General features: G+C 53.0%; 1 protein-coding gene across 3 annotated transcripts; it reads right to left on the bottom strand.

Moving 5' to 3' along the window:
- Positions 1–351: 351 nt before the first annotated feature.
- Positions 352–28,244, bottom strand: LOC141074891 (sphingomyelin phosphodiesterase 5-like). 3 transcript variants are annotated; one of them, XM_073562199.1, is made up of 8 exons: positions 28,078–28,244; positions 22,865–23,725; positions 22,666–22,741; positions 9,459–9,599; positions 5,389–5,478; positions 4,880–4,943; positions 4,669–4,804; positions 352–2,570 (listed from the first exon to the last, which is right to left on the bottom strand). In XM_073562199.1, the coding sequence occupies exons 2-8, from the start codon at positions 23,699–23,701 to the stop codon at positions 2,466–2,468; spliced, it is 1,449 nt and encodes a 482-aa protein (XP_073418300.1). In that variant the 5' UTR covers positions 23,702–23,725; positions 28,078–28,244; the 3' UTR covers positions 352–2,465. The 3 variants fall into 3 exon arrangements, with proteins under 3 accessions (XP_073418300.1, XP_073418301.1, XP_073418299.1); XM_073562200.1 differs by lacking the exon at positions 28,078–28,244 and adding an exon at positions 27,939–28,063; XM_073562198.1 differs by lacking the exon at positions 28,078–28,244 and adding an exon at positions 27,857–28,038.
- Between the last annotated feature and the right edge of the window lie 32,704 nt (positions 28,245–60,948).

Genomic DNA, 60,948 nt, shown 5'->3' with positions numbered 1-60,948 from the left:
GGGTCATACTCCTGCGTCCACCGCATGACGTTCTCCGTAAGTAAACTGCCTGACAGCAGAGAGGTTTGGTCATTGTGAGGACTAGATGCAGATGTTGGAGAACATTACGAGGAGGTGAATCTTCATGTAGATCTTCAGGGTGTGGCACATGGAGGTAACAGCTGTACATGTGTCCTCGTGAAAACTGGGGGACACAAGCGGGTGCCCTGTAATGTCAGACATCACCTGATACGTGCCGAGGAGCTCATAATATAACAGCTCCGCTCAGAGGTGTCAGGTGCAGATATCTACAGGGGGGAAACCTGCCTCGCAGCTGCGGCCCCTGTGCAGGACAAGGACGATGATTACAGCTTCTCGTATCAAACATTTTATTCATACCACAATACAGAAGACATGAAACATTCACCATCAGTGAGGTGTCCGTGTGCGGAGGAGCCAATCCCAGGGTGCTGGAGGGAGGACAGGGCAGGAGACAAGTGCAGGGATATCAAGACGTGAGCCAAGTGCTACTAGGTGCTGATCGAGGACAATAGGTCCTGGGACACTGAACTGTGATAGTACAGATCTTGCTCACTCAAGGAAATCAGCGTCCAATGATTGACAGGCCGGCAATTGCAGGGACACTGGGATGTGATCAATGAAGGCAGCAGCCAATCACATGATGAGTGCAGAGACTTTGGGTTGTGATCCAAGAAGCTGATCAGTCAATTACAAGGTGTTGATCTCTGGTAGTGAGGAAGACAGGTGCATGAACACCGGGATGTGACCCAAGAGGCTGGCCTGTTAGCCAATCACAGGTGACCCGAGAGGCCGGCCTGTCAGCCAATCATATGTGATCTGAAAAGCAGGTCAGCCAATCACAATGTGCTGATCTCCTGAGGACAAGAGAAGAAGGGACACTGATGTGATAAGAGGCCAGCCAATCATAGGGCACCATTCTCTTGGAGCAAGAAGGTCAGGTGCAGGGACACTGTGATGTGATCTAAGAAGCCAATGAATCACAGGGCGCTGCTCTCCAGGAGCAAGGTCGACAGGTGAAGAAACTGGGATGTGATCCAAAAGGTCAATGAATCACAGGGCGCCGATCTCCGGAAGCGAGGTCAACAGGTGAAGAAACTGAGATGTGATCCAAAAGGTCAATGAATCACAGGGTGCTGCTCTCCGGAAGCGAGGTCAACAGGTGAAGAAACTGGGATGTGATCCAAAAGGTCAATGAATCACAGGGCGCTGATCTCCGGAAGCGAGGTGAACAGGAGAAGAAACTGGGATGTGATCCAAAAGGTTAATGAATCACAGGGCACTGATCTCCGGAAGCGAGGTCGACAGGTGAAGAAACTGGGATGTGATCCGAGAGGCCAATGAATCACAGGGCGCTGATCTCCGGGAGCGAGGTCAACAGGAGAAGAAACTGGGATGTGATCCAAAAGGTCAATGAATCACAGGGCGCTGATCTCCGGGAGCGAGGTCGACAGGTGCAGAGAAACTGGGATGTGATCCGAGAGGCCAATGAATCACAGGGCGCTGATCTCCGGGAGCGAGGTCAACAGGAGAAGAAACTGGGATGTCATCCAAAAGGTCAATGAATCACAGGGCGCTGATCTCCGGGAGCGAGGTCGACAGGTGCAGAGAAACTGGGATGTGATCCGAGAGGCCAATGAATCACAGGGCGCTGATCTCCGGGAGCGAGGTCGACAGGTGAAGAAACTGGGATGTGATCCGAGAGGCCAATGAATCACAGGGCGCTAATCTCCGGGAGCGAGGTTAACAGGTGAAGAAACTGGGATGTGATCCAGAAGGTCAATGAATCACGGGGCGCTGCTCTCCGGAAGCGAGGTCAACAGGTGAAGAAACTGGGATGTGATCCAAAAGGTCAATGAATCACAGGGCGCTGATCTCCGGGAGCGAGGTCAACAGGTGAAGAAACCGGGATGTGATCCGAGAGGCCAATGAATCACAGGGCGCTATTTCCGGGAGTGAGGTCGACAGGTGAAGAAACTGGGATGTGATCCAAAAGGTCAATGAATCACAGGGCGCTGATCTCCGGGAGCGAGGTCAACAGGAGAAGAAACTGGGATGTGATCCAAAAGGTCAATGAATCACAGGGTGCTGATCTCCGGGAGCGAGGTCGACAGGTGCAGAGAAACTGGGATGTGATCCGAGAGGCCAATGAATCACAGGGCACTGATCTCCGGGAGCGAGGTCAACAGGTGAAGAAACTGGGATGTGATCCAGAAGGTCAATGAATCACAGGGCGCTGATCTCCGGGAGCGAGGTCGACAGGTGCAGAGAAACTGGGATGTGATCCGAGAGGCCAATGAATCACAGGGCGCTGATCTCCGGGAGCGAGGTCAACAGGTGAAGAAACTGGGATGTGATCCGAGAGGCCAATGAATCACAGGGCGCTGATCTCCGGGAGTGAGGTCGACAGGTGAAGAAACTGGGATGTGATCCAGAAGGTCAATGAATCACGGGGCGCTGCTCTCCGGGAGCGAGGTCGACAGGTGCAGAGAAACTGGGATGTGATCCGAGAGGCCGGCCAACCGGGTGATGAATTGGAACTTGTCTACAACCTTCAACCAAAAAAGAAACAAAGTGAGAAACAGTGGAGAAATTAATTATCTGATACTCGGCTGATTTTGCAAGTTTTCCCCCACTACAAAGAATGGAGAGGTCTGTAATTGTTATCGGAGGTACACTTCACCTGTGAGAGCCAGAATCTAAAAACGAAAACCAGAAAAATCACATTGTATGATTTTTACATTATTCATTTGCATTTTATGGCATGAAATAAGTATTTGATACAATAGAAAAACAGAACTTAATATTTGGTCCAGAAACCTTTGTAATTACAGAGGTCAGACGTTTCCTGTAGTTCTTAACCAGGTTTGCTCACACTGCAGGGATTTTGGCCCACTCCTCCATACAGATCTTCTCCAGATCTTTCATCAGGTTTCGGGGCTGTTGCTAGGCAACATTGAGCTTCAGCTCCTCCAAAGATTTTCTATTGTGTTCAGGTCTGGAGACAGGCTAGGCCACTCCAGGACCATGAAATGCTTCTTACGGAGCCACTCCTTAGTTGCCCTGGCCGTGTGTTTCTGGTCATTGCATTCTGGAAGACTCAGACATGACCCATCGTCAATGCTCTTACTGAGAGAAGGAGGTTGTTGGACAAAATCTCACAATACACATATACACAACCCCATCCATTCTCCCTCCAATATGGTGCAGTCATCTGGTCCCGGCAGACGTTTGGTCTTGCAGAAAAGCAACCCCAAAATATGTTTCCCCCACCATGCTTCATGGTTGGGACTGTGTTCTTGGGGTTGTACTCACCCTTCTTCCTCCAAACACGGTGAGTGTAGTTGATACCAAAAAGTTCTATTTTGGTCTCAACTGATCACTTGACCTTCTCCCATGTCTCCTCTGGATCATTGGTGAACTTCAAACAGGCCTGGAAATGTGCTGGGGTGAGCAGGGGGATCTTGTGTGATCTGCAGGATTTTATTCCATGACAGCATAATGTGTTACTAATGGTAATGTTTGAGTCTGTGGTCCCAGCTCTCATTTCATTGACCAGGTCCTCCAGTGTAGTCCTGGACTGATTCCTGACCTTTCTCAGAATTATCCTTACCCCATGAGGCGAGACCCTGCATGGAGCCCCAGACCGAGGTAGATTGCCAGTCATCTTGTGTTTTTTCCATTTACTAATAATTGTTCCAATAGTTGTTGCCTTCTCGCCAAGCTGCTTGCCTGTTGTCCTGTAGCCCATCCCAGCCTTGTGCAGGTCAACAATTTTGTCCCCAGTGTCCTTAGACAGCTCTTTGGTCTTGGCCATGGTGGAGAGGTTGGAGTGTGATTGAGTGTGTAGACAGGTGTCTTTTATACAGGTAATGAGTGCAGAGTAGGGGGCTTCTTATAGAGAAACTAACAGGACTGTGAGAGCCTGAATTCCCGCTGGTTGGTCCGTGATCAAATTTTTTCATGCAATAAAATGCAAATTAATTATGTAACAATCCTACAATGGGATTCTCTGTTTTTTATTTTTAGATTCAGTCTCTCACAGGTGAAGTCACCTACAATAAAAATCACACACCTCTCCATTCTTTGTAGGAGGGAAAATTTACAAAATCGGCCGCGTATCAAATACTTATTTTCGGCACTGAAGAGCATGCTTATGAAATCGATGGCATTCTCCCGCCAGGTACCAGCGCTGCCCCTCAGTGTATGGGGTCAGTTCCCAGTCCAGCTGCAGGTCTCTATACATGGAGGGGTCCTACAGTTAGTCCTGTACAGAGAATACAGGGAATGGCTCCCTATCACTATGGTGGTCGCTCCCTGCACCCCTCCCGTCGCTCCCTACCACTATGGTGGTCGCTCCCTGCACCCCTCCTGTCGCTCCCTACCACTAGGGTGGTCGCTCCCTGCACCCCTCCCGTCGCTCCCTACCACTATGGTGGTCGCTCCCTGCACCCCTCCTGTCGCTCCTTACCACTATGGTGATCGCTCCCTGCACCCCTCCTGTCGCTCCCTACCACTATGGTGGTCGCTCCCTGCACCCCTCCCGTCTACGCCCTATATCCGGCAGTCCACAGAGGAGGCGTTCCCCGACTCTGGCCCCCGGGGCTGTAGAATACACAGCTGTGCTTGATGGGGAGAGCGGATACTCACCACTGGCAGCAGAGTGTCCGTCTCCCTGTACAGGATGTAGTCGATGCGTCGTCCAGTCCAGTGGTCCCCGCTGCCATCAACCTGAGGCAACGGAGATGCCACATACTGCCGCCGCTCACCGTGTGACTGGAGGGTGCTGCAAACAAAGAGCAATTATGAGGAGGGGATGATGGGAGTGGAGGACCAGCTCTCCATTCACCACACCACTCACCTCTTCAGCCGGGCCGGAGAGTTCACCGCTTCATGGTAGAGAAGCTCTTGTCTGAGGAGGGTCCCTGCGGAGACAGAAGCGGGTGATCACCGGTGGTGGCAGAGGAGTACGGCACTACGGGCAGGACGGGCACTGTTTTATAGGGAGGGCAGATTCTGTACTATGGGGGCGAGAGAGACCTACATTGAGAAAGGAGACGACCGGCAGTAGAGCTCTCGATCCTGGCTTTCCACACTCTTCGCGGAGGTGTGGCAGAGGGACAAGGTTTGTTGTTCCTTGTGTCTTCTTACATGCGATCACTCAATGAGCAGCTATCACAGATAGTCACTAGGCTCTGTGGCAAGATCACTGTGTGGGGTTTCTGCCCAAGGTCAGGGGTGAGGTCTCTGCCCAGCGTCACAGGTGGTGAGGGGTCTGTGGCTAGGGCAAAGGTCTCTGTCAAGGGTGAGGGGTCTCTGCAGGCAGGGTCAGGGGTAGGTAAGGGTCCCCTAGAGATGCTCTGAACTCACCCACAGATCCGGGCCGGTCTTGCCCCGCGCAGTCTCTACAGGGATCTTTGTACATAGAGAACAGCTTGTGCTTCTGCTCCAGGCAGTCATCTGAAGGAAGAAACAACGAAGAGCGTAAACCTGAGAGGTCCATAAAATACTGTGAAGGGTTAAAACTAAAATCAGAGCTGAAGTTTCATTTCTCCATTTTTGTTGCTGTAAGGTAATTTTTTGTAATTAGGATGAAACCAGACTGTTCCCATCAGGTGCAAGATAAGGGACCCGGGGGTGTATTACTCTGAAGAATATGCCATTATATTACTTTCTTTGCTGTTCGGATACAGACATATATGCAGTTTCCGGTTTTCTTGCAATATTATTGGCTTATAAAGTGAAATGATGCTATTGGTAGTTGAGAACTTTGCATAATTAAGCAAAAGATTATAAAAGAAGTGACTAAAATAAAGAGGACTAGTGATCTGTCTCGATCCTCCCGTACAGAGACCCCCGTCTCCGTGTGGTCATTCCCAGTTGCTAGCAACGCCCTATGAACTAATTTGGAAATCACTGGATCAACCGTGAAGGGTTAACTTAGCCCTCCCTCAACAGTACAATAACCACAGACAGTCACGGAGGTCGGGATCTCAGGATCCACTGATCGGTGGCGCTGGTGACCAGGGACTCCGGAGTTTACATAAACAAATGTATCAATACCAGTATGAACGGAGCTCAGAGGGGTCAACGCTGACACGATGGGTCTCCCGACACATGAATTATACAAGTAATGTCCCCGGAGCTCCCATCACCAAGAGCAGAAGATGGACGGCGTCACTATGCCCAGAAGATGGTCGCTGACATCAAGGTCGTCCAGGACAATACACTTTGGTCACCAAACCTTTCCCCTCACTGCAGTAGTAAGATCTCCATCCTCTAATATGGATCCTTACTGTCCTCTGCTGCAGAGGTTCTGGTCTCCTAATCTGCGAGCTGTGCCCATGAGAAAGCCAAAAGGTGAAACCATGTAGGCATTGTCTGAGATTTTGATATGTAATTGTTCTAGAACTGATCTCACTGCCGCACAGGAGAGCAAGGATCGACATTGTAGGATGCAGGTCTCACCAGGACGCCGAGAGGAAAGGTTTAATGACCGCAGCGTATTGTCCTGGACGATCTGGATGTGAGTGACGATCTCCTGGACATTGTGTCACACATCTGCTGTGATACCGCCACACACTTTACATAGCAGTTGGCCAAATGATTGGCCGCCAGCCATCTCCTCCAACTCTCCCATACACTGGAGCACTCAGTCGGTAGTGCACGCCTATCTGGGAGACATCTCTGGTTGAGGCTTCGCTCTTCGAGAATAAAAGCATCGGCAATGCGAAATCTAAAAAAAGTTGTGTGTCCGCCATTCACATTAGCTGCCAAAATCGTCGTCTGACCCCGCCATTAGTCTAATGTGTATAGGGTTAAAATGGTAGAAGTTCTGCAGACTGAACATGTATAAGAGGAACATGGAACGCGGAGTCATCAGTAAACCTCCACCGTGGCCGAGCAGTGACCAGAAGAGGACGACTGTGCTCAGCCTAGGAAGGCAGAGCTGGAGTGAGGCACCACACCGGCCAGAGGCAGAACTGGAGCGAGGTACCACACCGGCCTGAGGCAGAGAACTGGAGTGATGAACCACACCTGCCTGAGGCAGAGCTGGAGCGAGGAACCACACCGGCCTGAGGCAGAGCTGGAGCGAGGAACCACACCGGCCTGAGGCAGAGAGCTGGAGCGAGGAACCACACCGGCCTGAGGCAGAGAGCTGGAGCGAGGAACCACACCGGCCTGAGGCAGAGAGCTGGAGCGAGGAACCACACCGGCCAGAGGCAGAACTGGAGCGAGGTACCACACCGGCCAGAGGCAGAGAGCTGGAGCGAGGAACCACACCGGCCTGAGGCAGAGAGCTGGAGTGAGGCACCACACCGGCCAGAGGCAGAACTGGAGCGAGGTACCACACCGGCCTGAGGCAGAGAACTGGAGTGAGGAACCACACCTGCCTGAGGCAGAGAACTGGAGTGAGGAACCACACCTGCCTGAGGCAGAGCTGGAGCGAGGAACCACACCGGCCTGAGGCAGAGAGCTGGAGCGAGGAACCACACCGGCCTGAGGCAGAGAGCTGGAGCGAGGAACCACACCGGCCTGAGGCAGAGCTGGAGCGAGGTACCACACCGGCCTGAGGCAGAGAGCTGGAGCGAGGTACCACACCGGCACGTGGCAAAGGTAATAAAAACACATAAAAAAGCCACTTCCAATGCAAATCACTGTTACTAGCCCTGTGCTCAATATACAAAAATAATTGTTACAGAAAGGCTAATAAGGCACTGAATAATTTTTCAGTGTATTTTAGTGCTGAAAAAAAATATAAATAATCATCCACATATTTCTTATTTTCTCCCACAGGTATACCAGGATATTGAGAAAAAATAAAGTGAAAAGGACATAAAAATCAGGTCCCAAATATAATAGAAAAATACAAAAATTATGTCAATATCAGAAAGAAACTCATCAATCGGAATGTACGAAAAAACAAAAACGTGCCTGGTCAGGAGCCGAGGAGGACTCGTCTGGTTAGGAGCGGGGGTGGTTGTACGCGCCTAGTCGGAGGGGTGGACGAGACTAGCCACGAGCGAGCGGGGAAGGGTGGACGCGACTAGCCACGAGCGAGCGGGGAAGGGTGGACGCGACTAGCCACGAGCGAGCGGGGAAGGGTGGACGCGACTAGCCACGAGCGAGCGGGGAAGGGTGGACGCGACTAGCCACGAGCGAGCGGGGAAGGGTGGACGCGACTAGCCACGAGCGAGCGGGGGAGGGTGGACGCGACTAGCCACGAGCGAGCGGGGGAGGGTGGACGCGACTAGCCACGAGCGAGCGGGGGAGGGTGGACGCGACTAGCCACGAGCGAGCGGGGGAGGGTGGACGCGACTAGCCACGAGCGAGCGGGGGAGGGTGGACGCGACTAGCCACGAGCGAGCGGGGGAGGGTGGACGCGACTAGCCACGAGCGAGCGGGGGAGGGTGGACGCGACTAGCCACGAGCGAGCGGGGGAGGGTGGACGCGACTAGCCACGAGCGAGCGGGGGAGGGTGGACGCGACTAGCCACGAGCGAGCGGGGGAGGGTGGACGCGACTAGCCACGAGCGAGCGGGGGAGGGTGGACGCGACTAGCCACGAGCGAGCGGGGGAGGGTGGACGCGACTAGCCACGAGCGAGCGGGGGAGGGTGGACGAGCCTAGCCACGAGCGGGGGAAGGGTGGACGAGCCTAGCCACGAGCGGGGGAAGGGTGGACGAGCCTAGCCACGAGCGGGGGAAGGGTGGACGAGCCTAGCCACGAGCGGGGGAAGGGTGGACGAGCCTAGCCACGAGCGGGGGAAGGGTGGACGAGCCTAGCCACGAGCGGGGGAAGGGTGGACGAGCCTAGCCACGAGCGGGGGAAGGGTGGACGCAGCCTAGCCACGAGCGGGGGAAGGGTGGACGCAGCCTAGCCACGAGCGGGGGAAGGGTGGACGCAGCCTAGCCACGAGCGGGGGAAGGGTGGACGCAGCCTAGCCACGAGCGGGGGAAGGGTGGACGCAGCCTAGCCACGAGCGGGGGAAGGGTGGACGCAGCATAGTCACGAGCGGGGGAAGGGTGGACGCAGCATAGTCACGAGCGGGGGAAGGGTGGACGCAGCATAGTCACGAGCGGGGGAAGGGTGGACGCAGCATAGTCACGAGCGGGGGAAGGGTGGACGCAGCATAGTCACGAGCGGGGAGGGTGGACGCAGCCTAGCCACGAGCGGGGAGGGTGGACGCAGCCTAGTCTCGAGCGGGGAGGGTGGACGCAGCCTAGTCACGAGCGGGGAGGGTGGACGCAGCCTAGTCACGAGCGGGGAGGGTGGACGCAGCCTAGTCACGAGCGGGGAAGGTGGACTCAGCCTAGTCACAAGCGGTGGTGAACTGGTGAAAACATTTCTATAGACCGGACATTCCGTAAAAATCAGGTCAACACAACCAAATTATACGGCCGCTATAACCTTGGTGATCAGCACGGAGCTCAAGTCGTACCTGACGAGCAGTTGTCAAAGTTCAGATCTCCACAGAGAACATCGAAGGCGACAAGATCCCCTTCCTGCGAGTTCTCAGCCTGGAAGTCAGACACCCACTGAAGGAGCAGGGACATCTGGTCACAGCGTATGGCGGCATCGCCTGGACACACAGGAGAGAGACAACCATCAAAGGAGACGCTACAGTCATTACACACGTGACGTCACACATCATCCTCAACCAAAAGGAAACTCAGGCTGTGTGCACACGATGCAGATTTGCAGCGGATCCGCAGCGGATTTTACCGCGCAGAAACGTTGCATTTCTGCATTGTGATGTACAGTAGCCTTAAAATCAATGTAAACAAAAAAAAAAAAATGCTGTGCAGACGCTGCAGATTTTTCCGCGCAGTTTTCCCGCGGTACAAAATCCGCAGCATGTTACTTCTTTTGTGTGGTTTTCCATCTCCCCTGTCACCAAATCAGCAGGGGGAAAACCGCAATGGAAAACCACACAAAAACCGCAAGAAAAGCGCATGAAAAATGGAAGAAATCCGCAGGGCCAAAAAGTACGTCTGCACTCAGCCTCAGAGCTGCCCGCCAGCGACTGTAAGGCTGGACCCACCACAACGGGACCGCACGCCTCAAATCCATCACGCCGTACTAAGAGCCATGGCCTGTCCTCCAATGCATACCCGGACCACCACTACTTACCTATCACACCATATCCGACCATCATTAGTAATCCAACACATCTTATACGACAGTCACTAGTCATCTACCACACCATATCCCACCGTCACTAGTCATCCGTCACACCATATCCCACCGTCACTAGTCATCCGTCACACCATATCCCACCGTCACTAGTCATCCGTCACACCATCACTAGTCATCTACCACACCATATCCCACCGTCACTAGTCATCTATCACACCATATCCCACCGTCACTAGTCATCCGTCACACCATATCCCACCGTCACTAGTCATCTATCACACCATATCCCACCGTCACTAGTCATCCGTCACACCATATCCCACCGTCACTAGTCATCAGTCACACCATATCCCACCGTCACTAGTCATCCGTCACACCATCACTAGTCATCTACCACACCATATCCCACCGTCACTAGTCATCTATCACACCATATCCCACCGTCACTAGTCATCCGTCACACCATATCCCACCGTCACTAGTCATCTATCACACCATATCCCACCGTCACTAGTCATCCGTCACACCATATCCCACAGTCACTAGTCATCCGTCACACCATATCCCACCGTCACTAGTCATCCGTCACACCATATCCCACCGTCACTAGTCATCCGTCACACCATCACTAGTCATCTACCACACCATATCCCACCGTCACTAGTCATCTATCACACCATATCCCACCGTCACTAGTCATCTATCACACCATATCCCACCGTCACAAGTCATCCGTCACACCATATCCCACCGTCACAAGTCATCCGTCACACCATATCCCACAGTCACTAGTCATCTATCACACCATATCCCACCGTCACTAGTCATCTATCACACCATATCCCACCGTCACTAGTCATCCGTCACACCATATCCCACAGTCACTAGTCATCCGTCACACCATATCCCACCGTCACTAGTCATCCGTCACACCATATCCCACCGTCACTAGTCATCCGTCACACCATCACTAGTCATCTACCACACCATATCCCACCGTCACTAGTCATCTATCACACCATATCCCACCGTCACTAGTCATCTATCACACCATATCCCACCGTCACAAGTCATCCGTCACACCATATCCCACCGTCACAAGTCATCCGTCACACCATATCCCACAGTCACTAGTCATCCGTCACACCATATCCCACCGTCACAAGTCATCCGTCACACCATATCCCACTGTCACTAGTCATCTATCACACCATATCCCACCGTCACTAGTCATCCGTCACACCATATCCCACCGTCACTAGTTATCCGTCACACCATATCCCACCGTCACTAGTTATCCGTCACACCATATCCCACCGTCACAAGTCATCCGTCACACCATATCCCACTGTTACTAGTCATCTATCACACCATATCCCACCGTCACTAGTCATCTATCACACCATATCCCACCGTCACTAGTCATCCGTCACACCATATCCCACCGTCACTAGTCATCTATCACACCATATCCCACCGTCACTAGTCATCCATCACACCATATCCCACCGTCACTAGTTATCCGTCACACCATATCCCACCGTCACAAGTCATCCGTCACACCATATCCCACCATCACTAGTCATCTACCACACCATATCCCACCGTCACTAGTCATCTATCACACCATATCCCACCGTCACTAGTCATCCGTCACACCATATCCCACCGTCACTAGTTATCCGTCACACCATATCCCACCGTCACAAGTCATCCGTCACACCATATCCCACTGTTACTAGTCATCTATCACACCATATCCCACTGTTACTAGTCATCTATCACACCATATCCCACCGTCACTAGTCATCCGTCACACCATATCCCACCGTCACTAGTCATCCGTCACACCATCACTAGTCATCTACCACACCATATCCCACCGTCACTAGTCATCTATCACACCATATCCCACCGTCACTAGTCATCCGTCACACCATATCCCACCGTCACTAGTCATCTATCCACCAGGGGAAACCAGGGGAAGAGTCTTGAGGAGATCATTTGCATATTCCCAGTGCCTTCTGGGATAAGTGAAGAGTCTCCGCGAGCTCAACGATCACTGGGTTTTGGCCGTTGCAGCTGAAAAGAGGAAATCGGAAAACCAGGGGAAGAGTCTTGAGGAGATCATTTGCATATTCCCAGTGCCTTCTGGGATAAGTGAAGAGTCTCCGCGAGCTCAACGATCACTGGGTTTTGGCCGTTGCAGCTGAAAAGAGGAAATCGGAAATTTGGGCTCATCTTTCATCGTTTGTAAGAAATCTCAAGATGGAAGAAGCCAGGAGCCATTTGGTGAGCTGCATTTCTTGCTACATGTTCACAGACTTACCAGTGGAAAAGCCAAACTTCACATGCCACAAATGCAAGCTTGTGTCCCTGTTGGAGGAAAAGTTGCAAAATCTCGAAGAGAGGTTAGCTACGTTGAAGATCATTAAGGAAGGTGAAGAGTTCTTGGACAGAGCAGAATTATCTCTTCATGTTACAGAAAGAGAAGAAATTCGAAGTGCACCTGAAGAAACAGAGGAATGGAGACATGTGACCCAGAGAAGCAGGAGGATCAGGAGGCAGTCAGCACCTATACTGCTCAGAAACCAGTACCAGGCTCTCACGCAGGAAAACAATGAAGAAATGCATCAGGATAAGACTTTGCCAACAAGCAGCAACCTTGTACGCCTTCAGAGTCCTCCTGGATGGAGAAAGAAAAATGTTGTGAAGAAGAAACGGAGAGTGGTGGTCATGGGGGATTCCCTGCTGAGAGGAACAGAGGCCGCTATCTGCAGACCGGATATAACCTCAAGAGAAATGTGCTGTCTTCCAGGTGCAAAAATTAAAGATGTGTCTGACAGGATATCAGGACTCTTCAGACCTACAGATGACTACCCATTCCTGCTACTACATGTGGGGACAAATGACACTGCAAGAAACGACCTGGAAACCATCTGCAGAGACTTTGAAGACTTAGGCAAGAAAGTGAAAGAACTGGGAGCGCAGGTGGTCTTCTCTTCCATCCTCCCAGTGGATGGCCATGGAACAAGGAGGTGGAATAAGATTCTGCAGGTGAACAACTGGCTACGTCGATGGTGCCGTCAGCAACGATTTGGATTTCTGGATCACGGAGTGAACTACTTATACGATGGACTACTTGCTAGAGATGGGGTGCACCTTACGAAGACTGGTAAGCATGTATTTGGAAGTCGCCTTGCTACACTTGTAAGGAGAGCTTTAAACTAGAACAACATGGGAAGGGAAGCAAAAGACCAGAAAAAGCCATACACCTGACAAATGCTATTGAGAACTCTGCTATTAGAAGTGGAAAGGAAGAACAAAGACGAAAGAATCTAATTAATAAAAATATTGGAGAAAGAGAAACCAATCACAAACTAAAATGTTTCTATACTAATGCACAAAGCATGGGCAACAAACAAGGAGAATTGGAACTACTAACACAGGAAAAGAAATATGATGTCATTGGAATCACTGAAACTTGGTGGGACAATACACATGATTGGAATACAAGACTAGAAGGATACAACTTATTTGCAAGAAACAGACTTGATAAACGAGGAGGGGGTGTCGCATTGTATGTTAGAAACGCGTATATCTGCACAGAGATTGAAGCTTCAGAGACTGGGAGTTCTGTGGAAACTGTTTGGGTAAGAATACAAGGACAGAACAATGGAAAGGACACCATTGTAGGCATTTACTACAGGCCGCCTGTGCAAGCTGAAGATATGGATGAACTCTTTATGCATCAAATGGCCAATTTCTCCAAAAAATATGACATAGTTGTCATGGGAGATTTCAACTATCCAGACATTTGTTGGGAATCTCTCTCAGGCAAAACTAACAGGTCAAGGAAATTCTTATCCTCTCTTGCTGACAACTTTATCTTCCAAAAGGTAGGGGAGAAAACAAGGGGAACTGCTACCTTGGATCTAATCCTTATAAACAGGGAGGAAATGGTTGAGGAGGTAAAAGTGGCTGGAACCCTAGGAGGTAGCGACCATGCTATTTTAGAATTTTGGATAACTAGAGGCGGAAGACCTGTGAAGACTCAGACGTCAAGGTTAGATTTCAGAAAGGCAGATTTTAAGGGATTCAGAAAGATAATTGGAGGGATCCAATGGCTGGATATCCTTAAAGACAAAAATGTCCAGGAAGGATGGGAAATCTTGAAAAATGAAATTCTCAAAGCACAGTTGTTAACAATTCCGAAAAGAGGGAAGAATAGGAAGCATTTAAGGAAACCAGGATGGGTGAACACAGAACTTAAGCACATGCTAAAAAGGAAGAAAAAAATGTTTATAAAATGGAAAGAGGGAGGCATATCTAAAGAAGAATATAATGCTGTCTGCAGAATCTGCAGGGCACAAATCAGATTATCTAAAGCTGAAAATGAATTGAGGCTTGCAAGAGATGTCAAAAGCAATAATAAAGGATTTTGGGGATATGTCAAAAGTAAAAGAAAAGTCAAAGATGCTATAGGATTTTTACAGGATGAAAATGATGAAATGGTAAGACAGGATGTTGAGAAGGCTGAACTTTTAAATTCCTATTTTGCATCTGTTTTCTCTCAGAAAGGAAATGTAACACCAACTGTTATTCACTGTCCTATTAAGGGAATAGAAGAATCCAGGATATCTATAAACAGAAAGATAGTGAGGAAACACTTAGCTAACCTAAATGAATTCAAGTCTCCAGGTCCAGATGAATTACACCCCAGAGTACTGAAGGAGATAGCAGAAGAAATTTCTGAACCACTCTCCATAATCTTTGAAAATTCTTGGAGAACAGGAGAAGTGCCAGAAGACTGGAGAAGAGCAAATGTTGTTCCTATCTTCAAAAAGGGGAAGAAGGTGGACCCAGGCAACTATAGGCCGGTGAGTCTGACTTCTATACCAGGAAAGATCTTTGAACAAATTATTAAACAACATGTAAGTCAATACCTGGATAAGAATGAAGTGATCAAACAGAGTCAGCATGGGTTTGTAACTAATAAGTCATGTCAGACTAACTTAATTTCCTTCTATGACGGTATCACTGATTGGGTGGATCAAGGAAATGCTGTAGATATAGTATATCTTGACTTCAGCAAAGCATTTGACAAAGTCTCTCATACAATCCTTATTGAAAAAATGACTAAGTATGGAATGGACAAGGCAACTGTTAGGTGGATTCATAGCTGGCTTAGTGATCGGACCCAAAGAGTGGTCGTAAATGGCTGCACATCCAGTTGGAAGAATGTCTCAAGTGGGGTACCACAGGGCTCTGTCCTGGGCCCTGTATTGTTCAACATCTTTATCAACGATTTAGATGAAGGAATTGAGGGTAAACTGATTAAATTTGCTGATGACACAAAGCTAGGAGGGATAGCTAATACTAGAGAAGAGAGAGAGAGGATTCAAAAAGATTTAAATAAACTGGAGAAGTGGGCAGTAACTAACAGAATGGTTTTTAACAGGGAGAAATGCAAAGTACTACATCTGGGCAATAAAAATGAAAAAAGCATATATAGAATGGGAGGAATAGGGCTAAGTGACAGCACATGTGAAAAAGACTTGGGTATACTAATAGATCACAGACTGAATATGAGTCAACAGTGTGATGCAGCAGCAAAAAAGGCAAATGCAGTTCTAGGATGTATTAACAGAAGCATACAGTCTAGATCACGTGAAGTCATTATTTCCCTCTACTCCTCTTTGGTCAGACCTCATCTGGAATATTGTGTCCAGTTTTGGGCACCACATTTTAAAAAAGACATCAACAAACTGGAGCAAGTTCAGAAAAGAGCGACCAGAATGGTGACCGGTCTGCAAACCCTGTCTTATGAGGAAAGGTTGCAGGATTTGGGAATGTTTAGTTTGCAAAAGAGAAGACTGAGAGGAGACTTAATTGCTGTCTACAAATATCTAAAGGGCTGTCACATTGTAGAAGGATCAACTTTATTCTCATTTGCACAAGGAAAGACTAGAAGCAATGGGATGAAACTGAATGGGAGGAGACACAGATTAGATATTAGAAAAAACTTTTTGACAGTTAGAGTGATCAATGAGTGGAACAGGCTGCCACGAGAAGTGGTGAGTTCTCCTTCAATGGAAGTCTTCAAACAGAGGCTGGACAGACATCTGACTGGGATGATTTAGCGAATCCTGCTTTGAGCAGGGGGTTGGACCAGATGGCCCAGGAGGTCCCTTCCAACTCTACGATTCTATGATTCTATGATTCTATGATTCTATCACACCATATCCCACCGTCACTAGTCATCCGTCACACCATATCCCACCGTCACTAGTCATCAGTCACACCATATCCCACCGTCACTAGTCATCCGTCACACCATCACTAGTCATCTACCACACCATATCCCACCGTCACTAGTCATCTATCACACCATATCCCACCGTCACTAGTCATCCGTCACACCATATCCCACCGTCACTAGTCATCTATCACACCATATCCCACCGTCACTAGTCATCCGTCACACCATATCCCACCGTCACTAGTCATCTATCACACCATATCCCACCGTCACTAGTCATCCGTCACACCATATCCCACCGTCACAAGTCATCCGTCACACCATATCCCACTGTCACTAGTCATCTATCACACCATATCCCACCGTCACTAGTCATCCGTCACACCATATCCCACCGTCACTAGTTATCCGTCACACCATATCCCACCGTCACTAGTTATCCGTCACACCATATCCCACCTTCACTAGTTATCCGTCACACCATATCCCACCGTCACAAGTCATCCGTCACACCATATCCCACTGTTACTAGTCATCTATCACACCATATCCCACCGTCACTAGTCATCTATCACACCATATCCCACCGTCACTAGTCATCCGTCACACCATATCCCACCGTCACTAGTCATCTATCACACCATATCCCACCGTCACTAGTCATCCATCACACCATATCCCACCGTCACTAGTTATCCGTCACACCATATCCCACCGTCACAAGTCATCCGTCACACCATATCCCACCATCACTAGTCATCTACCACACCATATCCCACCGTCACTAGTCATCTATCACACCATATCCCACCGTCACTAGTCATCCGTCACACCATATCCCACCGTCACTAGTTATCCGTCACACCATATCCCACCGTCACAAGTCATCCGTCACACCATATCCCACTGTTACTAGTCATCTATCACACCATATCCCACTGTTACTAGTCATCTATCACACCATATCCCACCGTCACTAGTCATCCGTCACACCATATCCCACCGTCACTAGTCATCCGTCACACCATCACTAGTCATCTACCACACCATATCCCACCATATCCCACCGTCACTAGTCATCCGTCACACCATATCCCACCGTCACTAGTCATCTATCACACCATATCCCACCGTCACTAGTCATCCGTCACACCATATCCCACCGTCACTAGTCATCAGTCACACCATATCCCACCGTCACTAGTCATCCGTCACACCATCACTAGTCATCTACCACACCATATCCCACCGTCACTAGTCATCTATCACACCATATCCCACCGTCACTAGTCATCCGTCACACCATATCCCACCGTCACTAGTCATCTATCACACCATATCCCACCGTCACTAGTCATCCGTCACACCATATCCCACAGTCACTAGTCATCCGTCACACCATATCCCACCGTCACTAGTCATCCGTCACACCATATCCCACCGTCACTAGTCATCCGTCACACCATCACTAGTCATCTACCACACCATATCCCACCGTCACTAGTCATCTATCACACCATATCCCACCGTCACTAGTCATCTATCACACCATATCCCACCGTCACAAGTCATCCGTCACACCATATCCCACCGTCACAAGTCATCCGTCACACCATATCCCACAGTCACTAGTCATCCGTCACACCATATCCTCCCGTCACTAGTCATCTATCACACCATATCCCACCGTCACTAGTCATCCGTCACACCATATCCCACAGTCACTAGTCATCCGTCACACCATATCCCACCGTCACTAGTCATCCGTCACACCATATCCCACCGTCACTAGTCATCCGTCACACCATCACTAGTCATCTACCACACCATATCCCACCGTCACTAGTCATCTATCACACCATATCCCACCGTCACTAGTCATCTATCACACCATATCCCACCGTCACAAGTCATCCGTCACACCATATCCCACCGTCACAAGTCATCCGTCACACCATATCCCACCGTCACAAGTCATCCGTCACACCATATCCCACAGTCACTAGTCATCCGTCACACCATATCCCACCGTCACAAGTCATCCGTCACACCATATCCCACTGTCACTAGTCATCTATCACACCATATCCCACCGTCACTAGTCATCCGTCACACCATATCCCACCGTCACTAGTTATCCGTCACACCATATCCCACCGTCACTAGTTATCCGTCACACCATATCCCACCGTCACAAGTCATCCGTCACACCATATCCCACTGTTACTAGTCATCTATCACACCATATCCCACCGTCACTAGTCATCTATCACACCATATCCCACCGTCACTAGTCATCCGTCACACCATATCCCACCGTCACTAGTCATCTATCACACCATATCCCACCGTCACTAGTCATCCATCACACCATATCCCACCGTCACTAGTTATCCGTCACACCATATCCCACCGTCACAAGTCATCCGTCACACCATATCCCACCATCACTAGTCATCTACCACACCATATCCCGTCACTAGTCATCCGTCACACCATATCCCACCGTCACAAGTCATCCGTCACACCATATCCCACTGTCACTAGTCATCCGTCACACCATATCCCACTGTCACTAGTCATCTATCACACCATATCCCACCGTCACTAGTCATCCATCACACCATATCCCACCGTCACTAGTTATCCGTCACACCATATCCCGCCGTCACTAGTCATCCGTCACACCATATCACACCGTCACAAGTCATCTATCACACCATATCCCACCATCACTAGTCATCCGTCACACCACATCCCACCATCACTAGTTATCTATCACACCATCACTAGACATCCGTCACACCATATCCCACCGTCACTAGTCATCCGTCACACCATATCCCACCGTCACTAGTCATCCGTCACATCATATCCTACCGTCACTAGTCATCCGTCACACCATATCCCACCGTCACTAGTCATCCGTCACACCATATCCCACCGTCACAAGTCATCCGTCACACCATATCCCACCATCACCAGTCATCTGTCACACCATATTCCACCGTCACTAGTCATCCGTCACACCATATCCCACCGTCACTAGTCATCCGTCACACCATATCCCATCGTCACTAGTCATCTATCACACCATATCCCACCATCACTAGTTATCTATCACACCATCACTAGTCATCCGTCACACCATATCCCACCGTCGCTAGTCATCTATCACACTATATCCCACCGTCACTAGTCATCCATCACACCATATCCCACCGTCACTAGTCATCTATCGCACCGTCACTAGTCATCTATCACACCGTATTCCACCGTCACTAGTCATCCGTCACACCATATCCCACCGTCACTAGTCATCTATCACACCATATCCCACCGCCACTAGTCATCTATCACACCATATTCCACCATCACTAGTCATCCGTCACTCCATATCCCACCTTCACTAGTCATCCGTCACATCATATCCCACCGTCACTAGTCATCCGTCACATCATATCCCACCATATTCCACCGTCACTAGTCATCCGTCACACCATATCCCACCGTCACTAGTCATCCGTCACACCATATCCCACCATCACTAGTTATCTATCACACCATCACTAGACATCCGTCACACCATGTCCCACCGTCACTAGTCATCCGTCACACCATATCCCACCGTCACTAGTCATCCGTCACATCATATCCTACCGTCACTAGTCATCCGTCACACCATATCCCACCGTCACTAGTCATCCGTCACACCATATCCCACCGTCACCAGTCATCCGTCACACCATATCCCACCGTCACCAGTCATCTGTCACACCATATTCCACCGTCACTAGTCATCCGTCACACCATATCCCACCGTCACTAGTCATCCGTCACACCATATCCCACCGTCACTAGTCATCCGTCACACCATATCCCACCGTCACTAGTCATCCGTCACACCATATCCCACCGTCACCAGTCATCTGTCACACCATATTCCACCGTCACTAGTCATCCGTCACACCATATCCCACCGTCACTAGTCATCCGTCACACCATATCCCACCATCACTAGTTATCTATCACACCATCACTACTCATCCGTCACACCGTATTCCACCGTCACTAGTCATCTATCACACCATCACTAGTCATCCGTCACACCATATCCCACCGTCACTAGTCATCCATCACACCATATCCCACCGTCACTAGTCATCCGTCACATCATATCCCACCGTCTTTAGTCATCCATCACACCATGAGTCACTATTCATTTTTCACGCCATATAAACCATCACTAGTCATCTGTCACATTATATCTGATTATCACTCATCATCCATTGCTTCCCACCAAGTACAATTGTAGACCTCATTTCTTAGATCATCCACAGTAACTGCCCTCCTCCCATAATACAGTGGCCCCTCGTAACGTCACACACAGATTCATACCTTTAGATATATTACCCCAACAAAGAGAAAGAAACATGTGTGATCACAGGATATGGAAGGATATTCCATCACAGGGTGGCATCACCTACACACACAGAGATAGAGATGTCTGATCACAGTGGCCCATAGCATGGCCAGACGACACCCCTCCCCAACACGTCCAAAGTGAAGAGGACAACTCCCCCAGAAAACAGATTCACCAAAGAGTGGTCCAGAGTAAGGAGAACTCCAAAACTCCACCCCCCGAGGACAGGTCTAGAGTGAAGAGGACAACTCCTCCCGCGGACAGACCCAAAGCGGAGGCCACATGCCCCCCTCCACCCACGCGGAGGACATGTCCAGAGTGAAGACACCTTCCCCGACGACTAACCCAGAGTGAATCGGACACCCTGACCACAAACTAGTCCAGAGGGAAGAGAACACCTTCTACTCCCCTTACCCCCCTCCCCCCCCAAAGACGGGACCAGAGGGAATTGGACACCTCACCCCCCGACGACTCGCCCAGAGGGACGAGGACACCTCACGCCCCAGGACTCGCCCAGAGGGACGAGGACACCTCACGCCCCAGGACTCGCCCAGAGGGACGAGGACACCTCACGCCCCAGGACTCGCCCAGAGGGACGAGGACACCTCACGCCCCAGGACTCGCCCAGAGGGACGAGGACACCTCACGCCCCAGGACTCGCCCAGAGGGAAGAGGACACCTCACGCCCCAGGACTCGCCCAGAGGGAAGAGGACACCTCACGCCCCAGGACTCGCCCAGAGGGAAGAGGACACCTCACGCCCCAGGACTCGCCCAGAGGGAAGAGGACACCTCACGCCCCAGGACTCGCCCAGAGGGAAGAGGACACCTCACGCCCCAGGACTCGCCCAGAGGGAAGAGGACACCTCACGCCCCAGGACTCGCCCAGAGGGAAGAGGACACCTCACGCCCCAGGACTCGCCCAGAGGGAAGAGGACACCTCACGCCCCAGGACTCGCCCAGAGGGAAGAGGACACCTCACGCCCCAGGACTCGCCCAGAGGGAAGAGGACACCTCACGCCCCAGGACTCGCCCAGAGGGAAGAGGACACCTCACGCCCCAGGACTCGCCCAGAGGGAAGAGGACACCTCACGCCCCAGGACTCGCCCAGAGGGAAGAGGACACCTCACGCCCCAGGACTCGCCCAGAGGGAAGAGGACACCTCACGCCCCAGGACTCGCCCAGAGGGAAGAGGACACCTCACGCCCCAGGACTCGCCCAGAGGGAAGAGGACACCTCACGCCCGAGGACTCGCCCAGAGGGAAGAGGACACCTCACGCCCGAGGACTCGCCCAGAGGGAAGAGGACACCTCACGTCCGAGGACTCACCCAGAGGGAAGAGGACACCTCACGCCCGAGGACTCGCCCAGAGGGAAGAGGACACCTCACGCCCGAGGACTCGCCCAGAGGGAAGAGGACACCTCACGCCCGAGGACTCGCCCAGAGGGAAGAGGACACCTCACGCCCGAGGACTCATCCAGAGGGAAGAAGACACCTCACGCCCGAGGACTCATCCAGAGGGAAGGAGACACCTCACGCCTGAGGACTCATCCAGAGGAAAGAGGACACCTTCCCCAGATTACTTGTCCACAGTGAAGAGGACACCTTCTTCCAGAAAAGTACAAGGAGAGGAGGAAACCCCATAAACATGCACAAGGAGAGGACACCCAAAGACAATTACAGAAGTAGAATGGTACTGATTTAGAAGGCAGAGACTCCCGCACTGAAGCCACATCTCTCGGTGTCTTGTTTCTGATAACCACAAGACTCGAGCAGGTGGATCTTCCCAACATATTTATTACTACTATGTCTCCCTCTGCACTTACTCTCTGGAGCATGGAGGTGGGTACAGTTGATATATCCCACAATCCTTTGCTTCCGCTCTGTGGCTCCTAACTGAACCTGCAGACAAATCACATCACAATCTAAGAGACACAATGACCAATGAGCCCTGACTGCCACAGTGCCCGCACATGGTGGTACAGGTGTGACATCCGTGTGCCTGAATAACATGGATTGCTTTACCTTAACGCACAGGAGGCCCTTGGATGCCAAAGCATCCTCCCCACGTCCATTTGGGTAGATATAATACTTGGCATTAAGCAGCGGATGCCGGCTGGCTAGGAATAGTCCACTATTAAAGAACTTGAAACCACAACCATGTGGCCCTGAGGGGCCAACGTCATATAAGATGTAGGGAAAAGAGGAGCCGAGGCAGCGGCGCATCTTCTGAGACGCTCGGCCATCAAACACCTCCTGTAGACATATAAAGTCTGCATCCTGTGGGAACACAAGAGAAACCTCAAACAGGCCATCCTCTCCTCCACCTTGGACCTTATTGCCAGGTGTCTCAATCATGGGTAGGATGTCCTCAGCGCTGCAGACTGGTGCGGAGTCACCATCATCCTGCGACGTTTGAGGAGCACAGAGAAGCCGGGAAATGGCAGTGACACGACGTTGCGTGTGGCTCAGGTTACTGAAACGTGCCAAGCCATCCGGCAGAAGACATAGATTGGCACTGATGAAGACGAAAGAGCAGACACCGATGATTGTCCTGTCAAGAGCATTCGCGGTAACCACAGATCGCTGGTAACTGAATGGCCGGCGGACCTGATGGAGCGGAGCCCAGAGGAGAAGGCCGAGGACACACAGGGGCAAGGACACTACGAAGAGAAGTACGAACAGTGGCACTCCAAATACCAAGCACAGGATACGCAGCGCACAGGAGCGCTCCGCACTGGTGGAAACCGTGCAAGACAACAGCCGATCAATAAACCAGTAGGACGGAAACACCAGGATACAACTCAGGTGGAAGAGCACTTCCAGCAGGCGGCAGCTGAAGGGCGACTCGGGGAAAGGCATCGATGTGACCGGCACATTCACCGACTGAAACACAAGAGGAAAATCATCAGTAAGGGAAATAGAACTCTTGCCGAAGCCAAGCCCGTCACCTTCAGCTGCCCGAAGCCAAGCCCTTCACCCGACAGATTGGCCGAGCCCACTATCCCACCCAAGCCTGACAACCACACCTGTTCTCCTGAGCACGACCCCACCAGCTTCCCCGAGCAGTGTGCCAACCCCACCGCTTTCCAAAGCCAAGCCCGCCACCTCAATGCCCACTGAAGCCAAGCCCGCCACCTCACTGCATATCCGGTTCATCACTAGTCATCTATCACACCATATCTCACCGTCACTAGTCATCAGACACACCACATCTGATTATCACTCATCATCCATTGCTTCCCACCTCACCCCCAAGTTCAATTGCAAACCTCATTTCATCCATCCACAGAGTGACCGCCCGCCTCCCAGAATACAAGGGCCCCTCGTAACATCACACACATTCATACATTAAGTGACATTACCCCAACAAAGAGAAAGAAAGATGCGTGATCACAGGATATGGAAGGATATCCCATCACAGGGTGGCATCACCTACACACACAGAGATAGGGATGTCTGATCACAGTGGCCCATAGAGGCCCCGTCACACTAAGCGACTTTCCAGTGATCCCGACACCGATATCAAGGTGTCAGGATCGCTGGTAAGTCGCTATGTGATCGCTGGTGAGCTGTAAAAAATAGAATCAAAATAAAAAATATAGTTATTCTCACCTTCCGACGTCCCGTTCAGCAATCCTGCCTCTCTCCACGCTCTGCGAGACTTTGTTATCCCTCGAGACCGTGACATCTCGCGGTCAATCGTGCAAAGGATCACTGGGACCGGAGCGTGGAGAGAGGCAGGATGGCTGAACGCGACGTCGGAAGGTGAGAATAACTATATTTTTTATTTTGATTCTATTTTTTACACCTGATCGCTGGTCTTCAGCCTGTCACACACAGCGATGCGAGCTGGCCAGCGGGAGACCAGCGACCAAAGAAATGTCCGGAGGTTTCTTCCAGCGATCAGCGATACCGGCAGGGGGGCCGCTCGCTGATCGCTGTCACACACAGCGATCTCGCTGGTGAGATCACTGTTGTGTCACAAAAGTTGTGACTCAGCAGCGATCTCGCTACCGAGATCGCTTAGTGAGACAGGGCCATAAGACCCGTAGATGACACCCTTCCCCAACACGTAAAGAGTACACCCCCCTCCCCGAGGACAGGTCCAGAGAAAAGAAGTGAAGAGGACAACAGGTCCAGAGCGAGGAAGACACCACCCCCCGAGGACAGGTCCAGAGCGAGGAGGACACCACCCCCCGAGGACAGGTCCAGAGCGAGGACACCCACCCCAGAGGACAGGTCCAGAGCGAGGAGGGCACACCCCCCCCGAGGACAGGTCCAGAGCGAGGACACCCACCCCAGAGGACAGGTCCAGAGCGAGGAGGGCACACCCCCCCCGAGGACAGGTCCAGAGCGAGGAAGACACCACCCCCCGAGGACAGGTCCAGAGCGAGGAAGACACCACCCCCCGAGGACAGGTCCAGAGCGAGGAAGACACCACCCCCCGAGGACAGGTCCAGAGCGAGGAGGACACCACCCCCCGAGGACAGGTCCAGAGCGAGGAGGACGCCCCCCCCCCCCCCCCGAGGACAGGTCCAGAGCGAGGAGGACGCCCCCCCCCCCCCCGAGGACAGGTCCAGAGCGAGGAAGACACCACCCCCCGAGGACAGGTCCAGAGCGAGGAGGACGCCCCCCCCCCCCCCGAGGACAGGTCCAGAGCGAGGAGGACACCACCTCCCAAAGGACAAGTCCAGAGCGAGGAGGACACCACCTCCCAAAGGACAAGTCCAGAGCGAGGAGGACACCACCTCCCAAAGGACAAGTCCAGAGCGAGGAGGACACCACCTCCCAAAGGACAAGTCCAGAGCGAGGAGGACACCACCTCCCAAAGGACAAGTCCAGAGCGAGGAGGACACCACCTCCCAAAGGACAAGTCCAGAGCGAGGAGGACACCACCTCCCAAAGGACAAGTCCAGAGCGAGGAGGACACCACCTCCCAAAGGACAAGTCCAGAGCGAGGAGGACACCACCTCCCAAAGGACAAGTCCAGAGCGAGGAGGACACCACCTCCCAAAGGACAAGTCCAGAGCGAGGAGGACACCACCTCCCAAAGGACAAGTCCAGAGCAAGGAGAACACCACCTCCCAAAGGACAAGTCCAGAGCGAGGAGGACACCACCCCCCGAGGACAGGTCCAGAGCGAGGAGGACACCACCTCCCAAGGACAGGTCCAGAGCGAGGAGGACACCACCTCCCAAGGACAAGTCCAGAGCAAGGAGGACACCACCTCCCGAGGACAGGTCCAGAGCGAGGAGGACACCACCTCCCAAGGACATGTCCAGAGTGAAGAAGTGAAGAGGACACCTTCCTCAGAGCAATGAGAAAATAGAAACATCTTAGGAGCGCAGGAAAGAGACTCAGACAAGAGATGGGGTTAAACCACAACGCGTTTCGACGGAGGATCCGTCTTCATCAGGTGGAGGACAGGTCCAGCCTGGACGCCGCTCAGTGGCCGGAGAGCAGCCTGGACCCCGCTGAGTGGCCGGAGAGCAGCCTGGACCCCGCTGAACGGCCGGAGAGCAGCCTGGACCCCGCTGAACGGCCGGAGAGCAGCCTGGACCCCGCTGAACGGCCGGAGAGCAGCCTGGACCCAGCTGAGTGGCCGGAGAGCAGCCTGGACCCCGCTGAACGGCCGGAGAGCAGCCTGGACCCCGCTGAACGGCCGGAGAGCAGCCTAGACCCCGCTGAACGGCCGGAGAGCAGCCTGGACCCCGCTGAACGGCCGGAGAGCAGCCTGGACCCCGCTGAGTGGCCGGAGAGCAGCCTGGACCCCGCTGAACGGCCGGAGAGCAGCCTGGACCCCGCTGAACGGCCGGAGAGCAGCCTGGACCCCGCTGAACGGCCGGAGAACAGCCTGGACCCCGCTGAACGGCCGGAGAGCAGCCTGGACCCCGCTGAGCGGCCGGAGAGCAGCCTGGACCCCGCTGAACGGCCGGAGAGCAGCCTGGACCCCGCTGAGCGGCCGGAGAGCAGCCTGGACCCCGCTGAACGGCCGGAGAGCAGCCTGGACCCCGCTGAGCGGCCGGAGAGCAGCCTGGACCCCGCTGAGCGGCCGGAGAGCAGCCTGGACCCCGCTGAGTGGCCGGAGAGCAGCCTGGACCCCGCTGAACGGCCGGAGAGCAGCCTGGACCCCGCTGAGTGGCCGGAGAGCAGCCTGGACCCCGCTGAGTGGCCGGAGAGCAGCCTGGACCCCGCTGAGTGGCCGGAGAGCAGCCTGGACCCCGCTGAACGGCCGGAGAGCAGCCTGGACCCCGCTGAACGGCCGGAGAGCAGCCTGGACCCCGCTGAGTGGCCGGAGAGCAGCCTGGACCCTGCTGAGTGGCCGGAGAGCAGCCTGGACCCCGCTGAGTGGCCGGAGAGCAGCCTGGACCCCGCTGAACGGCCGGAGAGCAGCCTGGACCCCGCTGAACGGCCGGAGAGCAGCCTGGACCCCGCTGAACGGCCGGAGAGCAGCCTGGACCCCGCTGAGTGGCCGGAGAGCAGCCTGGACCCCGCTGAACGGCCGGAGAGCAGCCTGGACCCCGCTGAGTGGCCGGAGAGCAGCCTGGACCCCGCTGAGCGGCCGGAGAGCAGCCTGGACCCCGCTGAGTGGCCGGAGAGCAGCCTGGACCCCGCTGAACGGCCGGAGAGCAGCCTGGACCCCGCTGAGTGGCCGGAGAGCAGCCTGGACCCCGCTGAGTGGCCGGAGAGCAGCCTGGACCCTGCTGAGTGGCCGGAGAGCAGCCTGGACCCCGCTGAGTGGCCGGAGAGCAGCCTGGACCCCGCTGAGTGGCCGGAGAGCAGCCTGGACCCCGCTGAGTGGCCGGAGAGCAGCCTGGACCCCGCTGAACGGCCGGAGAGCAGCCTGGACCCCGCTGAACGGCCGGAGAGCAGCCTGGACCCCGCTGAGCGGCCGGAGAGCAGCCTGGACCCCGTCCCCCGTGGAGCGCCTGTGTGTGGGGGGGATGATGGTTGCGGCCCCCGCGGACCCCACTATCGCTGTCTTGCTCCTATTAGCGGTTTCCCCATCACTGACCCCGCACATCTGACCGTCGACCCCCAGCAATGCGAACTGGCTGCAGCGGTGATGTAACCGCCACAGCCCGGACAGGAGACACCTGGAGCTACGGAGGAAGAAGAAGGGACCGGTCAGCGGCACAGAGGGAAGAATCCGCCATCACCGAGCGCAGCCCCGAGCCCGCCCGCCGCTCCGTGCCCAGCCGCCAGGGGGTGCTAACCCGCCATCCCGCAACCTACCGCGCTCCCTGTCACCGACCGCGGCCACTGAGGGGGCGGAGCCGAGAGCTGCCAAGTGGCCGCACGTGACCAGAAGGCGTGGCTACAGCAGGCCGAAACACAGTCACGTGACTAAGAAAAGACGAAAAACTACAATCTGAACCGCCGAGGATTCTAGGTAATACACAAGTAGGCACGAAAGGCCGCAAGAGGGCGTGCGAGAACAGCATATATATATATATATACAGCCAGCAGAGGGCGCCCGAGACACGTCACACCGTATACATATATACAGCCAGCAGAGGGCGCCCGAGACACGTCACACCGTATACATATATACAGCCAGCAGAGGGCGCCCGAGACACGTCACACCGTATACATATATATATATATACAGCCAGCAGAGGGCGCCCGAGACACGTCACACCGTATACATATATACAGCCAGCAGAGAGCGCCCGAGACACATCACACCGTATACATATATACAGCCAGCAGAGGGCGCCCGAGACACGTCACACCGTATACATATATACAGCCAGCAGAGGGCGCCCGAGACACGTCACACCGTATACATATATACAGCCAGCAGAGGGCGCCCGAGACACGTCACACCGTATACATATATACAGCCAGCAGAGGGCGCCCGAGACACGTCACACCGTATACATATATACAGCCAGCAGAGGGCGCCCGAGACACGTCACACCGTATACATATATACAGCCAGCAGAGGGCGCCCGAGACACATCACACCGTATACATATATACAGCCAGCAGAGGGCGCCCGAGACACGTCACACCGTATACATATATACAGCCAGCAGAGGGCGCCCGAGACACATCACACCGTATACATATATACAGCCAGCAGAGGGCGCCCGAGACACGTCACACCGTATACATATATACAGCCAGCAGAGGGCGCCCGAGACACGTCACACCGTATACATATATACAGCCAGCAGAGGGCGCCCGAGACACGTCACACCGTATACATATATACAGCCAGCAGAGGGCGCCCGAGACACGTCACACCGTATACATATATACAGCCAGCAGAGGGCGCCCGAGACACGTCAAACCGTATACATATATACAGCCAGCAGAGGGCGCCCGAGACACGTCACACCGTATACATATATACAGCCAGCAGAGGGCGCCCGAGGCACGTCACACCGTATACATATATACAGCCAGCAGAGGGCGCCCGAGACACGTCACACCGTATACATATATACAGCCAGCAGAGGGCGCCCGAGGCACGTCACACCGTATACATATATACAGCCAGCAGAGGGCGCCCGAGACACGTCACACCGTATACATATATACAGCCAGCAGAGGGCGCCCGAGGCACGTCACACCGTATACATATATACAGCCAGCAGAGGGCGCCCGAGACACGTCACACCGTATACATATATACAGCCAGCAGAGGGCGCCCGAGGCACGTCACACCGTATACATATATACAGCCAGCAGAGGGCGCCCGAGACACGTCACACCGTATACATATATACAGCCAGCAGAGGGCGCCCGAGACACGTCACACCGTATACATATATACAGCCAGCAGAGGGCGCCCGAGACACGTCACACCGTATACATATATACAGCCAGCAGAGGGCGCCCGAGGCACGTCACACCGTATACATATATACAGCCAGCAGAGGGCGCCCGAGACACGTCACACCGTATACATATATACAGCCAGCAGAGGGCGCCCGAGACACGTCACACCGTATACATATATACAGCCAGCAGAGGGCGCCCGAGGCACGTCACACCGTATACATATATACAGCCAGCAGAGGGCGCCCGAGACACGTCACACCGTATACATATATACAGCCAGCAGAGGGCGCCCGAGACACGTCACATCGTATACATATATACAGCCAGCAGAGGGCGCCCGAGGCACGTCACACCGTATACATATATACAGCCAGCAGAGGGCGCCCGAGACACATCACACCATATACATATATACAGCCAGCAGAGGGCGCCCGAGACACGTCACATCGTATACATATATACAGCCAGCAGAGGGCGCCCGAGGCACGTCACACCGTATACATATATACAGCCAGCAGAGGGCGCCCGAGACACATCACACCATATACATATATACAGCCAGCAGAGGGCGCCCGAGACACGTCACATCGTATACATATATACAGCCAGCAGAGGGCGCCCGAGGCACGTCACACCGTATACATATATACAGCCAGCAGAGGGCGCCCGAGACACGTCACACCGTATACATATATACAGCCAGCAGAGGGCGCCCGAGACACGTCACACCGTATACATATATACAGCCAGCAGAGGGCGCCCGAGACACGTCACACCGTATACATATATACAGCCAGCAGAGGGCGCCCGAGACACGTCAAACCGTATACATATATACAGCCAGCAGAGGGCGCCCGAGACACGTCACACCGTATACATATATACAGCCAGCAGAGGGCGCCCGAGGCACGTCACACCGTATACATATATACAGCCAGCAGAGGGCGCCCGAGGCACGTCACACCGTATACATATATACAGCCAGCAGAGGGCGCCCGAGACACGTCACACCGTATACATATATACAGCCAGCAGAGGGCGCCCGAGACACGTCACACCGTATACATATATACAGCCAGCAGAGGGCGCCCGAGGCACGTCACACCGTATACATATATACAGCCAGCAGAGGGCGCCCGAGGCACGTCACACCGTATACATATATACAGCCAGCAGAGGGCGCCCGAGACACGTCACACCGTATACATATATACAGCCAGCAGAGGGCGCCCGAGACTCGTCACACCGTATACATATATACAGCCAGCAGAGGGCGCCCGAGACACGTCACACCGTATACATATATACAGCCAGCAGAGGGCGCCCGAGACACGTCACACCGTATACATACATACAGCCAGCAGAGGGCGCCCGAGACACGTCACACCGTATACATATATACAGCCAGCAGAGAGCGCCCGAGACACGTCACACCGTATACATATATACAGCCAGCAGAGGGCGCCCGAGACACGTCACACCGTATACATATATACAGCCAGCAGAGGGCGCCCGAGACACGTCACACCGTATACATATATACAGCCAGCAGAGGGCGCCCGAGACACGTCACACCGTATACATATATACAGCCAGCAGAGGGCGCCCGAGACACGTGACACCGTATACATATATACAGCCAGCAGAGGGCGCCCGAGGCACATCACACCGTATACATATATACAGCCAGCAGAGGGCGCCCGAGACACGTCACACCGTATACATACATACAGCCAGCAGAGGGCGCCCGAGACACGTCACACCGTATACATATATACAGCCAGCAGAGGGCGCCCGAGACACATCACACCGTATACATATATACAGCCAGCAGAGGGCGCCCGAGACACGTCACACCGTATACATATATACAGCCAGCAGAGGGCGCCCGAGACACGTCACACCGTGTACATATATACAGCCAGCAGAGAGCGCCCGAGACACGTCACACCGTATACATATATACAGCCAGCAGAGGGCGCCCGAGACACGTCACACCGTATACATATATACAGCCAGCAGAGGGCGCCCGAGACACGTCACACCGTATACATATATACAGCCAGCAGAGCGCGCCCGAGACACGTCACACCGTATACATATATACAGCCAGCAGAGGGCGCCCGAGACACGTCACACCGTATACATATATACAGCCAGCAGAGGGCGCCCGAGACACGTCACACCGTATACATATATACAGCCAGCAGAGGGCGCCCGAGGCACATCACACCGTATACATATATATATACAGCCAGCAGAGGGCGCCCGAGACACATCACACCGTATACATATATACAGCCAGCAGAGGGCGCCCGAGGAACGTCACACCGTATACATATATACAGCCAGCAGAGGGCGCCCGAGGCACATCACACCGTATACATATATACAGCCAGCAGAGGGCGCCCGAGGCACATCACACCTTATACATATATACAGCCAGCAGAGGGCGCCCGAGGCACGTCACACCGTATACATATATACAGCCAGCAGAGGGCGCCCGAGACACGTCACACCGTATACATATATACAGCCAGCAGAGAGCGCCCGAGACACGTCACACCGTATACATACATACAGCCAGCAGAGGGCGCCCGAGACACGTCACACCGTATACATATATACAGCCAGCAGAGGGCGCCCGAGGCACATCACACCGTATACATATATACAGCCAGCAGAGGGCGCCCGAGACACGTCACACCGTATACATATATACAGCCAGCAGAGGGCGCCCGAGACACGTCACACCGTATACATATATACAGCCAGCAGAGGGCGCCCGAGACACGTCACACCGTATACATATATATATACAGCCAGCAGAGGGCGCCCGAGACACGTCACACCGTATACATATATACAGCCAGCAGAGGGCGCCCGAGACACGTCACACCGTATACATATATACAGCCAGCAGAGGGCGCCCGAGGCACGTCACACCGTATACATATATACAGCCAGCAGAGGGCGCCCGAGACACGTCACACCGTATACATATATACAGCCAGCAGAGGGCGCCCGAGACACGTCACACCGTATACATATATACAGCCAGCAGAGGGCGCCCGAGACACGTCACACCGTATACATATATACAGCCAGCAGAGGGCGCCCGAGACACGTCACACCGTATACATATATACAGCCAGCAGAGGGCGCCCGAGACACGTCACACCGTATACATATATACAGCCAGCAGAGGGCGCCCGAGGCACGTCACACCGTATACATATATACAGCCAGCAGAGGGCGCCCGAGACACGTCACACCGTATACATATATACAGCCAGCAGAGGGCGCCCGAGACACGTCACACCGTATACATATATACAGCCAGCAGAGGGCGCCCGAGACACGTCACACCGTATACATATATACAGCCAGCAGAGGGCGCCCGAGACACGTCACACCGTATACATATATACAGCCAGCAGAGGGCGCCCGAGACACGTCACACCGTATACATATATACAGCCAGCAGAGGGCGCCCGAGACACGTCACACCGTATACATATATACAGCCAGCAGAGGGCGCCCGAGACACGTCACACCGTATACATATATACAGCCAGCAGAGGGCGCCCGAGACACGTCACACCGTATACATATATACAGCCAGCAGAGGGCGCCCGAGACACGTCACACCGTATACATATATACAGCCAGCAGAGGGCGCCCGAGACACGTCACACCGTATACATATATACAGCCAGCAGAGGGCGCCCGAGACACGTCACACCGTATACATATATACAGCCAGCAGAGGGCGCCCGAGACACGTCACACCGTATACATATATACAGCCAGCAGAGGGCGCCCGAGGCACATCACACCGTATACATATATACAGCCAGCAGAGGGCGCCTGAGGCACATCACACCGTATACATATATATATATACAGCCAGCAGAGGGTGCCCGAGACACGTCACACCGTATACATATATACGGCCAGCAGAGGGCGCCAGAGACACGTCACACCGTATACATATATACAGCCAGCAGAGGGCGCCCGAGACACGTCACACCGTATACATATATACAGCCAGCAGAGGGCGCCCGAGACACGTCACACCGTATACATATATACAGCCAGCAGAGGGCGCCCGAGACACGTCACACCGTATACATATATACAGCCAGCAGAGGGCGCCCGAGACACGTCACACCGTATACATATATACAGCCAGCAGAGGGCGCCCGAGACACGTCACACCGTATACATATATACAGCCAGCAGAGGGCGCCCGAGACACGTCACACCGTATACATATATACAGCCAGCAGAGGGCGCCCGAGACACGTCACACCGTATACATATATACAGCCAGCAGAGGGCGCCCGAGACACGTCACACCGTATATATATATACAGCCAGCAGAGGGCGCCCGAGACACGTCACACCGTATACATATATACAGCCAGCAGAGGGCGCCCGAGACACGTCACACCGTATACATATATATATATACAGCCAGCAGAGGGCGCCCGAGACACGTCACACCGTATACATATATACAGCCAGCAGAGGGCGCCCGAGGCACATCACACCGTATACATATATACAGCCAGCAGAGGGCGCCCGAGACACGTCACACCGTATACATATATACAGCCAGCAGAGAGCGCCCGAGGCACATCACACCGTATACATATATACAGCCAGCAGAGAGCGCCCGAGGCACATCACACCGTATACATATATACAGCCAGCAGAGGGCGCCCGAGACACGTCACACCGTATACATATATACAGCCAGCAGAGGGCGCCCGAGACACGTCACACCGTATACATATATACAGCCAGCAGAGGGCGCCCGAGACTCGTCACACCGTATACATATATACAGCCAGCAGAGGGCGCCCGAGACACGTCACACCGTATACATATATACAGCCAGCAGAGGGCGCTCGAGACTCGTCACACCGTATACATATATACAGCCAGCAGAGGGCGCCCGAGGCACGTCACACCGTATACATATATATATACAGCCAGCAGAGGGCGCCCGAGACACGTCACACCGTATACATATATACAGCCTGCAGAGGGCGTCCGAGACACGTCTCACCGTATACATATATACAGCCAGCAGAGGGCGCCCGAGACACGTCACACCGTATACATATATACAGCCAGAAGAGGGCGCCCGAAACACGTCACACTGTATACATATATACAGCCAGCAGAGGGCGCCCGAGACACGTCACACCGTATACATATATACAGCCAGCAGAGGGCGCCCGAGACACGTCACACCGTATACATATATACAGCCAGCAGAGGGCGCCCGAGACTCGTCACACTGTATACATATATACAGCCAGCAGAGGGCGCCCGAGACACGTCACACTGTATACATATATATATATATACAGCCAGCAGAGGGCGCCCGAGACACGTCACACCGTATACATATATACAGCCAGCAGAGGGCGCCCGAGACACGTCACACCGTATACATATATACAGCCAGCAGAGGGCGCCCGAGACACGTCACACCGTATACATATATACAGCCAGCAGAGGGCGCCCGAGACACATCACACCGTATACATATATATATATACAGCCAGCAGAGGGCGCCCGAGACACGTCACACCGTATACATATATACAGCCAGCAGAGGGCGCCCGAGACACGTCACCCCGTATACATATATACAGCCAGCAGAGGGCGCCCGAGACACGTCACACCGTATACATATATACAGCCAGCAGAGGGCGTCCGAGACACGTCACACCGTATACATATATACAGCCAGCAGAGAGCGCCCGAGACACGTCACACCGTATACATATATACAGCCAGCAGAGGGCGCCCGAGACACGTCACACCGTATACATACATACAGCCAGCAGAGGGCGCCCGAGACACGTCACACCGTATACATATATACAGCCAGCAGAGGGCGCCCGAGACACGTCACACCGTATACATATATACAGCCAGCAGAGGGCGCCCGAGACACGTCACACCGTATACATATATACAGCCAGCAGAGGGCGCCCGAGACACGTCACACCGTATACATATATACAGCCAGCAGAGGGCGCCCGAGACACATCACACCGTATACATATATACAGCCAGCAGAGGGCGCCCGAGACACGTCACACCGTATACATATATACAGCCAGCAGAGGGCGTCCGAGACACATCACACCGTATACATATATACAGCCAGCAGAGGGCGCCCGAGACACGTCACACCGTATACATATATACAGCCAGCAGAGGGCGCCCGAGACACGTCACACCGTATACATATATACAGCCAGCAGAGGGCGCCCGAGACACGTCACACCGTATACATATATACAGCCAGCAGAGGGCGCCCGAGACACGTCACACCGTATACATATATACAGCCAGCAGAGGGCGCCCGAGACACGTCACACCGTATACATATATACAGCCAGCAGAGGGCGCCTGAGACACGTCACACCGTATACATATATACAGCCAGCAGAGGGCGCCCGAGACACGTCACACCGTATACATATATACAGCCAGCAGAGGGCGCCCGAGGCACATCACACCGTATACATATATATATACAGCCAGCAGAGGGCGCCCGAGGCACATCACACCGTATACATATATACAGCCAGCAGAGAGAGCCCGAGACACGTCACACCGTATACATATATACAGCCAGCAGAGGGCGCCCGAGACACATCACACCGTATACATATATACAGCCAGCAGAGGGCGCCCGAGACACATCACACCGTATACATATATACAGCCAGCAGAGGTCGCCCGAGGCACATCACACCGTATACATATATATATACAGCCAGCAGAGGGCGCCCGAGGCACATCACACCGTATACATATATATATACAGCCAGCAGAGGGCGCCCGAGGCACATCACACCGTATACATATATACAGCCAGCAGAGGGCGCCCGAGACACGTCACACCGTATACATATATACAGCCAGCAGAGGGCGCCCGAGACACATCACACCGTATACATATATACAGCCAGCAGAGGGCGCCCGAGACACATCACACCGTATACATATATACAGCCAGCAGAGGGCGCACGAGACACGTCACACCGTATACATATATACAGCCAGCAGAGGGCGCCCGAGACACGTCACACCGTATACATATATACAGCCAGCAGAGGGCGCCCGAGACACATCACACCGTATACATATATACAGCCAGCAGAGGGCGCCTGAGACACATCACACCGTATACATATATACAGCCAGCAGAGGGCGCCCGAGACACGTCACACCGTATACATATATACAGCCAGCAGAGGGCGCCCGAGACACGTCACACCGTATACATATATACAGCCAGCAGAGGGCGCCCGAGACACGTCACACCGTATACATATATACAGCCAGCAGAGGGCGCCCGAGACACGTCACACCGTATACATATATACAGCCAGCAGAGAGCGCCCGAGACACGTCACACCGTATACATATATACAGCCAGCAGAGGGCGCCTGAGACACATCACACCGTATACATATATACAGCCAGCAGAGGGCGCCCGAGACACGTCACACCGTATACATATATACAGCCAGCAGAGGGCGCCCGAGACACGTCACACCGTATACATATATACAGCCAGCAGAGGGCGCCCGAGACACGTCACACCGTATACATATATACAGCCAGCAGAGGGCGCCCGAGACACGTCACACCGTATACATATATACAGCCAGCAGAGGGCGCCCGAGACTCGTCACACCCTATACATATATACAGCCAGCAGAGGGCGCCCGAGACACGTCACACCGTATACATATATACAGCCAGCAGAGGGCGCCCGAGACACGTCACACCGTATACATATATACAGCCAGCAGAGGGCGCCCGAGACACGTCACACCGTATACATATATACAGCCAGCAGAGAGCGCCCGAGGCACGTCACACCGTATACATATATACAGCCAGCAGAGAGCGCCCGAGACACGTCACACCGTATACATATATACAGCCAGCAGAGGGCGCCCGAGACACATCACACCGTATACATATATACAGCCAGCAGAGGGCGCCCGAGACACATCACACCGTATACATATATACAGCCAGCAGAGGGCGTCCGAGACACGTCACACCGTATACATATATATATACAGCCAGCAGAGGGCGCCTGAGGCACATCACACCGTATACATATATATATACAGCCAGCAGAGGGCGCCCGAGACACGTCACACCGTATACATATATACAGCCAGCAGAGGGCGCCCGAGGCACATCACACCTTATACATATATATATACAGCCAGCAGAGGGCGCCCGAGACACATCACACCGTATACATATATACAGCCAGCAGAGAGAGCCCGAGACACGTCACACCGTATACATATATACAGCCAGCAGAGGGCGCCCGAGACACGTCACACCGTATACATATATACAGCCAGCAGAGGGCGCCCGAGACACGTCACACCGTATACATATATACAGCCAGCAGAGGGCGCCCGAGACACGTCACACCGTATACATATATACAGCCAGCAGAGGGCGCCCGAGACACGTCACACCGTATACATATATACAGCCAGCAGAGGGCGCCCGAGACACATCACACCGTATACATATATACAGCCAGCAGAGGGCGCCCGAGACACATCACACCGTATACATATATACAGCCAGCAGAGGGCGCACGAGACACGTCACACTGTATACATATATACAGCCAGCAGAGGGCGCCCGAGACACGTCACACCGTATACATATATACAGCCAGCAGAGGGCGCCCGAGACACATCACACCGTATACATATATACAGCCAGCAGAGGGCGCCTGAGACACATCACACCGTATACATATATACAGCCAGCAGAGGGCGCCCGAGACACGTCACACCGTATACATATATACAGCCAGCAGAGGGCGCCCGAGACACGTCACACCGTATACATATATACAGCCAGCAGAGGGCGCCCGAGACACGTCACACCGTATACATATATACAGCCAGCAGAGGGCGCCCGAGACACATCACACCGTATACATATATACAGCCAGCAGAGGGCGCCCGAGACACGTCACACCGTATATATATATATACAGCCAGCAGAGGGAGCCCGAGACACGTCACACCGTATATATATATATATACAGCCAGCAGAGGGCGCCCGAGAAACGTCACACCGTATACATATATACAGCCAGCAGAGGGCGCCCGAGACACGTCACACCGTATACATATATACAGCCAGCAGAGAGCGCCCGAGACACGTCACACCGTATACATATATACAGCCAGCAGAGGGCGCCTGAGACACATCACACCGTATACATATATACAGCCAGCAGAGGGCGCCCGAGACACGTCACACCGTATACATATATACAGCCAGCAGAGGGCGCCCGAGACACGTCACACCGTATACATATATACAGCCAGCAGAGGGCGCCCGAGACACGTCACACCGTATACATATATACAGCCAGCAGAGGGCGCCCGAGACACGTCACACCGTATACATATATACAGCCAGCAGAGGGCGCCCGAGACTCGTCACACCCTATACATATATACAGCCAGCAGAGGGCGCCCGAGACACGTCACACCGTATACATATATACAGCCAGCAGAGGGCGCCCGAGACACGTCACACCGTATACATATATACAGCCAGCAGAGGGCGCCGGGACACGTCACACCGTATACATATATACAGCCAGCAGAGAGCGCCCGAGGCACGTCACACCGTATACATATATACAGCCAGCAGAGGGCGCCCGAGACACGTCACACCGTATACATATATACAGCCAGCAGAGGGCGCCCGAGGCACATCACACCGTATACATATATATATACAGCCAGCAGATGGCGCCCGAGACACGTCACACCGTATACATATATACAGCCAGCAGAGGGCGTCCGAGACACGTCACACCGTATACATATATACAGCCAGCAGAGGGCGCCCGAGACACATCACACCGTATACATATATACAGCCAGCAGAGGGCGCCCGAGACACATCACACCGTATACATATATACAGCCAGCAGAGAGCGCCCGAGGCACGTCACACCGTATACATATATACAGCCAGCAGAGGGCGCCCGAGACACGTCACACCGTATACATATATACAGCCAGCAGAGGGCGCCCGAGGCACATCACACCGTATACATATATATATACAGCCAGCAGATGGCGCCCGAGACACGTCACACCGTATACATATATACAGCCAGCAGAGGGCGTCCGAGACACGTCACACCGTATACATATATACAGCCAGCAGAGAGCGCCCGAGACACATCACACCGTATACATATATACAGCCAGCAGAGGGCGCCCGAGACACATCACACCGTATACATATATACAGCCAGCAGAGGGCGTCCGAGACACGTCACACCGTATACATATATATATACAGCCAGCAGAGGGCGCCTGAGGCACATCACACCGTATACATATATATATACAGCCAGCAGAGGGCGCCCGAGACACGTCACACCGTATACATATATACAGCCAGCAGAGGGCGTCCGAGACACGTCACACCATATACATATATATATACAGCCAGCAGAGGGCGCCCGAGACACGTCACACCGTATACATATATACAGCCAGCAGAGGGCGCCCGAGGCACATCACACCGTATACATATATACAGCCAGCAGAGGGCGCCCGAGACATGTCACACCGTATATATATATATACAGCCAGCAGAGGGAGCCCGAGACACGTCACACCGTATACATATATACAGCCAGCAGAGGGCGCCTGAGGCACATCACACCGTATACATATATACAGCCAGCAGAGGGCGCCCGAGACACGTCACACCGTATACATATATATATACAGCCAGCAGAGGGCGTCCGAGACTCGTCACACCGTATACATATATACAGCCAGCAGAGGGCGCCCAAGACACGTCACACCGTATATATATATATACAGCCAGCAGAGGGCGCCCGAGACACGTCACACCGTATATATATATATACAGCCAGCAGAGGGCGCCCGAGGCACATCACACCGTATATATATATACAGCCAGCAGAGGGCGCCAGAGACACGTCACACCGTATACATATATACAGCCAGCAGAGGGCGCCCGAGACACGTCACACCGTATACATATATACAGCCAGCAGAGGGCGCCCGAGACACGTCACACCGTATACATATATATATACAGCCAGCAGAGGGCGCCCGAGACTCGTCACACCGTATACATATATATATACAGCCAGCAGAGAGCGCCCGAGACACGTCACACTGTATACATATATACAGCCAGCAGAGGGCGCCCGAGACACGTCACACCGTATACATATATACAGCCAGCAGAGGGCGCCCGAGACTCGTCACACCGTATACATATATACAGCCAGCAGAGGGCGCCTGAGGCACATCACACCGTATACATATATACAGCCAGCAGAGGGCGCCCGAGACACGTCACACCGTATACATACATATATACAGCCAGCAGAGGGCGCCCGAGACACGTCACACTGTATACATATATACAGCCAGCAGAGGGCGCCCGAGACACGTCACACCGTATACATATATACAGCCAGCAGAGGGCGCCCGAGACTCGTCACACTGTATACATATATACAGCCAGCAGAGGGCGCCCGAGACACGTCACACTGTATACATATATACAGCCAGCAGAGGGCGCCCGAGACTCGTCACACCGTATACATATATACAGCCAGCAGAGGGCGCCCGAGACTCGTCACACTGTATACATATATACAGCCTGCAGAGGGCGCCCGAGACACGTCACACCGTATACATATATACAGCCTGCAGAGGGCGCCCGAGACACGTCACACCGTATACATATATACAGCCAGCAGAGAACGCCCGAGACACGTCACACCGTATACATATATATATACAGCCAGCAGAGAGAGCCCGAGACACGTCACACTGTATACATATATACAGCCAGCAGAGGGCGCCCGAGACACGTCACACCGTATACATATATACAGCCAGCAGAGGGCGCCCGAGACACGTCACACCGTATACATATATACAGCCAGCAGAGGGCGCCCGAGGCACATCACACCGTATACATATATATATACAGCCAGCAGAGGGCGCCCGAGACACTTCACACCGTATACATATATATATACAGCCAGCAGAGAGCGCCCGAGACACGTCACACCGTATACATATATACAGCCAGCAGAGGGCGCCCGAGACACATCACACCGTATACATATATATATACAGCCAGCAGAGAGCGCCCGAGACACGTCACACCGTATACATATATACAGCCAGCAGAGGGCGCCCGAGGCACATCACACCGTATACATATATATATACAGCCAGCAGAGGGCGCCCGAGACACGTCACACCGTATACATATATATATACAGCCAGCAGAGAGCGCCCGAGACACGTCACACCGTATACATATATACAGCCAGCAGAGGGCGCCCGAGACACGTCACACCGTATACATATATATATACAGCCAGCAGAGAGCGCCCGAGACACGTCACACCGTATACATATATACAGCCAGCAGAGGGCGCCCGAGACTCGTCACACTGTATACATATATACAGCCAGCAGAGGGCGCCCGAGACACGTCACACTGTATACATATATACAGCCAGCAGAGGGCGCCCGAGACTCGTCACACCGTATACATATATACAGCCAGCAGAGGGCGCCCGAGACTCGTCACACTGTATACATATATACAGCCAGCAGAGGGCGCCCGAGACACGTCACACTGTATACATATATACAGCCAGCAGAGGGCGCCCGAGACTCGTCACACTGTATACATATATACAGCCTGCAGAGGGCGCCCGAGACACGTCACACCGTATACATATATACAGCCTGCAGAGGGCGCCCGAGACACGTCACACCGTATACATATATACAGCCAGCAGAGAACGCCCGAGACACGTCACACCGTATACATATATATATACAGCCAGCAGAGAGAGCCCGAGACACGTCACACTGTATACATATATACAGCCAGCAGAGGGCGCCCGAGACACGTCACACCGTATACATATATACAGCCAGCAGAGGGCGCCCGAGACACGTCACACCGTATACATATATACAGCCAGCAGAGGGCGCCCGAGGCACATCACACCGTATACATATATATATACAGCCAGCAGAGGGCGCCCGAGACACTTCACACCGTATACATATATATATACAGCCAGCAGAGAGCGCCCGAGACACGTCACACCGTATACATATATACAGCCAGCAGAGGGCGCCCGAGACACATCACACCGTATACATATATATATACAGCCAGCAGAGAGCGCCCGAGACACGTCACACCGTATACATATATACAGCCAGCAGAGGGCGCCCGAGGCACATCACACCGTATACATATATATATACAGCCAGCAGAGGGCGCCCGAGACACGTCACACCGTATACATATATATATACAGCCAGCAGAGAGCGCCCGAGACACGTCACACCGTATACATATATACAGCCAGCAGAGGGCGCCCGAGACACGTCACACCGTATACATATATACAGCCAGCAGAGAGCGCCCGAGACACGTCACACCGTATACATATATACAGCCAGCAGAGAGCGCCCGAGGCACATCACACCGTATACATATATATATACAGCCAGCAGAGGGCGCCCGAGACACGTCACACCGTATACATATATATATACAGCCAGCAGAGAGAGCCCGAGACACGTCACACCGTATACATATATATATACAGCCAGCAGAGAGCGCCCGAGACACGTCACACCGTATACATATATACAGCCAGCAGAGGGCGCCCGAGACACGTCACACCGTATACATATATATATACAGCCAGCAGAGAGCGCCCGAGACACGTCACACCGTATACATATATACAGCCAGCAGAGGGCGCCCGAGACTCGTCACACTGTATACATATATACAGCCAGCAGAGGGCGCCCGAGACACGTCACACTGTATACATATATACAGCCAGCAGAGGGCGCCCGAGACTCGTCACACCGTATACATATATACAGCCAGCAGAGGGCGCCCGAGACTCGTCACACTGTATACATATATACAGCCTGCAGAGGGCGCCCGAGACACGTCACACCGTATACATATATACAGCCTGCAGAGGGCGCCCGAGACACGTCACACCGTATACATATATACAGCCAGCAGAGAACGCCCGAGACACGTCACACCGTATACATATATATATACAGCCAGCAGAGAGAGCCCGAGACACGTCACACTGTATACATATATACAGCCAGCAGAGGGCGCCCGAGACACGTCACACCGTATACATATATACAGCCAGCAGAGGGCGCCCGAGACACGTCACACCGTATACATATATACAGCCAGCAGAGGGCGCCCGAGGCACATCACACCGTATACATATATATATACAGCCAGCAGAGGGCGCCCGAGACACTTCACACCGTATACATATATATATACAGCCAGCAGAGAGCGCCCGAGACACGTCACACCGTATACATATATACAGCCAGCAGAGGGCGCCCGAGACACATCACACCGTATACATATATATATACAGCCAGCAGAGAGCGCCCGAGACACGTCACACCGTATACATATATACAGCCAGCAGAGGGCGCCCGAGGCACATCACACCGTATACATATATATATACAGCCAGCAGAGGGCGCCCGAGACACGTCACACCGTATACATATATATATACAGCCAGCAGAGAGCGCCCGAGACACGTCACACCGTATACATATATACAGCCAGCAGAGGGCGCCCGAGACACGTCACACCGTATACATATATACAGCCAGCAGAGAGCGCCCGAGACACGTCACACCGTATACATATATACAGCCAGCAGAGAGCGCCCGAGGCACATCACACCGTATACATATATATATACAGCCAGCAGAGGGCGCCCGAGACACGTCACACCGTATACATATATATATACAGCCAGCAGAGAGAGCCCGAGACACGTCACACCGTATACATATATACAGCCAGCAGAGGGCGCCCGAGGCACATCACACCGTATACATATATATATACAGCCAGCAGAGAGAGCCCGAGACACGTCACACCGTATACATATATACAGCCAGCAGAGGGCGCCCGAGGCACATCACACCGTATACATATATACAGCCAGCAGAGGGCGCCCGAGACTCGTCACACTGTATACATATATACAGCTAGCAGAGAGCGCCCGAGACACATCACACCGTATATATATATATATACAGCCAGCAGAGGGCGCCCGAGACACGTCACACCGTATATATATATATACAGCCAGCAGAGGGCGCCCGAGGCACATCACACCGTATATATATATATACAGCCAGCAGAGGGCGCCAGAGACACGTCACACCGTATACATATATACAGCCAGCAGAGGGCGCCCGAGACACGTCACACCGTATACATATATACAGCCAGCAGATGGCGCCCGAGACACGTCACACCGTATACATATATACAGCCAGCAGATGGCGCCCGAGACACGTCACACCGTATACATATATACAGCCAGCAGAGAGCGCCCGAGACACCTCACACCGTATACATATATACAGCCAGCAGAGGGCGCCCGAGACTCGTCACACCGTATACATATACATATATACAGCCAGCAGAGGGCGCCCGAGACACGTCACACCGTATACATATATACAGCCAGCAGAGGGCGCCCGAGACTCGTCACACCGTATACATATATACAGCCAGCAGAGGGCGCCTGAGGCACATCACACCGTATACATATATACAGCCAGCAGAGAGCGCCCGAGGCACATCACACCGTATACATATATACAGCCAGCAGAGGGCGCCCGAGACACGTCACACCGTATACATATATACAGCCAGCAGAGGGCGCCCGAGACACGTCACACTGTATACATATATACAGCCAGCAGAGGGCGCCCGAGACTCGTCACACCGTATACATATATACAGCCAGCAGAGGGCGCCCGAGACACGTCACACTGTATACATATATACAGCCAGCAGAGGGCGCCCGAGACACGTCACACCGTATACATATATACAGCCAGCAGAGGGCGCCCGAGACACGTCACACTGTATACATATATACAGCCAGCAGAGGGCGCCCGAGACACGTCACACTGTATACATATATACAGCCAGCAGAGGGCGCCCGAGACACGTCACACCGTATACATATATACAGCCAGCAGAGGGCGCCCGAGACTCGTCACACTGTATACATATATACAGCCAGCAGAGGGCGCCCGAGACACGTCACACTGTATACATATATACAGCCAGCAGAGGGCGCCCGAGACTCGTCACACCGTATACATATATACAGCCAGCAGAGGGCGCCCGAGACACGTCACACTGTATACATATATACAGCCAGCAGAGGGCGCCCGAGACACGTCACACTGTATACATATATACAGCCAGCAGAGGGCGCCCGAGACACGTCACACTGTATACATATATACAGCCAGCAGAGGGCGCCCGAGACACGTCACACTGTATACATATATACAGCCAGCAGAGGGCGCCCGAGACACGTCACACCGTATACATATATACAGCCAGCAGAGGGCGCCCGAGACTCGTCACACTGTATACATATATACAGCCAGCAGAGGGCGCCCGAGACACGTCACACTGTATACATATATACAGCCAGCAGAGGGCGCCCGAGACTCGTCACACCGTATACATATATACAGCCAGCAGAGGGCGCCCGAGGCACATCACACCATATACATATATATATATATATACAGCCAGCAGAGGGCGCCCGAGACTCGTCACACCGTATACATATATACAGCCAGCAGAGGGCGCCCGAGACTCGTCACACCGTATACATATATACAGCCAGCAGAGAGCGCCCGAGACTCGTCACACTGTATACATATATACAGCCAGCAGAGGGCGCCCGAGGCACATCACACCGTATACATATATACAGCCAGCAGAGGGCGTCCGAGACACGTCACACCGTATACATATATATATACAGCCAGCAGAGAGCGCCCGAGACACGTCACACTGTATACATATATACAGCCAGCAGAGGGCGCCCGAGACACGTCACACCGTATACATATATACAGCCAGCAGAGAGAGCCCGAGACACGTCACACCGTATACATATATATATACAGCCAGCAGAGGGCGCCCGAGGCACATCACACCGTATACATATATATATACAGCCAGCAGAGGGCGCCCGAGACACGTCACACCGTATACATATATATATACAGCCAGCAGAGGGCGCCTGAGACACGTCACACCGTATACATATATACAGCCAGCAGAGGGCGCCCGAGACACGTCACACCGTATACATATATACAGCCAGCAGAGAGAGCCCGAGACACGTCACACCGTATACATATATACAGCCAGCAGAGGGCGCCCGAGGCACATCACACCGTATACATATATACAGCCAGCAGAGAGCGCCCGAGGCACGTCACACCGTATACATATATATATACAGCCAGCAGAGGGCGCCCGAGACACGTCACACCGTATACATATATACAGCCAGCAGAGGGCGCCCGAGACACGTCACACCGTATACATATATACAGCCAGCAGAGGGCGCCCGAGACACGTCACACCGTATACATATATACACCCAGCAGAGAGCGCCCGAGGCACGTCACACCGTATACATATATATATACAGCCAGCAGAGGGCGCCCGAGACACGTCACACCGTATACATATATACAGCCAGCAGAGGGCGCCCGAGACACGTCACACCGTATACATATATACAGCCAGCAGAGAGCGCCCGAGACACGTCACACCGTATACATATATACAGCCAGCAGAGGGCGCCCGAGGCACATCACACCGTATACATATATATATACAGCCAGCAGAGAGAGCCCGAGACACGTCACACCGTATACATATATACAGCCAGCAGAGGGCGCCCGAGGCACATCACACCGTATACATATATATATACAGCCAGCAGAGGGCGCCCGAGGCACATCACACCGTATACATATATACAGCCAGCAGAGGGCGCCCGAGACTCGTCACACTGTATACATATATACAGCCAGCAGAGGGCGCCCGAGACACGTCACACCGTATACATATATACAGCCAGCAGAGGGCGCCCGAGACACATCACACCGTATACATATATATATACAGCCAGCAGAGAGCGCCCGAGACACATCACACCGTATACATATATATATACAGCCAGCAGAGGGCGCCCGAGACACATCACACCGTATACATATATACAGCCAGCAGAGGGCGCCCGAGGCACATCACACCGTATACATATATATATACAGCCAGCAGAGGGCGCCCGAGACACGTCACACCGTATACATATATACAGCCAGCAGAGGGCGCCCGAGGCACATCACACCGTATACATATATATATACAGCCAGCAGAGGGCGCCCAAGACACATCACACCGTATACATATATATATACAGCCAGCAGAGGGCGCCCGAGACACATCACACCGTATACATATATACAGCCAGCAGAGGGCGCCCGAGACACATCACACCGTATACATATATATATACAGCCAGCAGAGGGCGCCCGAGACACATCACACCGTATACATATATATATACAGCCAGCAGAGGGCGCCCGAGACACGTCACACCGTATACATATATATATACAGCCAGCAGAGAGAGCCCGAGACACATCACACCGTATACATATATATATACAGCCAGCAGAGAGCGCCCGAGACACATCACACCGTATACATATATATATACAGCCAGCAGAGGGCGCCCGAGACACATCACACCGTATACATATATATATACAGCCAGCAGAGGGCGCCCGAGACACGTCACACCGTATACATATATACAGCCAGCAGAGAGCGCCCGAGACACATCACACCGTATACATATATATATACAGCCAGCAGAGGGCGCCCGAGACACTTCACACCGTATACATATATATATACAGCCAGCAGAGAGCGCCCGAGACACGTCACACCGTATACATATATACAGCCAGCAGAGGGCGCCCGAGACACATCACACCGTATACATATATATATACAGCCAGCAGAGAGCGCCCGAGACACGTCACACCGTATACATATATACAGCCAGCAGAGGGCGCCCGAGGCACATCACACCGTATACATATATATATACAGCCAGCAGAGGGCGCCCGAGACACGTCACACCGTATACATATATATATACAGCCAGCAGAGAGCGCCCGAGACACGTCACACCGTATACATATATACAGCCAGCAGAGAGTGCCCGAGACACGTCACACCGTATACATATATACAGCCAGCAGAGGGCGCCCGAGACACGTCACACCGTATACATATATACAGCCAGCAGAGAGCGCCCGAGACACGTCACACCGTATACATATATACAGCCAGCAGAGAGTGCCCGAGACTCGTCACACCGTATACATATATACAGCCAGCAGAGAGCGCCCGAGGCACATCACACCGTATACATATATATATACAGCCAGCAGAGGGCGCCCGAGACACGTCACACCGTATACATATATATATACAGCCAGCAGAGAGAGCCCGAGACACGTCACACCGTATACATATATACAGCCAGCAGAGGGCGCCCGAGACACGTCACACCGTATACATATATACAGCCAGCAGAGAGCGCCCGAGGCACATCACACCGTATACATATATATATACAGCCAGCAGAGGGCGCCCGAGACACGTCACACCGTATACATATATATATACAGCCAGCAGAGAGAGCCCGAGACACGTCACACCGTATACATATATACAGCCAGCAGAGGGCGCCCGAGGCACATCACACCGTATACATATATATATACAGCCAGCAGAGAGAGCCCGAGACACGTCACACCGTATACATATATACAGCCAGCAGAGGGCGCCCGAGACTCGTCACACCGTATACATATATACAGCCAGCAGAGAGCGCCCGAGGCACATCACACCGTATACATATATATATACAGCCAGCAGAGGGCGCCCGAGACACGTCACACCGTATACATATATATATACAGCCAGCAGAGAGAGCCCGAGACACGTCACACCGTATACATATATACAGCCAGCAGAGGGCGCCCGAGGCACATCACACCGTATACATATATATATACAGCCAGCAGAGAGAGCCCGAGACACGTCACACCGTATACATATATACAGCCAGCAGAGGGCGCCCGAGACTCGTCACACTGTATACATATATACAGCTTGCAGAGAGCGCCCGAGACACGTCACACCGTATACATATATACAGCCAGCAGAGAGCGCCCGAGGCACATCACACCGTATACATATATATATACAGCCAGCAGAGGGCGCCCGAGACACGTCACACCGTATACATATATATATACAGCCAGCAGAGAGAGCCCGAGACACGTCACACCGTATACATATATACAGCCAGCAGAGGGCGCCCGAGGCACATCACACCGTATACATATATATATACAGCCAGCAGAGAGAGCCCGAGACACGTCACACCGTATACATATATACAGCCAGCAGAGGGCGCCCGAGACTCGTCACACTGTATACATATATACAGCCAGCAGAGGGCGCCCGAGGCACATCACACCGTATACATATATATATACAGCCAGCAGAGAGAGCCCGAGGCACATCACACCGTATACATATATACAGCCAGCAGAGGGCGCCCGAGACTCGTCACACTGTATACATATATACAGCTTGCAGAGAGCGCCCGAGACACATCACACCGTATATATATATATATACAGCCAGCAGAGGGCGCCCGAGACACGTCACACCGTATATATATATATACAGCCAGCAGAGGGCGCCCGAGGCACATCACACCGTATATATATATATACAGCCAGCAGAGGGCGCCAGAGACACGTCACACCGTATACATATATACAGCCAGCAGAGGGCGCCCGAGACACGTCACACCGTATACATATATACAGCCAGCAGATGGCGCCCGAGACACGTCACACCGTATACATATATACAGCCAGCAGATGGCGCCCGAGACACGTCACACCGTATACATATATACAGCCAGCAGAGAGCGCCCGAGACACCTCACACCGTATACATATATACAGCCAGCAGAGGGCGCCCGAGACTCGTCACACCGTATACATATACATATATACAGCCAGCAGAGGGCGCCCGAGACACGTCACACCGTATACATATATACAGCCAGCAGAGGGCGCCCGAGACTCGTCACACCGTATACATATATACAGCCAGCAGAGGGCGCCTGAGGCACATCACACCGTATACATATATACAGCCAGCAGAGAGCGCCCGAGGCACATCACACCGTATACATATATACAGCCAGCAGAGGGCGCCCGAGACACGTCACACCGTATACATATATACAGCCAGCAGAGGGCGCCCGAGACACGTCACACTGTATACATATATACAGCCAGCAGAGGGCGCCCGAGACTCGTCACACCGTATACATATATACAGCCAGCAGAGGGCGCCCGAGACACGTCACACTGTATACATATATACAGCCAGCAGAGGGCGCCCGAGACACGTCACACCGTATACATATATACAGCCAGCAGAGGGCGCCCGAGACACGTCACACTGTATACATATATACAGCCAGCAGAGGGCGCCCGAGACACGTCACACTGTATACATATATACAGCCAGCAGAGGGCGCCCGAGACACGTCACACCGTATACATATATACAGCCAGCAGAGGGCGCCCGAGACTCGTCACACTGTATACATATATACAGCCAGCAGAGGGCGCCCGAGACACGTCACACTGTATACATATATACAGCCAGCAGAGGGCGCCCGAGACTCGTCACACCGTATACATATATACAGCCAGCAGAGGGCGCCCGAGACACGTCACACTGTATACATATATACAGCCAGCAGAGGGCGCCCGAGACACGTCACACTGTATACATATATACAGCCAGCAGAGGGCGCCCGAGACACGTCACACTGTATACATATATACAGCCAGCAGAGGGCGCCCGAGACACGTCACACTGTATACATATATACAGCCAGCAGAGGGCGCCCGAGACACGTCACACCGTATACATATATACAGCCTGCAGAGGGCGCCCGAGACTCGTCACACTGTATACATATATACAGCCAGCAGAGGGCGCCCGAGACACGTCACACTGTATACATATATACAGCCAGCAGAGGGCGCCCGAGACTCGTCACACCGTATACATATATACAGCCAGCAGAGGGCGCCCGAGGCACATCACACCATATACATATATATATATATATACAGCCAGCAGAGGGCGCCCGAGACTCGTCACACCGTATACATATATACAGCCAGCAGAGGGCGCCCGAGACTCGTCACACCGTATACATATATACAGCCAGCAGAGAGCGCCCGAGACTCGTCACACTGTATACATATATACAGCCAGCAGAGGGCGCCCGAGGCACATCACACCGTATACATATATACAGCCAGCAGAGGGCGTCCGAGACACGTCACACCGTATACATATATATATACAGCCAGCAGAGAGCGCCCGAGACACGTCACACTGTATACATATATACAGCCAGCAGAGGGCGCCCGAGACACGTCACACCGTATACATATATACAGCCAGCAGAGAGAGCCCGAGACACGTCACACCGTATACATATATATATACAGCCAGCAGAGGGCGCCCGAGGCACATCACACCGTATACATATATATATACAGCCAGCAGAGGGCGCCCGAGACACGTCACACCGTATACATATATATATACAGCCAGCAGAGGGCGCCTGAGACACGTCACACCGTATACATATATACAGCCAGCAGAGGGCGCCCGAGACACGTCACACCGTATACATATATACAGCCAGCAGAGGGCGTCCGAGACACGTCACACCATATACATATATATATACAGCCAGCAGAGGGCGCCCGAGACACGTCACACCGTATATATACATATATACAGCCAGCAGAGAGAGCCCGAGACACGTCACACCGTATACATATATACAGCCAGCAGAGGGCGCCCGAGGCACATCACACCGTATACATATATACAGCCAGCAGAGAGCGCCCGAGGCACGTCACACCGTATACATATATATATACAGCCAGCAGAGGGCGCCCGAGACACGTCACACCGTATACATATATACAGCCAGCAGAGGGCGCCCGAGACACGTCACACCGTATACATATATACAGCCAGCAGAGGGCGCCCGAGACACGTCACACCGTATACATATATACACCCAGCAGAGAGCGCCCGAGGCACGTCACACCGTATACATATATATATACAGCCAGCAGAGGGCGCCCGAGACACGTCACACCGTATACATATATACAGCCAGCAGAGGGCACCCGAGACACGTCACACCGTATACATATATACAGCCAGCAGAGAGCGCCCGAGACACGTCACACCGTATACATATATACAGCCAGCAGAGGGCGCCCGAGGCACATCACACCGTATACATATATATATACAGCAAGCAGAGAGAGCCCGAGACACGTCACACCGTATACATATATACAGCCAGCAGAGGGCGCCCGAGGCACATCACACCGTATACATATATATATACAGCCAGCAGAGGGCGCCCGAGGCACATCACACCGTATACATATATACAGCCAGCAGAGGGCGCCCGAGACTCGTCACACTGTATACATATATACAGCCAGCAGAGGGCGCCCGAGACACGTCACACCGTATACATATATACAGCCAGCAGAGGGCGCCCGAGACACATCACACCGTATACATATATATATACAGCCAGCAGAGAGCGCCCGAGACACATCACACCGTATACATATATATATACAGCCAGCAGAGGGCGCCCGAGACACATCACACCGTATACATATATACAGCCAGCAGAGGGCGCCCGAGGCACATCACACCGTATACATATATATATACAGCCAGCAGAGGGCGCCCGAGACACGTCACACCGTATACATATATACAGCCAGCAGAGGGCGCCCGAGGCACATCACACCGTATACATATATATATACAGCAAGCAGAGAGAGCCCGAGACACGTCACACCGTATACATATATATATACAGCCAGCAGAGAGAGCCCGAGACACGTCACACCGTATACATATATATATACAGCCAGCAGAGGGCGCCCGAGACACATCACACCGTATACATATATATATACAGCCAGCAGAGGGCGCCCGAGACACGTCACACCGTATACATATATATATACAGCCAGCAGAGAGAGCCCGAGACACATCACACCGTATACATATATATATACAGCCAGCAGAGAGCGCCCGAGACACATCACACCGTATACATATATACAGCCAGCAGAGGGCGCCCGAGACACGTCACACCGTATACATATATACAGCCAGCAGAGGGCGCCCGAGACACGTCACACCGTATACATATATACAGCCAGCAGAGGGCGCCCGAGACACGTCACACCGTATACATATATACAGCCAGCAGAGGGCGCCCGAGACACATCACACCGTATACATATATATATACAGCCAGCAGAGGGCGCCCGAGACACGTCACACCGTATACATATATACAGCCAGCAGAGGGCGCCCGAGGCACATCACACCGTATACATATATACAGCCAGCAGAGAGCGCCCGAGACACATCACACCGTATACATATATATATACAGCCAGCAGAGGGCGCCTGAGACACGTCACACCGTATACATATATACAGCCAGCAGAGGGCGCCCGAGACACATCACACCGTATACATATATATATACAGCCAGCAGAGGGCGCCCGAGACACATCACACCGTATACATATATATATACAGCCAGCAGAGGGCGCCCGAGACACGTCACACCGTATACATATATATATACAGCCAGTAGAGGGCGCCCGAGACACGTCACACCGTATACATATATATATACAGCCAGCAGAGAGAGCCCGAGGCACATCACACCGTATACATATATACAGCCAGCAGAGGGCGCCCGAGGCACATCACACCGTATACATATATATATATACAGCCAGCAGAGAGAGCCCGAGACACGTCACACTGTATACATATATACAGCCAGCAGAGGGCGCCCGAGACACGTCACACCGTATACATATATACAGCCAGCAGAGGGCGCCCGAGACTCGTCACACCGTATACATATATACAGCCAGCAGAGGGCGTCCGAGGCACATCACACCGTATACATATATACAGCCAGCAGAGGGCGCCCGAGACACGTCACACCGTATACATATATACAGCCAGCAGAGGGCGACCGAGACACATCACACCGTATACATATATACAGCCAGCAGAGGGCGTCCGAGACACGTCACACCGTATACATATATACAGCCAGCAGAGGGCGCCCGAGACACGTCACACCGTATACATATATACAGCCAGCAGAGGGCGCCCGAGACACGTCACACCGTATACATATATACAGCCAGCAGAGGGCGCCCGAGACACGTCACACCGTATACATATATACAGCCAGCAGAGGGCGCCCGAGACACGTCACACCGTATACATATATACAGCCAGCAGAGGGCGCCCGAGACACGTCACACCGTATACATATATACAGCCAGCAGAGGGCGCCCGAGACACGTCACACCGTATACATATATACAGCCAGCAGAGGGCGCCCAAGGCACATCACACCGTATACATATATACAGCCAGCAGAGGGCGCCCGAGACACGTCACACCGTATACATATATACAGCCAGCAGAGGGCGCCCGAGGCACATCACACTGTATACATATATACAGACAGCAGAGAGCGCCCGAGACACGTCACACCGTATATATATATACAGCCAGCAGATGGCGCCCGAGACACGTCACACTGTATACATATATACAGCCAGCAGAGGGCGCCCGAGGCACATCACACTGTATACATATATACAGCCAGCAGAGAGCGCCCGAGACACGTCACACCTTATACATATATACAACCAGCAGAGGGCGCCCGAGACTCGTCACACCGTATACATATATACAGCCAGCAGAGGGCGCCCGAGACTCGTCACACCGTATACATATATACAGCCAGCAGAGGGTGCCCGAGGCACATCACACCGTATACATATATACAGCCAGCAGAGGGCGCCCGAGACACGTCACACCGTATACATATATACAGCCAGCAGAGGGCGCCCGAGACACGTCACACTGTATACATATATATATACAGCCAGCAGAGGGCGCCCGAGGCACGTCACACCGTATACATATATACAGCCAGCAGAGGGCGCCCGAGACACGTCACACCGTATACATATATACAGCCAGCAGAGGGCGCCCGAGGCACGTCACACCGTATACATATATACAGCCAGCAGAGGGCGCCCGAGACTCGTCACACCGTATACATATATACAGCCAGCAGAGGGCGCCCGAGGCACATCACACCGTATACATATATATATATACAGCCAGCAGAGGGCGCCCGAGACTCATCACACTGTATACATATATACAGCCAGCAGAGGGCGCCCGAGACACGTCACACCGTATACATATATACAGCCAGCAGAGGGCGCCCGAGACTCGTCACACTGTATACATATATATATACAGCCAGCAGAGGGCGCCCGAGGCACATCACACCGTATACATATATACAGCCAGCAGAGGGTGCCCGAGACTCGTCACACTGTATACATATATACAGCCAGCAGAGGGCGCCCGAGACTCGTCACACCGTATACATATATACAGCCAGCAGAGGGCGCCCGAGACACGTCACACCGTATACATTTATACAGCCAGCAGAGGGCGCCCGAGACACGTCACACCGTATACATATATACAGCCAGCAGAGGGCGCCCGAGGCACATCACACCGTATACATATATACAGCCAGCAGAGGGCGCCCGAGACACGTCACACCGTATACATATATACAGCCAGCAGAGGGCGCCCGAGACACGTCACACCGTATACATATATACAGCCAGCAGAGGGCGTCCGAGACACGTCACACTGTATACATATATACAGCCAGCAGAGGGCGCCCGAGACACGTCACACCATATACATATATACAGCCAGCAGAGGGCGCCCGAGACACGTCACACCGTATACATATATACAGCCAGCAGAGGGCGCCCGAGGCACATCACACCGTATACATATATATATACAGCCAGCAGAGGGCGCCCGAGACACGTCACACTGTATACATATATACAGCCAGCAGAGGGCGCCCGAGGCACATCACACCGTATACATATATACAGCCAGCAGAGGGCGCCCGAGACACGTCACACCGTATACATATATACAGCCAGCAGAGGGCGCCCGAGACACGTCACACCGTATACATATATACAGCCAGCAGAGGGGGCCCGAGACTCGTCACACCGTATACATATATACAGCCAGCAGAGGGCGCCCGAGGCACATCACACCGTATACATATATACAGCCAGCAGAGGGCGCCCGAGACACGTCACACCGTATACATATATACAGCCAGCAGAGGGGGCCCGAGACTCGTCACACCGTATACATATATACAGCCAGCAGAGGGCGCCCGAGGCACATCACACCGTATACATATATACAGCCAGCAGAGGGCGCCCGAGACACGTCACACCGTATACATATATACAGCCAGCAGAGGGGGCCCGAGACTCGTCACACCGTATACATATATACAGCCAGCAGAGGGCGCCCGAGACTCGTCACACCGTATACATAAATACAGCCAGCAGAGGGCACCCGAGACACGTCACACCGTATACATATATACAGCCAGCAGAGGGCGTCCGAGACACGTCACACCGTATACATATATACAGTCAGCAGAGGGCGCCCGAGACACGTCACACCGTATACATATATACAGCCAGCAGAGGGCGCCCGAGACACATCACACTGTATACATATATATATACAGCCAGCAGAGGGCGCCCGAGACACATCACACCGTATACATATATGCAGCCAGCAGAGGGCGCCCGAGGCACATCACACCGTATACATATATACAGTCAGCAGAGGGCGCCCGAGACACGTCACACCGTATACATATATACAGCCAGCAGAGGGCGTCCGAGACACGTCACACCGTATACATATATACAGCCAGCAGAGGGCGCCCGAGACACGTCACACCGTATACATATATACAGCCAGCAGAGGGCGCTCGAGACACGTCACACCGTATACATATATGCAGCCAGCAGAGGGCGCCCGAGACACGTCACACTGTATACATATATACAGCCAGCAGATGGCGCCCGAGGCACATCACACCGTATACATATATACAGCCAGCAGATGGCGCCCGAGACACGTCACACCGTATACATATATACAGCCAGCAGAGGGCGCCCGAGGCACATCACACCGTATACATATATACAGCCAGCAGATGGCGCCCGAGACACGTCACACCGTATACATATATACAGCCAGTAGAGGGCGCCCGAGGCACATCACACCGTATACATATATACAGCCAGCAGAGGGCGCCCGAGACACGTCACACCGTATACATTTATACAGCCAGCAGAGGGCGCCCGAGACACGTCACACCGTATACATATATACAGCCAGCAGAGGGCTCCCGAGGCACATCACACCGTATACATATATACAGCCAGCAGAGGGCGCCCGAGACACGTCACACCGTATACATATATACAGCCAGCAGAGGGCGCCCGAGACACGTCACACCGTATACATATATACAGCCAGCAGAGGGCGCCCGAGACACGTCACACCGTATACATATATACAGCCAGCAGAGGGCGCCCGAGACACGTCACACTGTATACATATATACAGCCAGCAGAGGGCGCCCGAGACACGTCACACCGTATACATATATACAGCCAGCAGAGGGCGCCCGAGACACGTCACACCGTATACATATATACAGCCAGCAGAGGGCGCCCGAGGCACATCACACCGTATACATATATATATATACAGCCAGCAGAGGGCGCCCGAGACACGTCACACCGTATACATATATACAGCCAGCAGAGGGCGCCCGAGACTCGTCACACCGTATACATATATACAGCCAGCAGAGGGCGCCCGAGACTCGTCACACCGTATACATAAATACAGCCAGCAGAGAGAGCCCGAGACACGTCACACCGTATACATATATACAGCCAGCAGAGGGCGTCCGAGACACGTCACACCGTATACATATATATATATACAGCCAGCAGAGGGCGTCCGAGGCACATCACACCGTATACATATATATATATACAGCCAGCAGAGGGCGTCCGAGACACGTCACACCGTATACATATATACAGCCAGCAGAGAGAGCCCGAGACACGTCACACCGTATACATATATACAGCCAGCAGAGGGCGTCCGAGACACGTCACACCGTATACATATATACAGTCAGCAGAGGGCGCCCGAGACACGTCACACCGTATACATATATACAGCCAGCAGAGGGCGCCCGAGGCACATCACACTGTATACATATATATATACAGCCAGCAGAGGGCGCCCGAGACACATCACACCGTATACATATATACAGCCAGCAGAGGGCGCCCGAGGCACATCACACCGTATACATATATGCAGCCAGCAGAGGGCGTCCGAGACACGTCACACCGTATACATATATACAGTCAGCAGAGGGCGCCCGAGACACGTCACACCGTATACATATATACAGCCAGCAGAGGGCGTCCGAGACACGTCACACCGTATACATATATACAGCCAGCAGAGGGCGCCCGAGACACGTCACACCGTATACATATATACAGCCAGCAGAGGGCGCTCGAGACACGTCACACCGTATACATATATGCAGCCAGCAGAGGGCGCCCGAGACACGTCACACTGTATACATATATACAGCCAGCAGATGGCGCCCGAGGCACATCACACCGTGTACATATATATACACAGCCAGCAGAGGGCGCCCGAGACACATCACACCGTATACATATATACAGCCAGCAGAGGGCGCCCGAGGCACATCACACCGTATACATATATACAGCCAGCAGAGGGCGTCCGAGACACGTCACACCGTATACATATATACAGCCAGCAGAGGGCGCCCGAGACACGTCACACCGTATACATATATACAGCCAGCAGAGGGCGCCCGAGGCACATCACACCGTATACATATATACAGCCAGCAGAGGGCGCCCGAGACACATCACACCGTATACATATATACAGCCAGCAGAGGGCGCCTGAGACACGTCACACCGTATACATATATACATCCAGCAGAGGGCGTCCGAGACACGTCACACCGTATACATATATATATACAGCCAGCAGAGGGCGCCCGAGGCACATCACACCGTATACATATATATATATATATACAGCCAACAGAGGGCGCCCGAGACACGTCACACCGTATACATATATACAGCCAGCAGAGGGCGCCCGAGACACATCACACCGTATACATATATACAGCCAGCAGAGGGAGCTCGAGACACGTCACACCGTATACATATATACAGCCAGCAGAGGGCGCCCGAGGCACATCACACCGTATACATATATACAGCCAGCAGAGGGCGCCCGAGACACGTCACACCGTATACATATATACAGCCAGCAGAGGGCGCCCGAGGCACATCACACCGTATACATATATACAGCCAGCAGAGGGCGCCCGAGACACGTCACACCGTATACATATATACAGCCAGCAGAGAGCGCCCGAGACACGTCACACCGTATACATATATACAGCCAGCAGAGGGCGCCCGAGACACGTCACACCGTATACATATATACAGCCAGCAGAGGGAGCCCGAGACACGTCACACCGTATACATATATACAGCCAGCAGAGGGCGCCCGAGACACGTCACACCGTATACATATATACAGCCAGCAGAGGGCGCTCGAGACACGTCACACCGTATACATATATACAGCCAGCAGAGGGCGCTCGAGACACGTCACACCGTATACATATATACAGTCAGCAGAGGGCGCCCGAGACACGTCACACCGTATACATATATACAGCCAGCAGATGGCGCCCGAGGCACATCACACCGTATACATATATACAGCCAGCAGAGGGCGCCCGAGACACGTCACACCGTATACATATATACAGCCAGCAGAGGGCGCCCGAGGCACATCACACCGTATACATATATACAGCCAGCAGAGGGCGCCCGAGACACGTCACACCGTATACATATATACAGCCAGCAGAGAGCGCCCGAGACACGTCACACCGTATACATATATACAGCCAGCAGAGGGCGCCCGAGACACGTCACACCGTATACATATATACAGCCAGCAGAG

The sequence above is a fragment of the Dendrobates tinctorius genome, unplaced genomic scaffold, assembly GCF_039654945.1.
Source record: "Dendrobates tinctorius isolate UK_male_01 unplaced genomic scaffold, ASM3965494v1 ptg000342l, whole genome shotgun sequence".
Lineage (NCBI taxonomy): Eukaryota > Metazoa > Chordata > Amphibia > Anura > Dendrobatidae > Dendrobates > Dendrobates tinctorius.
Note: the sequence above shows the minus strand (reverse complement) of the source record. Positions and strands in the feature narration are given on the sequence as shown.

Coding starts and splice junctions, on each gene's coding strand:
- LOC141074891 (XM_073562198.1), bottom strand. Junction 9,600..22,665: donor CCACCTCCATGCTCCAGAGA/GTAAGTGCAGAG, acceptor CTGTGTGTCCAG/GCGATGCCGCCATACGCTGT. Junction 5,479..9,458: donor CTTTGACAACTGCTCGTCAG/GTACGACTTGAG, acceptor TTCTTCCTTCAG/ATGACTGCCTGGAGCAGAAG.